General features: G+C 39.2%; 1 protein-coding gene across 2 annotated transcripts; it reads right to left on the bottom strand.

Moving 5' to 3' along the window:
- Positions 1 to 32591: 32591 nt before the first annotated feature.
- Positions 32592 to 54675, bottom strand: LOC148029103 (uncharacterized). Of its 2 annotated transcripts, XM_087687862.1 has the most exons (7): positions 54333 to 54673; positions 52261 to 52413; positions 50470 to 50563; positions 49340 to 49422; positions 48998 to 49151; positions 33571 to 33802; positions 32592 to 33227 (listed from the first exon to the last, which is right to left on the bottom strand). In XM_087687862.1, the coding sequence occupies exons 1-7, from the start codon at positions 54609 to 54611 to the stop codon at positions 33224 to 33226; spliced, it is 999 nt and encodes a 332-aa protein (XP_087543988.1). In that variant the 5' UTR covers positions 54612 to 54673; the 3' UTR covers positions 32592 to 33223. The 2 variants fall into 2 exon arrangements, with proteins under 2 accessions (XP_087543988.1, XP_087543989.1); XM_087687863.1 differs by lacking the exon at positions 52261 to 52413 and having other exon boundaries at positions 54333 to 54675.
- Positions 54676 to 72089: the final 17414 nt, after the last annotated feature.

Consider the following 72089-nt stretch of genomic DNA (forward strand, 5'->3'; position numbering starts at 1 on the left):
CGTCTGTCTCTAGCAGACCGTCTCACCACAGGCTCTGCTGCATGTCTAACTGCCTGTCCAACACCCTGGCCCTGTGGAGGAACTGCTGCAGGCTGTACTACTGGCTGTGCTAGAGCTCTAGGCTCCTCCTGAAAGATCACTCTGCGGATCTCAACCACCTTCTCAGGCTGCCTGTGCATCTTGTCTTCATGGAAGACGACATCATGGGGGGTGGCTGCGTACTATTTTCCGCGCCTGCAGATCCCATAGGCGATAGCCCATCTCTCCTGACTCACCATAGCCAAGGAATATGCATTTAATGCTCTTTGGATCCAATTTACTCCTCTTGTCCTTGGGCACATGGTAGAATGCCTCACATCCAAAGACACGGAGATGCGCATAAGAGGGTGGCTTACCAGCCCAAACTTCCTCTACAACCTGGAAATCCAATCCACTGGAAGGCAATCGGTTTATGACATGCACTGCCGTACTAACTGCCTCAGCCCAAAAACTCTGGGGTAGGCCTGCATGGCTAAGCATAGAGCGCACACGCTCCTGAACAGTCATGTTCATGCGCTCAACCAAACCATTCTGGGGTGGGGTGTAAGGGGCAGTCAACTGACGCTTAATACCCCTGTCATCACAAAACTGCTCAAAAGCACGTGAGACATACTCTCCCGCATTGTCAGTCGTAAGGCATTTCAGCCTATACCCAGTCTGGTTCTCAACAAGAGCAAGCCATCTCTGAAAAACTGCCAAGACATCGGACTTCTACTTTATGGGATAAGCCCACACTTTCCTAGAAAAATCATCAATGAAGGTAACGAAGTACTTCGCGCCACCCATAGACATGCAAGGCATAGGCGCACAAACATCTGAATGCACCAATGCCAAGGGCTCACTCATGCGTGGCCTACCCGATTTCTTATGCGTAGACCTATTCTGCTTACCATAAAGACAATGATCACACGAGTCAAAACATGCATAATCCAAAGGCGGAAGATACTGCAAACCAAATAGCATTTTCATTCCCTTTAAAGACATATGCCCCAAATGGGCATGCCAAAGTGATACATGTGGGATAGAGCCCACTGCCAAAACATGGTCTACAGAAGAGGATAGAGGCTGCCAGCCTTGGCGCCTCTAGCAAGCACAAGTCTACCTTTGGTGATCTTCCAGGCAGAATCCCCAAAACAGACATGAAACCCTGCATCATCCAACTGTCCTGCAGACATAAGACTGCGCGTAAGCGCAGGTACATGACGTACATTCCTTAGCAAAAAGGAACTGCCAGTGGAAAACTGTAACTGAATATCTCCACAGCCCACAATATCAAGAGACCTGTCATCTCCAAGTCTGACTGATCCAGATACAGTACGGTAAGAGTGAAACCACTCACGGTAAGGCGTTACATGGAAGGACGCACCTGAATCCAATAACCAGCACTGTGCATACATACTAGGTGTCTCAGTCAAGTGTGAAGCATCAAAAGAACTAGCTGCAAGTATAAACTCATCACCACCATCGGACTCCTCAGTCTGCGTGACATTAATTTCCTCAATCTTGACGCTGGACTTCGTAGGTACTATGCTACGATCAGAGGACTTCTCCTGCACTTTATCTTTCCCCTTATCCTTGCACTTCTCATTGCGCAACTCATGACACTGTGGTCTAATATGGCCCTTTTTCCCACAATGATGACAAGTGACATTTGCATTGCGCCCACGTGACTTACTACGTGACTTGCCACCACGAGATTTAGACCGACCCTTCTGCGAGTCACGGCCTCGGCCATTACCACGGTCATACCTGTCATTCCTGCCTCTAACTGCCAAAGCATGACTACCACGAGAGGCATCCAAGTTTTTGCGATTCACCTCTTCCTGAAGAAGAGCACTCTCAACATCTGCCAATTTTAGAGTAGCACTAGAGGCACATAGGGCAGTGCGGAATACATCCCATGACTCATTCAGAGTCCCAAGCAAGAAAAGAGGAGTTACTTCCTCTCCAAAGGTGATATCCTGCGAAGTCAAGTTCTTCAGTATAGCATGGAACTGGCTTAAGTGAGTAGACATAGTCGCATTATCCTTCATGCGCAGATCCATAAGCTGCTTCAACCAGTACATCTGACTTGCCTGACTTTTCTTATCATAAAGATTTTTTATCTTATTCCATATATCACATGCACTCTGTGCTTCCTCAAATACATTATAATGTACATGTTCAGTGAGAGACAATACAATTGTGGACTTGCATAGCTCATCAAGTTCAAGCCAGTCCTCATTGTCCATAGTTTCAGGCTGCTCCCCACTCAATCGAAGTGGATTAATCTGAGATTTCTGCACCAAGACCTACCAAATTTGACTCTTCCAGTAAGAGTAGTTGGTACCATCCAACTTTGTAATGTTAAAGATGGCACTATCATGCGAAGATGACGCCATTATGCAGGTTGGAAATGCCCAAACAGTCCAAAAACTGCTTGCTGTTTTACTGTAGAAACTGCCCAAAAATGACCAAAACGGGGTCCAAAGGGCGAGCAAAGTGTGCCAAAAGTTGCTGCCCACTTAGTACTAGGTGCGGTACACCAAATCTGGATATTTTAGCATGAAAAGTACACCTCAGTCCACCAATAACTGCTTGCTGTAATAAATTGCAGGTATGCAATCTAGAGAGCAAACTGTCCCAAAATAGGATCCAATGTCAAGCAAACAATGCTAGGTCCAATGCCGGCATGAAACGGACATAAGCAAGGCCAATGACAGTGAAAAGAACATGAGCTCAACACTGAAGCATGTCAAAATAACATCTGCCAGTGAAAGGCACACCCCCAGACACTAGGCAAAGTGTTCCTGTAACTACCAAAACCTGACACAAATAGGTGTCTGCTCAAAGAGAAAGATCCAAATATGAGACTCAGCTCATAAGCATCCTATGAACCAAGAGTACATCAATGCATATCCATAAAGATTGGAGTATGATCCCAAAGTCTCAATGCGTATGTAGCTACTCAAGACATAAACTGCTCCAAATACATGTAAGTGCTCCAATAGCATGCAACTGTCAAAGGTCAAACAAGCATGTAAAATGCTCCCACTTGCACAGAAGGCGTACAAAGCGAGCTCAGAAGCTCAAACAACCCAAGAGAAAGCACCAGTGTGATAAGTGACCCTGTCAATGCATCAAGCGCATCCAAGAGAGCATGACATACATGAAGCACCGGTCGTATTAACCATGAAGTAATACATAAGCCCAAATAAGCTCTCGGTCAACTCAATGACATCCAAATAGCAACCAAGATCAGTGAGATCAAGTAAGCCGGGAATGCTCAAATACATCCAAATCCAAGCTCCAAATGTCGGTATGGCATACACGAACCAAATAGCATACGTCACGAACCAAAGCATGTAATGCAAAAGCCTAACTGTCAAGCAGAGACATGAGGCATAGGCGGACCACGAGCATGCCAAGTCGGTCCAAATGCCAGTGGAGACGGAGCTAATGTGAAGCTCAAAAGCATCCCATAATCTCATACATATGCTCCAAGTCGTCCCCAAATGTCAGAGACATCATGCCAAAGCTCAAAGCATACATCCGGTATCGGTCGGTAAGTGCCAAAGCATGTAAAGTACCTTCAGCCCACTGTTATTCCAGCATGTATTTACTATTCTAAACAGTAGATTTCAGCCCCGAATTCAAGCCAAAATCATGGTCAAACCAAATGCATACATCCCCAATACATCCGGGTAGGAAGTAGACCGCATACGGGCATCAAATAAGGTAACTGGAGTAGAGTATAAGCATCAAATGCCAATGCCAAGTGTGGCTGCCCTATTTTCAGCACTGTATAACAGTAAATAACAGTCCCAAATCAGCCAATATTTCAAGCCAAAATCATGGCATAATCATGTGCATACATTCCCAAGGCACTAGGCATCATGTAGACCGCATACGGGCATCAAATAGCACAACCGGAATGGAGTATAAGCAACAAATGCTAATGCCAATGGTGCTGCCCTATTTTCAGCCTGTTATGACAGTTTATGACAGTCCCAAATCTGAAGAGATCAGCCCCGAATGATCAAGACCAATGCCCAAAGCTTGAATGACATCAAACATGAAGTCTATAGCCCTCTTGATCAAGGTAGAGAGCAAGAAGCAATGGCCAAGTGTGCAGCTGAAGTAGATGAGTGCTCACAGCTTGGAAAAAAATGATGCAATCTGCCCTGTTGGTGCTAAACTTGCTGTTGCTCCACATGGGCTGAAAAGGGGGTAATGGGGGGCTCAAGAAGGGCCTATCAAAGGCCTATGACAAGCCTCTTTGAGCCTTGATAGGTATAAGGCACAATATGAGGGGAATAAGCTTCAAGGGTTTGAAGCCATGGCTGCCCTTGCTGTTTGCAACCTATAGACTGAAATAAAACCCTGAAAGAATGATCAAATACCTCAGTATCAATGCCTTGAAGGTGCCTCAATAGGCTGGGAAGGTGCTCGGGAAGCCGGGGAGTGACGGGAGCTTGGGGAGATCAGATATGGCTGCCGGGATGGAGACCCAATGCGTGAAGCAAGTCGATGCGAAGGTCGGGAAGCACCGAGTCAAGCTCGAGCAAGAGAATGCCAAGCTCTGATACCAGTTGAAAGGTGAGAAGGATCGAAGCTTGCACGCGAGCTATGGCGGGAGAGCAAGAGCAAGAAAGAGAGAGACAAGAAATGGGAACTCCAACAGTCACAATGTGTGACCAGGCCTTCCTTTATTCAAAATGTCACTAAAAGAATAAAGAATAAAGTGACGTGACGGGCGCCCGCCACCTGCAGTGTGTAGTGGCGGGTACTGTCAGTGTAGTAATACACGGGGCGGCACGGCAGAGGTGCCTTTATCCCCAACAACTATCTCCATTCCTTTGCTAGGTGTGTAATGCATGAGTTTTCCTTTGATATATAATTAAAAAATGAGGTTCTTAATCCATCTATCTCATACTATATGAGAAGTGAGCTTGATGCAAGTGCATTTGATCATTGGTTCAATCCAATTGACTTTGAAACTTTGGAGATTCTTCTAATTCCATACAATGAAAAGTAAGTAATTTGATGTTTTGTTAGATTTTATGAGATCTTGTTTTGCTAGTTTATTGAAATATGATTGGTTTCAGTTCTCATTGGAGTGTAATTGGAATAGACTATGTGGAGAGGCAATGTTTCCTCATCAATTCTATAAAAGGAAGCCATGGAAATGTCAAGTTATAAGTTATATAATCTAGGGTCTCCTTGATATTTTGATTTTTTTTGCCAATACTCTAAACATTTTGATCTTTTTTTTGCAATTACTCCAAATTTTATTGTGTTTTTGGTACAGAGCTGTAAAAAGATTGAATAAAGTGCTAGAGAAAAAACCTCCCATGCCTTCAGATTTACTTACAACTATGCAATATAGACAAGTTGCAGTAAAGTCTTGATTAATATGGTTGGAACATAATAAGAAAATCTATTCTATAAACTACCACAAACAAGTTTCATAGTTTTACTTTATATTGTTCATTGCAGTATCCTCAATAGGATGATAGTCACTCTTGTGGTTGGAGAGTAAGTGTAAATGCCAGAAGATCGGTTAAGTTTATTTACCTCAATGATGATAACTTATAATGGTAATGTGAAAGATACTAAACTTTAAGATAGAGGTTTATTGCAAAATAGTCCATTTATGATAATAATATAGTCCATTGTAAAAAATAACAATGAACTAAAAACCTTTTCTTACAAATGTATGACAGTTTACAAGGGATTGCTATACAAGTCTTGAAAAGTAGAGAGTCAACTTTTTGCTTGATCACTAGCAAAAACAATGCATCACAAAATATTGTGAATTCAAGTGATATTTCTTCTAACAAATTAACTATTAACTATTAATATAAATGATTATTATTATTAGTCTTAATCTTAATTGCATATAGTAATAATATTATTGGTACTAACCTCAATAGTATTAATGTGAATTATTATTATTAACTATACTATATACTTTATTATGATAATACTTAATCTTAACAGGTACTATTGATCATTAATTATAACAAAACTAATAGTAACCAATAAGTAAACTAATGCTATAAGTATACTAGCTATAACTATAACTAAACTAATTAGTAAAACAATTGATATTTTATTGATAACTAACTAACCAATTAGCTACAACAATTTAAAAATGGTTGTTCAAATGCATTTGTTGTGTAATCATACTACTTATTAATTGATTAATTAAATCTAAGATACTAACATAATAACTAATTAACAAAGCTAAAATAATTTGCTTACCCTAATTACTAACTACTTATCACTAAGTAACTAATCCAATTGATTAACCAAAATGTGTGTGTGTGTGTGTGTGTGTGTGTGTGTGTTAGGCATACGTCATCACACCAGCTTTGCATTTTCAAAGGAAATGAATTCAGAGAATTTGTGTAGCTTGTCTCGACAATGGCATGAAATAGATCCCAAGCTTGCCATCTCGTCGTCTTCTACATATAGCTTGGGATGGAGCCCTTGCTATCCCTATAAAGACTAGATTCATTGCAATAGGGATGGCCATTAGATTGAAGTCACTTGATGGGACCCCACTTGTAGTCAAAGACAAGAATCAAGTCCCACATTCCATTTCTCAATCAATCGAGACCCTCCTCAAGCCTTTAAGTTGGCCACATGGGCTTCTTTACTATACTAAATAGATTACATAATTTATATTAATAATTCTTTATGCTTACTACCTTACATAAAGTCTAAATGGTGAATTCAATTGTTTTGGTATTAATATGTTAAATCTACTTATCAATAAGTAAATAATCCAATTGATTAACCAAAATATGTGTGCGTGTGTGTGCGTGCGTGTGTGTGTGTGTGTGTGTGTGTGTGTGTGTGTGTGTGTGTGTGTGTGTGTGTGTGTGTGTGTGTGTGTGTGTGTGTGTGTGTGTGTGTGTGTGTGTGTGTGTGTGTGTGTGTGTGTGTGTGTGTGTGTGTGTGTGTGTGTGTGTGTGTGTGTGTGTGTGTGTGTGTGTGTGTGTGTGTGTGTGTGTGTGTGTGTGTGTGTGTGTGTGTGTGTGTGTGTTAGGCATATGTCATCACAACAGCTTTGCATTTTCAAAGGAAATGAATTCAAAGAATTTATGTAGCTTGTCTCGACAATGGCATGAAATAGATCCCAAGCTTGCGATCTCATCATCTTCTACACATAGCTTGGGATGGAGTCCCTACTATCCCTATAAAGCTCACTAAACTAGATTCATTGCAATAGGGTTGGCCACTAGATTGAAGTCACTTGATGGGACCCCACTTGTAGCCAAAGACAAGAATCAAGACCAACATTCCATTTCTCAATTAATCGAGACCCTCCTCAAGCCTTTAAGCTAGCCACATGGACTTCTTTACTATACTAAATAGATTACATAATTTATATTAATAATTCGTTATGCTTACTACCTTACATAAAGTGTGAATGGTGAATTCAATTGCTTTGTTATTAATATGTTAAATCTACAATACACTACATTGAAACAACTTTAATTATTATTAAACCAAAAAATTAAAGTATTTTAAAATTTAATAATCATTAAATAAAATTAATCCTTATTAGGTACATCTAGTTAATGCATATTCTAGTGTTTAAATCTCTAAGACTACTTGTGGACCCACTACATTGTCCATATAGCCCACCTTCTCCTAGAATTTATGATGGTTCTCATTGAATATTCTTAGCACATCCCCATGCTAAGAAACCACACAAGATAGCTCTTTATTGCAATGAATAAATTGTATCTAGGTGTAAATTGTATGTCCAAATTGTGACTTTCATTAGTAATAATAAATATATAGTGAAAATTTGATAAATCCAATCCCAATCATGTGAGACAAAGAGAATAATCTAGAGAGTTCTTAACTTGAAAGCATAACAAAGGATTTTTGGGTATGCATAGTAAAGCTCCTTAGTCATCATATATAAGATTATATGATTTCATAGTAAGGATAGTGTCATATGGATATTTCCTTGAACTTGCCATAACTTTGATAGGAGAGGTGTAAAGCACAAAGGATTTATCCTTATGCTTATAAAAATCTTACATCAAAATGCAGAACACATTGATGCTTATTTTTAGTACCAAAAGTCCTTTGTGCTCCCTATTTACAAAAAGGCATGGCAACTCAAGGGTTTAAGAGTAATAAGTTGAGAATGCTCATGAATAATTGATCTATTTCCAATGTGTGGATTAAAGGAAAAAGAGAACAAAAAGCCTTACTCACTTTTGTGAGTATCTTCTTTGATTTGCTACTGCAAACTTTTAAGCACAAGCTTAGCCTTAGAGTAGTAGGGGACTTAGGAGGATGTAGAAGCAAGATAGGGAAGGAAAAAAAGCATGTGAGATGAAGATAAAAGAAGCTCCAAACTTGCAAAGGTGGTGAATGCATGGAGAAAAGGAGCTCTTGAGACCTGCAATGGTGGAGATGCAAGGGTACTTGGGAGGGACCAAAGTATTAAAACAAGGAAAAAGCTATGGTGGAGAGGAAGCTCTAGTAGGGTTGGGAAAAGGAGTAGATCAAATGTTGAACGTAGAAGGGGATGCAAGGGTACTTGGGAGGGAGAAAGGTGCCTTTTGGGAAGGAAACCCAAAAGTTGAAAAGCAAGACCCATTAAAAAGTGAACTGAGGGGATAGAAAGTTGGATTGATAATAATCCCATAAAATAACCAATGTTCAAGATTTAGCTATTAAAAAAATATCATAGACCTCCCAAGATTAAACTCTATTCTCACTCTATTAGCATCCTCTTGGATAATATTTAGGCAAAAACTAGTGAGACTAATGATTTAGTCCTTTTTTAGTCCACTTCTCCTATCATATAGCATTGGATGTGTCTCTACATAGGGGGAATATGGGCATATATAAAAGAAAAAAGCACAAATGGCCTATGTTATTTGAAACTAACAAGAGTATTGAAGGTGATACAAATCCTTCCTTATGTACACATCAAACAAAGGTCAAGGAAGGAAAGGATTCACTCCAATACCATAAACAAGAAATTTATGATTGTAGAGGCCATAAGGAAGGAAATTTTTATGTAGATCAACAATTTACAATTGAAAATGTAGCATGGAAGAAGGTCAGTATTTGATACCTATGCATTGAGGAGCTTGATTGTAGCATAATAATGTTTGTTAAGGGTGTATGCTATAAGGACATATATGAAGGTTAAAGTACTTGAACATGTATGGAAAAGGAAATAGTAGGATTGCTTTATCGTGTATGTAAATGGGCATGTGTCAAAGCCATCATGATGCGTACGTTATGCATATTCTAGTTGGAACAGATTGTCATGGATATATATTCATCACATCCTTCATTTTAATACTTCATGTCATTAGTCTATTTATTCATTATGGAATGATACAAAAGTAGAATCTATAGTAGATTGATTACTAGGTGTTAGGTGTCATCTCAAAACTAAAACTTAAAGTTTGGAATGTAATGCTTGAGAGAAAGTCATTAATGTCATTATGGTGCCTTCTTTGAAAATATTATGGTGCCTTCTTTGAAAATATCTATCCTCATTATCTTGCTAAGTTTAAGAACTATCATATTGAGAAACCTCAATGGATGACTAATTAGAGTTCATTGTCCTATTTGACCCTTGTGCTTCTAAATCTAGCCTATACCAATGGAGGCCAATTACTATCCCACCTTTGGTGTCTTACCAAAAAGCACTTGCACAATTTTCCAAGTGCATTAATTAGTTCTCCCTTGTGTGCATTGTTGAATGGATAAGTGTTATTATAATGTATTATTTTATTAATATGAAAATAATATTTAGTTTTTTATTTGGTAAATTTTCATTTTTGTATTCATTGCATGATAGTGACTTGTTGCATGTGTGGTGAAGTGCTCATCTACATCATTGGTTGCATTGTGATAGATGGTAGGGAATTAATGTGTTTTGTGTTTTTGGTGGAGCAAATCATTAAAAATATTTGTGCAAATTTGGGTGCTTTTATTGTATGAATTTATTGTGCACACATGGATGGATTGATTATTTTTTCATAACCTTTGTATTAAGGCCTAAGGGTAAGACACATACATTTGTGAAGGTAGATCTACTAGATACGAGTTAGGGAAAATTATTAGCCAAAAGTATGTTGTTTATGCAAGGAAAGGAAAATGATTTATTTGTGAAGATATGAAGCCTATTGCTCATCAATTGGATACAACACTACTAATATTGAGAAATTGCTAGTAGAAATATATTCCTTATATATATAAGCTCATAATAAATCAATCTCAAGAAAATTGAAAGCCAATACATGTCAAAATCCTTTATGTAAGTTTTTCTTAGAAGGGTAACAAGGCCTAAGTGCCAATCAACTACATCCATTAACTCTCCAATGGCAAGATCTCCATATAGAAGCACTTGGGTAGGTCTATTAAAAATTTGTTAACAAACCGCTATACAAATAAAGACCATGTGCTCTTAGAGGTATGTGATAATGGAACGTGGATACAAAGTCTTGTCATGAGAGATGCCCTTCATCTTCTTCATTTCAAAGTTCCAAGCAAGAGAAGGTGGATAATACTTCAAAGTAGGAGGAATACCCAAATGTAGAGACCCTCCAACAATAAGACATGCCAGATCAACCCCATGACAAGGCTACAGAAGGAGTACTAGCTACCCAAATGCTATAAGAGATGATGATGGTCCCCAAGTCATCAACCACCAATGCTACAAGCATGGGAGATATGGAGAAGGATGAGGACAAGGATGAGAACCCCCAATTTGAGATATTAGTCCTACCAAATATCTATGTGCATGGCAAGTAGTGAATACGTAACTTTCTCTCTCAAAAAAGAGTTCTTCACCTCAGCTACAAATAGAAAGAGAAGAGGTGCAAGGGTGTATCCCTATCTCATCAACCTCTATATGCTAAATATGTCCCATGTAAAGCTATTAGTGAGAACTTATCTATGAGCTAACGAATAAAGATTTGGTACTCCTCTACCCTACTACTTTAGAAAACCCATCCTCATTATGGTGCCCTCCAAAAACTCCCAATCAACTCTATGTAATACAATGAGTCTTACCTCCTAGATCATGTAGGAGTTGTGGATTCCCAAAAGGTAAGAATATTATATGGGATGTTGCATTCTTGAATAAAACTTGTCTCAATAGGGTCGATGAGGCCTTGTATTAAAATAGAGAGCTTGAAACTAATCACTTTAGTAAGGATCTTATATGCGATTCCAACAAAAGTAATCTCCAATTTTCCTATGATACCTTTTGGGATGAGGTAAATCAATTCCTGAGAGTATGTCTCTAGCACATCACCTAATGCCACAATCTCATTAAATGTTGCAAATAGTCCTATGTTTACCATGTTCTAGTAGCTCAAGAAGAAGGTCTTATCCAATCCATCATCCCATGGGCACTTTCCTTAGGGCTAAGGCTAGTAAAGCCTCAATGAGCTCCTCTTATGAAAAGGGTGCCATCAAGTGTCTATTCATACTCCCTATGAAGACCATCCCCCTCATACTCTACCACACATACACACACACACACACACAAATTCTCTCTCTCTCTCTCTCTCTCTCTCTCTCTCTCTCTCTCTCTCTCTCTCTCTCTCTCTCTCTCTCTCTCTCTCTCTCTCTCTCTCTCTCTCTCTCTCTCTCTCTCTCAACATGGAGTTCTAGCTATTGAGCCAAATAGGGTAGTATAACAATATGTGGCCACCTATTGAACATCCTATAGCCCCTGAAAGAAAATATGGATCTAGAGCATAGCACTGACTATGGAGTATGGAAGTCGATAACAAGACTCATAGTGACATAGACAAGAAGATAAATTGTTGCTCAAGTGATTTAGGTTCCAAGATGTAGGCTTGGACTCATAAACACAATCTTGAGATAACCATGACAAAGACTCAAAATGAAGTACAAAGTACAAATAGCATTGCCTTGAAAAGTAAACCAAGTACATGTCTTTATAGATTTTTAGCTTCTCCACTCTCCTCATTGTGCATATGGGATTCAAGACACCTCTTCTTGGAGCATACATCATTTGTTATTTCTCAACACCCCCCCTTAAATGATGAGTCCCTACACTTGTTGGCTTTTGCCCCCCCTACATGATAACATGGCCCGGGAGACTATCTCATAGGCAGCCTAGTCAAGTTAAAGCTTGAGACTTTACATCTTTGGCAAGGGTTTTTACAAAGCAAATCCACTATGGGAACAAATCTCTTAGAACAATCATCAGAGTTGTTGATGGTAGCGGAAGCATCTTCTTCATTCATGAAGGTGGTGGTCATTCTGCATATGTTGTGCTCTTTTCTTGTGAAAACATTCACTAACAATATAGCCAGTCTTACCACAATAATGACATATCATCTGACTTTTGTTGTCGATGTTGAATCCTCGACCTCGTCCCTTGGGTCCACTAGCTCCTTTGGTGTATAAGAGATTTTCCCTTGAGCTGGTCTCTTTTACATCTTTGCTTTTAAATTTGCTTTCTCCATCAAGCAGTGAGTGCTCAATGTCTTTGAGTGAGAGACTAGGAACATTACTTAGTGTTGAAATAAGGTTCTCATACGGTTCATGATTAACACTGGCAAGTAGTATTGCTATTGCCTCATCCTCATCAATGTTCTATTTAAGAGTTGCTAGCTTAGTTTTAAGGCTCTTGAACTTATTGATGTGTACAATCATAGACGAACTGTCTTTTACATCCAACTTATAGAACTGCATAAGTAATTTTATCTTTGAGTTATTTGCTTGTGTTCCAAAGATTTTGTCAAGTTATTCCCATGCCTTCTTTACTCCCTGATACCAGAGATGTGATGTAGTACATCATCTAATAGACCACATGCAATAATGCCTAGAGCTTTGTTGTTCATATTATTCCATGCCTTTGTTTTAGACTAGTCTTTTGCAGTATCTTCTTTCTTGTCATCTGCATCTTCATCTTTATCTTCAAACAAGTCCCACAAATCTTTCCACATAAGGTGGTACATAGTCTTCTCCTTCTTCCAGGCATGAAATCCTTCCCCATTAAACTTTGTTATTTGCTCAAGCTCTGCCATTTTTGACCAGCAACAATAAACTTCATATAACCAGCAAATAAGTTGTATTTCAATGTGTCAAGAGACACAGGATGATTAGTGTTTAACAACACTATATGATTTTCAAGGAGATACTATCTTAGAGCTCAATGTTGGGCATTGATGCTTAATCTTCTTCTTAAAGCTTTTTCTCGTTGGCTTGGAGAGGAAATCTTGCTTGAATTTGAGTAGGTTTGATTGGCAGAGGCTTCAGTGAGGAGGAACAGTAAGGAAAAATCAAGTTTCCAAGCTTTAGCTATGGTTGCCAGTTAGGGTTTCAAGACAAGGAGCTGGTTTTTCAATCTATGTGGGTTGTATACATCATCATTTCTAGATATTTTTTTATGGGAAGAAAGCTTAAGTACTGGGCTTCAATTGCCCTATGATGGCCACCTAGATTACGCCTCGTCCTGCGCACACAGTCATACAAACTATTGTAGTATCCTAAACTATGTCATTTTCAATCAATACACAATGCCACGTTCTGCAGAGGGTAATGTCGTCATCTAATGTGATAGCAAGGAGCGCCTTAAGCTAAGAAGCAACTTTGGTGAAGCAAGCAAGAGCTGAAACAACCTATATGATGAGATGTGCTCAACTGAAGGTAGCTGTAGTCTGGCTATGGCTACCAAGTAGGGCATTGAGAAGGAGTAGGAACTAGGGTTCCAGACTTGTCCTGAGTTGGTTTTGAGCTCAAGTTGAGCTAGGTAAGAGTGAAATGAAGGTGGAGGATTAGTGCCATGCCCGACTGGGCTCTGATACCATGAAAGAAAATATGGATCTAGAGCATAGCACTGATTATGGAGGATGGAAGTCGGTAACAAGACTCATAGTGACATAGACAAGAAGACAAACTATTGCTCAAGTGAATTAGGTTCCAAGATGTAGGCTTGGACTCATAAACACAACCTTGACCTAACTATGACAGAGACTCAGAATGAAGTTTTGCCTTGAAAAGTGAACCAAGTACATGTCTTTATAGCTTTTCAACTTCTCCACTCTCCTCATTGTGCATATGGGATTCAGGACATCTCTTCTTGGAGCATACATCATTTTTTATTTCTCAACAGCCCCTAGGTAAGAGATCCATGTATTCTCACGAGTTTCCTAAAACCTTGCCTAGAGTGTAAGACCTCTAGTGAGAAAAAAAATATTTGTTCACCCTACCCCTACATTTTTCTAAAGAATCTCTTATTTATGGCACTTACTTTGTGATATGGCATCCTTCATAGGCTCTATCCTTGGTTTGGCAACATGTATCCTCTAAGTTATCCATCTCCACCATGGCCATCTTTCCTCCTCCCTTTGTAGTTCTAGAAATGAAGCTCGAGTAGCGCTCTCTCTCTCTCTCTCTCTCTCTCTCTCTCTCTCTCTCTCTCTCTCTCTCTCTCTCTCTCTCTCTCTCTCTCTCTCTCTCTCTCTCTCTCTCTCTCTCTCTCTCTCTCTCTCTCTCTCTCTCTCTCTCTCTCTCTCTCTCTCTCTCTCCCCAAGAGGCCCTCTTTTACTCTTGTCCTCCTCTCTAAAAGAAGGGAAAATCTCTTGTAGGCCCTCATCCAAGCCCTAGGCTACCCTACTAGTCCTCCCAGAAGGACCTTTATGTATAAATCTTTGTAATATCTCCCTCGAATCCTCATCATAGTACGATTGCACATGAAAACACTAGTGCTCTAAAAGAATTGACTATATCAACACATGCTTCAATAAAGTAGTTCTAAGAATAATATCAACAACCTAGGATCCTCTTTCACAGACCTAGTCATCTACATAAAAATTTGGGATAATATCATATCTCCAACCACTCTCTCTCTTCTAGGGGATTGAAGAGAACCAATTGCTCTAAAAAGTCTACCATGAGCAAGGGGTCATGTTCTCCCAAGCTAGAGAAAAAAATCCTCCTAAGCTACTTCCTTTAATAAAGTCGATACATCTACCCCTTCTTTCCTTCAAAGTAAAATCTCCACCAATTATCCAATTATTGAAATGTAAAGCCCAACTGAAAGCACACAAGTGGAAGCAAGAGAAAACTAAGAGCTATGGTAGATGAAGCAAGAGAGCAAGAGAGAGAGACACCGTATGTAGAAACTCCAACAGTCACAATGTGTGACCCACCTTTCCTTATTCAAATGTCATTTAAAAAATAAAAAATTAAGTGACAGTGATGGACGCCCACCACTTGTAGTGTATAGGTGGGTGTGTATCATCAATGCAATGAATATACATGCAATTAGGCACATGCATTTTTACCCCAACAACCTCCCACTTAAAGGTGAATGTACCCCCAATGAGGAGAGAACAAGAAAAAAGTGACAAAGTATAAATGTGCATAAAGTACAAAAAGATGAGAAATAGATGTCATCCCATCCTACACCCATCATCTTCTTAAGGAATGTAAAATGTTCCACTAAGAGACTTTTAGTGAGAAATCTAGAAGATTCTTGCCGATTGAGATCTTGACAAGCTCAAAAGACTTATCCTCTACCACCTCCTGCTGAAGTGATAACGCCTCTCAATATGCTTTGTCTTCACATGGAAGACTGCAACTAAATGGTACTTATAGAATCTGAATGTAGTGTAGGGTCCACATCAATAATACCAAGGTCTACAACTAGACAACCTAACCATACAACCTCCTTACAACCCTCAATGTCTATAATATTTTTTGCCTCTGTATTAATAGATATGGTTGTGCATTTTTACACCTTGAACATCCAAGAAATAGTGCCTCTAGCAAAGATGAAGAGATAGCCAGAGGTGGTTGAATTTCTACTATCTGCAGTATGTCCTACATAATCAAAGTCAATGTACCTCATGACTCCTCTATCATGGCCACCATAACATATGCACATATCTACAATGCCCTTAAGGTACCTCATGATAACCTTCACAGCATCCCAATTATACTTGCCAGGTGTATCCATATAGCATGCCACAACTCCCATTGTAAATGCTATATCAGGACGAGTGGCTATCGTAGAATACATCAAACTGCCCACTGCAGATGCATAAGGAATCTTGGCCATCTCGGCCTTCTGCTCATTATATTGTGGCCAATTGGCTTGATGACTAACATTCACATGAGAAGATAAAGGACAATCAATAGGCTTAACATCATGGATATGAAACCCCTCAAGAACCTTTTGGATATACTCCTTCTACAACCAATTAAGGAGACTCTTAGAGCGATCACAAGTGATGTGCATCCCAAGAATATGTGAGACATGTCCCGTGTCCTTTATCTCAAAGCTCTTCTTGAGCTGATTTTTCAAAGCATCCATCTCATCATGAGTGCTCCTAGCAATCATCAAGTCAACATCATGCTCTTGTTAAAAATCCTTGGCAACCAATTTGGCCTTATAGGCTAGCTTAGGGCATCCAAGGGTACTCTTCAACTTATACACCCTTTGCATGGCAAATCATGTTTTCCACTAGACAAACGAACCAAATCCCACGTATGATTTTTCTACAGTGAGTCATACTCTAACTGCATGGCACTCTTCCAAGAGAGTGACTATCACCTTTGCGCATAGCGTCATCATAGATAAGAGGCTCACTAACATCTGTCACCATAACATAATCCATAGAGTACAAACTGATCAAGTTGACATCTATCTCTAGTAGACCACTCCAAAATAGGTTTTGGAGCCTGTACATTCTATCTAACATCACGGTCCTAGATAGTAGAGCATCGGCTTGCCACAACCTATCTAGTGGGTTGTACAGTAATAGAAAGCTCCTCCTGAAATATCACCCTGTGTATCTCAACGACTAAGGCTGCTTATGCGTTTTCTCCTCATGGAAAATAATAGTTTGAGCCGCTGGATCCATAAGTGATAGCCCATCTGGCTTGCATCTCCATAATCAAGAAAGATGCATTTCACAAACTTAGGATCGACCTCATTGCGCTTATCCTTGGGAACATGGCAGAAACTCTCATAACCAAAGATATACAAATGAGCATATGATGGAGGTTTTCCATACCATACCTCCTATGCAACTTGATAGTCAGGAGTAGTACATGGAGATAGATTAATCGTGTATAGCAATAGTAATTATCTTAGCCCAAAAATGTTGTGGTAAGCTTGCCTGGCTAAGCATAATATGGACTCGCTCCTAAATTAGCCTATTCATGCACTCAACCATACCATTCTAGGGTGGGGTATACAGGGCCATCAACTTATGCTTAATACCCCTCTCATCACAAAATTTCTCAAAGACTTTAGGTAGATACTCACCCCAAGTGTCAAATTGTAGGCATTTCAGCCTATAGCCAGACGGGTTCTTAACAAAAGCAAGCCAACGCTAAAATGTAGCCAAGACTTCCAATTTCTACTTGATGGGGTATGCCCAGATCATATGCAAGCAATCATCAATAAAAGTTACGAAATACTTATGTGCCACCTAAGACTTGTAAGGCATAGATTCACAAACATCAAAATGGACAAGAGCCAAAGGCTCAACCATGATCGTAATGCCAGACAACGGGTAAGATTTTCATGCCCTTTAATGATACGTGCCCAAGGCAGCGATGCCATGATGATACATGTGCAACAACCAACTATGAGCAACCAAGAAAAAAAGACCAAGAACAACCAACACTGAAAGCTAAAAGATCTGTTAAATCCATAACCCACTAAGCAAAGCTCAATACATAACCCATAAGTATAAAAATATTAATGATAACACACTAATAGACATAAGTGCCATGTCTAAAGTAAGTGATCAAATCAACCCACTATAGGGTAATAGCATCCAATACATATGAAGAGAGCATGCACATAAGTAAGTGTCCCATAATATCGATGAAAGTAAGCTCAAGCTCAACTACGTAAATCCAAAGCTCTATGTAACATCCAAAGTGAAGGGAGTGAGCCCTGAAGTGGAAGCACAGAGTGAAATCAAGAGCTATGGTGGAAAGAGCAAAAGCAAGAGAAAGAGAGAAAGAGAGAGACACACAAGATGTGGGAAATCCAATAGTGACAATGTGTGACCAATCTTTCCTTTATTCAAATATCACTAAAAGAATAAAGCATGAAGTGACTATGATGGGCCACCCCTATTACCTAAAGGATACAAGTGTGCGAATAACTAATATATGGTGCGAGTACTATCAGTGTGACTAATACATGGGCAACAAGGCACATTTGCCTTTACCCCAACAACCTCCCGCTTAAAGGTGAATGTGCCCCTAGTGAGGATAGAATAAGAAATAAGTGATAAAGTACAAGTGTATATAGAGTATAATAGGATGAGAAATGGTATCATCTCATCCAATGGCCATCAACTTCCTAAGGAAGGTAAAACACTCCACTGAGAGACTTTTAGTGAGCAGATTTGCAAGATTTTGGTCAATTGAGATCTTGACAACCTTAATGGACTTGTCCTCAACGACCTCTCTAATAAAGTGATAATGCACGTCAATGTGCTTCGTCTGCGCATGGAAGACCGAATTCTTGGTCAACTAAATAGCACTCATAGAATCTGAATGCAATGTAGAGACCACATCAGTAATGCCAAGGTCTGATGGTCTAATCAGAGAGTCTCCTTGCAAGCCTCAACGGCTGCAATATGCGCTACCTCTATAATAGATAGAGCCATACATTTCTGCACCCTAGACATCCAAGAAACAGCACCTCTAGCAAAGGTGAAGACATAGCCAAAGGTGGACTTCCTATTGTCTGCATATCCTACTTAATCAGAGTCGATGTATCCCATGACCCTTGTATCATGGCCACCATAATAGATGCACATAGCTATTATACCTTTCAGGTGCCTCATGATACCCTTGACAGCATCAAAATGCCATCTGCGAAGTGTAGCTATATAGTGTGCCACAACTCCCACCCGTTGTAAAGGATATGCCATGACGAGTGTCTATCATGGCATAAATCAAACTGCCCACTATGTATACATAAGGGATCTTGGCCATCTTAGCCTTGTTCTCATCAGACTACGAACAATCGGCTTGACTAACCTTTGTATGAGAAGGCAAAGGACAACCAATAGCCTTAACATCCTGTAGATGAAACTGCTCAAGAACCTTTTGGACATACTCCTTCTATGACAAGTAAAGGATCCCCTTAGAGAGATAATGCACATACCAAGAATATGTGAGGCATGTCCCGTGTCCTTCATCTCAAAGCTCTTCTTGAGTTGACCTCTCAAGGCATCTAGCTCATCATGAGCACTCCCAGCAATCAATATATTATCCACTTAGAGTATCAAAATTATAAGGTTTTTATCATGAGCCTTCTTTGTGTATAAACACAAATCCATATCACTATGGGAATATCCTTGTGAATGCATAAAAGTATTAAACTTGTGGTACCATTCCCTAAGTGCCTACCATAAGGGGTATTTCTCAATCAGCACACTAGGTGGTCCCTATCGCCAGGTTTTGTAAATCCCTTAGGTTGCTCCATGTAGATCTCATTATGCAAGTCCCCATGAAGAAAAGCCATCTTGATATCCATCTAATAAAGATCCAAGTCAAGTTGAGCAACCAAAGCTGGTACCAAGTATGGGGTAACACTAAAAAAACTTCATCAAAGTCCACACCATGCTTCTACTTAAAACCCTTAGCAACCAATCTGGCCTTATATGTTGGCTTGGAACATCTAGACATAGTTTTCAACTTGTACACCCACTTGGATGGTAATGCATGCTTTGCACTAGGCTCATTAGCATTTATCACCATAATATAAGGTGCAAACCGCTTAGGCTATCAGCTATCTCTAGTAGACCACCTCAAAACAATAGGATGTGAGGCCTATACATCTTGTGGAGCATCAGGGATATGGGCCACTGGAGTATGAGCCACTGCTACAAGCTATTGAGCTGATTGTACAGTAACAAGAGAATCCTCCTGAAATATCACCCTACATACCTTAACGACATACTCAAGCTGCTTAAGCATTTTCTCCTCATGGAAAACAATATCACAGCTACAAATAACCTTTTGAACCTACAGATCCCATAAACAATAGCCATCTGATCTACATCTCCATAACCAAGAAAGATGCATTTCACAAACTTAGGATTGATCTTATTACACTTTTCCTTGGGAACATGGCACGAAGCCTCACAACCAAAGATATGCAAATGAGCATATGATACAGGTTTTCCAAACTATACCTCCTTTGCAACTTGATAGTCAAGAGTAGTACATGGGGATAGATTAATCAAGTGTATGGCAATAGTAACTATCTTAGCCCAAAAATGTTGTGGTAATCTTGCTTGGCCAAGCATACTATGGACTCGCTCCTGAATTGTCATATTCATGAGCTCAACCATACCATTCTGGGGTGGGGTGTACGAGGTGGTCAACTAACGCTTAATACCCCTCTCATCACAAAATTGCTCAAAGGCTTTAATGGCATACTCACCTCCATTATCTAACCTTAGGTATTTCAACCTATACCCAGATTGATTCTCAACAAGAGCAAGCCATTGTTGAATCATCAATGAAGGTAACAAAATACTTCGTGCTACCTAATGGCTTGCAAGACATGGAACCACATAACTCCAAATAAATAAGAGTTAAAGACTCACCCATGCGTGCCATACCAAAATTTTTATGCATACTACATGTTTGTCTGCCATATAAACAATCATCACAAGACTCAAAGTACTTATAGTCAAGGGAAAAAGAATATTGCAAATGGGTAAGCATTTTTATTCCTTTCAAAGACATGTGCCCAAGGCAACAATGCCAAAGATATACATGTGGAATTGTGTCCACTACTAAAACATGATCAATTGACCCAGATACAAGCAAGAGGTAGAGAGTATCAGACTTGGCACCACATGCAAAGACAAGATTCATACAAGTAATCTTCGATGAGGAATCATCAAAAGAGATAACATAACCTACATCATCCAAAGTGCCAATAGAGATAAGGCTCTTTATGAGAATGAATACATAACGTGCATCATGAAGAGTAAACATGTTGGATATCACGGCTATCAACAATCTCTAATGCCATATCATTATGCAAACGAACAATTCCAGCCATATTGCAACAATAGGAGTGAAGTCACTCTCTATGAGGAGTCACATGAAAGAAAGTCCCCCAAATCTATCAACCAACACTCAATATATCCTGACAAGACATCAATCAGCTATGAAGTATCAAGAGATGAAGCTTGAAATCATCATCAAAATCAATCTATAGGACATTAATATCTTCAATCTTGAGACTGGACTTGCTAGGAACAATGCTACGATCATCGTTTCTGTCATGTACTTTACCCTTGCCCTTTTCCTTGGGCTTGTCCTCACACATTTTATGACACTATGGCCAAATATGTCCTACTTTTCCACAATAACGACAACTCAATGAGGACTTACAGTCATGGAACTTACTGCGAGACTGTTCATGTGACTATAAAGTGCCATTTGTATTTGTAGTTCAACCCAATCAGCTATTTGTATCAATATGTTCGGGTCTTGACACCCTTATGTTTCAAATGCTTAATCTACCTTTCCTATACTAAAACTTTCTAGATTTAGGCCTTTCAATAGCTGTAGTTAGTGCTATCTAACTTATCAATTAAAGATAACACTATCATGAAAACCACCAGCTATAATGGGACCAAGCAAGCACACAAAAAAGGCAAAGCAAGCTACTATAATAACCTATAAATAAGTCCCCAAATCACTACCAAATCAAGCTAAAAACAAGGGGAACTACCAAAGTAATGAGATATCCACAAATTGTAGGTAAAAATTATCAATTCCAAGTGATTACTCTCAAACAGAATGCATAGAATTGAAATGATAGGTTGCTATAATAAATTGCAGCAATATGCAAACAATCAATAATGAGCAACCAAAAAAAGAAAAGCCAAAAACAATCGACACTAAAGACTGTTACAATTGCAGTGTGTCGGTAACTATACATGTAAGAGGCATAGACGTCATGCATAGGGTAGGTCTCAAGGTAAATAAAGAGAACTGCAAGATGCATAATCTACTAAGCAAGGCTCAATACATAACCTAGAAGCATATAAATACCATTGACAACACTCTTAACAGACATAAGTGCCATGTCCAAGACAAAATATCAAATCATCCCACGATAGGGTAACTATATCTAATTAGTATCAAGAGAGCATGTACATATCACAATGAGTCTCACTGTAATAAGCTTAAACTCAACTATATAACCCAATGTTCAGTAGTACATCCAAGTGTCAAGTAGCAGCTCCCATTTGAACAAAAGTCGGATGCTAGATGAGTAAGCAAAGCTCAAAATCTTATGTGAGTGGCATCCATACATTCAAGATCCAAGTAATAGACATCAAGAGCATCAAACCCAATGTAGTCAACAAAGCTCTTACTATAGCATCCAATAAGATAAATGATATCCATTGTCAAGTATCTAAGCTCCAAGATAGCTCAAGTGCAAGTCAAATGTGAAGCTCAATGTTTATCATAACACAACCAAAAATGTAATATCCATATTAAAATACATCTAACAAATGGCTCATGTATCATCCAATGATAAAAGGCATGATGTGTCTCAAATGAATACTTGTTGTGAGAAATGACAATCAAAGTCAATGGGATCGCGCTTCAATCTCAGCCCAAGAGCACGAAAGCATAGCCAAGTATGTGGCATCAACCATAAACATTAGTGTATCATGTCGAGTAGTCGATAAAGCATCAACGAGCAATAGGCATGAAGTTTCTCTAACAAAATAGCATTCAGCCTTGCTTATTACGATGGTGAAAACCTTTGTAAAATTGAGCAAATGAGTGCTCAAATCACTCCAATAGCATTCCAAGATAGACATAGCATCCCCTAGTGATCTAGCATCAAATAGACATCCTGGGAAACATAAGTGACCTCTAAACAATGAGAAAAGTGTTGTCTAGAATTGTATTACAACAAACTGTCATAAACTATGAGCCAATGGAGCTCATGGCTCAACCCAGGAGTCCTAACTGATACCCAAACTCATGCCAAAGGTGCCAAGTATGATGCCAAGTGATTGTCCAAGGCCGAGAGCAATGCTAGAAGCTCAAGATGAGGTGGGATGGATCAAATCTGAGTAGGAAGGAGAGTAGCCTAGTCAGTGCAAATTACTCCTGCTGACCTCGACTCACTACTAGTTATGTCGATGCCAATGGGGCACAAGGGGAGCTTAATGAAGCTCTGCAACATGCCTAGACAAGCTAACAAGCAAGTGAACCATAATACATATAACTTCAAGCCGAGCTATGGGTGCCATGAAAATTGTGAACTATAGGTATTCTCCACAAGCTGATGAAGCAATGTCGGATCGGTAGGCTTGAGCTCTCAAGGAAGATGACTCTGATACTAGTTAAAGGGAGTGAGCCCTGAAGTGGAAGCAAGAGCTATGGTGGAAGGAGCAAGAGTAAGAGAGACACACAAAATACGAAAACTCCAATAGTCACAATGTATGGCCAATTTTTCCTTTATTCAAATATCATTGAAATAATAAAGAATGAAGTAACAGTGATGGGCACCCGCCACGTGTAGGGTATAGGTGTGCGGGTAACTAATACATGGTGGGGGTACTACCAATGTAACAAGTGACTAGGCAAAAGTGCATTTACCCCCAACACAATGTAATGCAGGTAAATCCCATTGGAACAAAATTCAATGCCAAATGAGCAACGCAATCTCAAAACATCAAGTACATGAAATCTAAGTATCCAAGATACATGAATCTTAAGCCATAAGCATAAAATCCAATGCATTCTTCAAGTCTGACTACATAAGCCATTGAAGTAACCAAGGCATGTATCCACAACCAAGATCAATGTAAGGGAGCAAGAGAGCAAAAGAGGGAGACATCATATGTGGAAACTCCAACACTCACAATGTGTGACCTTCCTTTCCTTATTCAAATGTTACTGAAAGGATTAAAAAATAAAGTTACAATGCCCGCTTGCCACTCGCAGTGTCCAGGTGTGTGGGTATTATCAATGTAATGAATACACGAGTAGTTAGGTACAAGTGCCTTTACCCCCAACAATTATCAATATGATGTAGAAACTAGGTGATAGCCCAATAGGTGAAACATCCTCGTATTAACTTCTCATTTCACTAGAAAACCATATTTTCCAAGAGTCCACTACCCCTCGAACTAGTGTTGTATTAAGATCATGTCTCATGAGGCTTTGTTACTGATGACACAATCATCCACCAAAGCCCTAAGTGTTTCATTAGAGGATCCTCACAAGGAGCATCTAAGCCTCTCAAACCGATGTGGCTCCATGGCCCACATCTATTTCTTCTATTGCCTAGTATCAATTCCATCATGTCACCTCATTACAATGTTTGCACGCTCATGAAGAGAGGGGAACTCAATTGAGTCTAAGAAGTCATCTAAATTTGTATGCAACATATTCTCTCTCACACATGTCTAATGGATATCTAGGATCTATGAAACCAAAATCTCCACTTTCCCTTCAAAGGAATCCCTCCCTCCTGTTGATTCTTAAGGTCCTTAAAGTCCAACGGATCGATGGAGGCCTTGGCTCTATAGTAGTAATAGCGACTGCAAATACTACTAACACGTCGAGCACTACTAGAGATGACTAAGGTGTGAGTGAGTGAGCAATAGTCCCAAGCGGCCTAAGAGACATGGTTGCCATCCCAAGTGCTAAAATGTTGTTGCAAGTGATAACCAAGTTGTTCCTAGTTAACAATGTCCTAGATGAGGACTCAAATATAGCTATTCTACTACCATGAATACGAGTGGCACAAGTGCCACTATATCTCTATATCAACATTAGACTTAGGATCCCTAACACTTGTTTATCATCTCCCTCATTACTACTGCTAACCATATCTCTCCCTATGTCTTTATCCCTCCATCTAGTGGCTCCCCTCCTCTATCATCCTCTTAGTCCTATGAGATTAGGTTCCTCCCCACCCTCTCCATCCCAAACATCAAAGAAGGCCAACTCATGCCTAATAACCTTCCTCTATTGCATCGTAGGGCAACATGACCCACCATCCTCCTGGAAAAACACCTCCCTAAGAGGCTCATGTAGTAAATGATAGTTGTACCAAACAAGAGCATGGAGCAATCCTTAATCTCAATCCATCTGTCACAAAAGTCCACTACGAGGGTCACTTAACCCTCAAGGACACTCGTGAGACGTGTATGTATCATTATGTTTCAATGCATGCAACAACAATCTATCACCTATACCAATTGACAATGCTAAAGATGATGCCTCCAAGGCTATGACTTCATCTCCAATATTAAGTTCTACATCAAGTTCAAACATGATTTATGTGGTAGTCTCAACTATAGGAATTGGGCATGCATAATAGTCCCCTAAGAATTAAGATAGACCAAGTATCATCTCACAAACCAAGTATTCTCCATCTCATTGTTGTGCATGTTTATACGTTTCCAATTTGTCAAAGCTTTGTCGGTCTGTCTTCTTGCTTACTAGCAAGGGAAATTTGAGGAGCAAAAACACAACTAGAAAGAGTTTCTCAATGCAAGGGAGTGGGTTCCATGGCAAGTCCAACAAGGAGGGTGAGGGTGAGGGCAAGGACAAGTAGACAAGCAACTAGATAGGTAGGCAGTAGTAACAAAGAGCATGAAGACTAGTTAGCAAGAGGAACAAGTTAGCAAGGAGAAAGGAACATGAGGATAGCTAGGTGAGGGCGCATGGTAGAGAAAGGGGAAAATCAATTGGGGGAGAAGGTGCAAGGGCAAGCAACGAGAGGGAATTTAGAGCTAGAAGGAAAGGCATATATATAGAAGTAGGATAGTAAACAAAAGTTACAAGAGAAGGCACAGGTACTAACAAGGCAAGCAAAAGCCATAGGACCAAGTGCAAGTTCAAGGGGAGCTAACAAGGGCAAGCATGAAACGAATTGAGTGTGAGAGAGGCTAATGAGAATAGGCAATGGATTGACAAGGGCAAGCAATAGTTGGAGCATCAAAAAAGGGGTGTGGCAACAAGAAAGCAACAATGACCACAACCCAACTATAATACCAAGGGTCGTGAATTGGACAAGCGTACTTTCATTGCCAAATGGCTAAATGATCCTCCATATCACCCTATTTCATGATTGCCTTACTGTTCTCCTTTGTGATAGACGATGAAAATTTACCCTATGAAAATGAATGCTTAATAATGTTGTATGCTAAAATTTTGATTTTCATAATGCGCTCTTTGATATTTCGAAAATAAGTATTAGTTACAAAATCCACATGATGTAGCTTGGCTTAGGCCAACACACTAAGTTTTTTCCAAAACCATCTAAAAATCTAGCACTCACTACTACTACCACCTAGAACAAACAACACTTCTGAACAAAGCTTATGAAGATTTCTATCTGGAAACTCCTTTTCACTCCCTCTAAAAACCGTGTTGTTTCTTTCACCTCAAAACAACTTTCAAGGTCACTCCCGATATGATGCTCATCAAGGTCCATATACTATCGTCGAGACCTGCATGATCAACAAATAAGGCATTTGTCATCCCGAAATCATTTCTCATATTAACCTCTATCCGTTTTTTAAGTGTCACCCAAATTGGCCTCACACTCCAAGAATCCCAAAAGACATGTTTTTCAATCTCTTCAACCCTCCCACAAAAGGGGCACATAGGTGAGACTCTAATCCTTTTGCTGAGTCACATTTGAAGAGGTAGTTCCTTTAGCAAAAGTCCCAAAAGACATGTTTTTCAATCTCTTCAACCCTCCCACAAAAGGGGCACATAGGTGAAACTCTAATCCTTACACTGATTCTCATCTGAAGAGGTAGCTCCTTTAGCAAAAGTCTCATCTGAAGAGGTAGCTTCATTAGCAGAAGTCTTCATCAAAATGCATTAACTCTAAAGGAGGGGGAGGCCTTCCAAACAATTGAAGCTCTCCTCTTCCATCTATACACTTTTGCCAAAGGACATTCTATCTTCCATATCTGATGGAGAATCATGGCAATACCCAGTGAAGCTTCCTTAAAGTCATTGTGCTTGCACACATTCAAAGGTTTACTAGGACTAGTTAAATCCTTCAGGACAATGTCATCTCTTTTGACAAATAGACATCAACCAATCTTCCCTACATAATTGCATGACTAATCTCAAGCATTCAACTTCTTGCTCACTAAGAGCACACCTTTAGATATCATGTAATTGCATGAAAGCATTACTATGTAGGTCCCATACATTTTCCCACGTCACTACTTTATCATACAATGATCTAGCCAATTTAGGATATCTATGAATAGGGGCAAAGGGAGGATCAAATGCCAACGGGAAGAGTCCCCCTTTGCCACTCTAGACTTCCAAGATGCATTGACCAAAATTCCTTGCCACTAGTGTGCCAAGCCTTGAGCAATCACATAGGCCAAGATATTAACAAGCAGGCATGGGCAGACTAATACATCCTGCCAATGAACTCCCTCGCACTTCTTTCCTTTAATTTTCACCCCAGCAATCAAGTGTGCCATCAACACCATCCAAGGTTGTGAGCCATCCATCCTTGTAAGTCATCACATCCTGCTTTGAAAGCCAAAGAATCCAAACCTACACCTCCCAAATTCCTGTCCTCTATTAAGATGTCCCATCGCATTAAAGGCATACCTTCTCTATTCTACTTAGTCCAGAGGAAGCTTCTCAAGGATCTCTCCACTTTATTTCATGCTGCCTAAGAGAACAACAAAACAAATCCAACATACATTGTTGCCAAAGATAGGATATTTTTTCTTACCATAATCTTGCCAACAAAAGAGGGGGACAGCTCCGGTCTCGTTGAACCAATTGAACTTTTGACTAAGAGTGATAACAACTCCAATAGGTGTACACCCAAATACCTTGCTAACTGCCAGCATGACAATCTCAAAACCCAATTGGATGATCCAAGGATTGGGCTCCTTCCGAAAAAGAAAAAGGATTTCAATTTCCTTTTGATTTATCTTGGAAGCCGTAAGCATTGAAAATTCATTGTAAATCTCTAGTAACTTACTGACTCCATCTCAGCTTCAACCGATGAGGCATTGTCATCAACGAAGAATTGAATTGTCTGAGAGCCATTGGGCAAGAGAATCCCTCTGATAGAGCCATCTTGCGGAGCTTTATCCACCCTTCTAAAAAGTGAATCTGTTATGAGGGCAAAAGAGGAGTGGCATCGGGAGGCATCCTTGCCCTACAGTTCTATGAAGCCCAAAGGGGAACGTCACTATACCATTAATGCTTATGGCAATAGAAGCTTCTTTAAATAGAGAACTAACTCAACCGCTGATAAAGGTAGGCCCAAACCTCATGCCAGCAAGAAGAGCTATGATGAAATTCCAGTTCACTCTGTCATATGCTTTGTCCCAATCCATATTATTGAGGATAAAGTCTTTTTACGAGGTCATAACGCAGTCAATTGACAAAATCGAGTTTAAGAATGCATCATGTATCTTACGCCCATTGACAAACCCACATTATTTCTTATGAATGATCTTGCCAGAGAGAAATTACACTCAAGGCCAGAGCTTGAGCAAGAGCTCAGTACCTGAAGTTCAACATCGTAAGCAACCTCTAGTTAGAAAGCTGAGTTCTATCCAGAGCCTTCAGGACAAGCTTAATTAATCCTTAGTTGACATATGCTGATATGATACCTGAAATCCTTACATAGTTCATGAAGTCTACTAGGTCTGGGCCACACACTGGCCACAACCTTTGGAAAAGTTCAGTTGGCAATCTGTCTACACTTGGAAACTTCCCTGATTTCATTTGAAGTACCTCCTGCTTTACTTCATCAATGGTGAAAGGCCTCTCCAACAGCCAGTCTTGCTCCATAGGGACCACAGTTGTAGCATCTGCCAGAAAAGCTTCAACCCTTTGCTTATAATCACAAACGTTGGTAGGGCTTGTACCAACCATCAAGGCCGAATGCTCCTTAAATGCCCTTGCTGTTGAATCTTGGTCCTGCAACAACTCACCTTGCTGATTGACTATATCCCCTTTATAGTCTCCTACTTAAGCTTTAACTCAAAAAAGTAAAAAGCATTGTCTCCATCCCCAAGAAGTTCCTATTGGCCTTTCAACTGAACATTAGTTGCCTGTATAGTCTACTCCTCGATTCCTAGGTAACCTCCACATCATTAAGAAGCCTATGCAACATCTCGTCATTCAGTGAACCTCTTAAGGCTAGCAGGAGAGCTTCCCTAGCATGAGCAGCTCTCTCTAACTAAGTAATTGCCTGCATGCAATTCTTCCATCTGTAGTCCAGAGTAACAATTAAATCCCTTGCATTCTCCATGTTTAATGCGTTTATTCCACTAAGGGTTTCTCTTCCAAAAAGGATATATTAAACCAAAAGGTAAGCGGCCTGTAGCTACAGGGATTCAAGAGAATCAGCTTAAATGAAACCAAGATAGGGATGTGATCAGATGCCATACAACCTTCCACTAGAGCATGCTTGATCCCACCACTTAGCCACCAAGCTTCATTCGAAGCATAGAACCTATCTAATCTGCAGGCCTTGCCATGTTGACCCCAAAATGTTGATTGTACCAAGTAATTTTATGATAATCATCCCCAGATGCAACTAATGTTAGGTCAGTTCACAAGATGCCACTAGCACTTACCAAGCTTCCCTCCCTTCTGAGATCATCGAGCCACCTCCATGCGACCTATCACTGGAGCATTCTGTCATGTTCTAGTCCCCTCCCAGGAGTACATTCTTCCCATGCAAATTCTATTTGACAAAGGACCACTGTTTTACTCTCACTGCAGAGCAATTATGGGCATAAATAGATCCAACATAAAACTCCTCATTGCAAAGTTCAACCCTTGCACATACAAAACTGCCATGCCCTGCACTACAGAGGGGCTAAGGCTTAAATGATTCACAAATTAGCAAAAGAGTCCCTCCTCTCCCACAGCATTGTACATCAAAGGTTACAAAATCCAGAATGCTAAAAGCTCTGCAAGCCTCCTCATCCAACTTAATCTCCTACAAGGCAACAAAGTTAGCCTTAAGTTTCTTAGCAATTCCAAAGGCAATCTACTTCCTTACATCGCGGCCAAGACCGCGAACATTCCATGAGCAGAACTTCAGCTTCCTAGAGAGAACTGTTTTCTCAGCGCAATGGAGCTGGTCTATCCAGCATCTCCTGGTCTTTGATGGGGGGATAATAATTTCGGTCAACTCAACTGTTCATAGCCAAATGCCTGAGCATTGGCTTCCCACTAGTCTTCTTTACATTGCCCTTACTCTCCTGCCATTTTGGAGGGATATTTTCCTTGTTCGAAGCATCATTTTGTTGACCCTTACTCTGTTGATTAGAAGTCCAAGACTAAGACATGGCACCATCCTTCCCCTCTGTTGCTTATGATGATGCAACACTAGAGGACCAGTAATTGGCAACCTCTCCTAAGGGTTGCTTCTCATATTGGAACGCTAATGGCTTGTCGTCTTCTTTCTCCTTATCCTTGCCATCATCCTGCAGTTGCTTGCTCGAAGCCTCAAAGCTTTTATGGGAACAATCCTTGGGAAAGTGCCCATTGCACATACAGTGGTAACAAGCATCACCAAAGGTAGAGAACTTCACCGACAACTAAACCTCCATCCTCCACAAATCTTGCAAGTGCAAGAAATTCAAGGGTTCATTTCGTTGATCACATAAGATGCATGCTTGACTGGTTGACTTAATAGACCCCAAGAAGTAGCTAGCGAAGGTGCATAAAGAACCCGACCTAGAGTCGCGGCAATGGCAGCACATCATCCACCATCCAAGGGGGTAGAGGTTAACGAGTTAGATCCACACCAAACACTCATGATTGAAAACCCCCTCGAGAGAGAAGGAAAAAGACCATGATAGCGCATATACCAAGTCTCCCCAATATCCCACCACTAAGGCAAGCAACCAATCCCTTTTTGCTTTGGTGTCCAATCATACTAAATAGAAACCACGAGCAAAACTTGTATTGAACCAAAATTAGTTCGATCTTGATACATAGCATCAAACCATTTGACAACTCATCCTCTGCAAGAGGTCTACCCATGAAGTAGAGAGAGACCCTTGTAGCAAGGAGAGCTGCATACACATTCTAAACCCTATCATGCGATAAGGCTATTGTTGCCTTGTGAACTCTAGCACCTACTACCAGCCTAGCTTTGCACATAGCATTATACCCTTTCAACTTCCACCATAACTTGAGCATGAGGTTATAAAGCTAGTTTATAATCACAAGCTTGACCACCATCTTCTATGTGCATCTCTTTTGTGCATTGCCATTTCCCCCGCATGCACATGTGCATGCCACGCGCGGCATTAATTGCAAGTAAATGCACCTCCAAGTTAGGCCATGTCAAACTATCTGCATTAAAATCTGCCATATCATCCAACCATCTCGATCCATAGCATTCACTTTGGTTTCCCTATAGACTATGCTTAACAAGATATAACATTAATAAATTGACAAACTGAGTGACCATAGTTGCACTCGTACGTAGTACGAACTGGTTCGTATCGTACCGTACCGTACGAATTCGTACCAAAAAGCAAGCTTCTTTTTTTTTGCGTTTGTAGACCCTAGCTGCCGCCCTGACAGTTTTCTCTCCTGTAGCAATCGTTGCAATTTTTCTCGTGCAAGCTGTCTTGCCTTCGTTTTTAGTCTTTCTCTCTCCTGTAGGCTGTCTTGCCTGCGTCTTTAGTCTTTCTCACCTGCTGCCTGCGTTTTTAGTCTTTCTCTCTCCTCACTACTGTCTACATCAAATCCAGCTCCTCTACTGCGTTTGCTGGTGTTTGATATCCGGGGGCTGCCTTGCTACAATTCGGGATCCGTTCGGAGTATAACACACTCTCTAGCTCATTACCCCTGTCCTAATCCTTGAGATACAAGAGTTGAGGTAAAGTATTCGTTCACTGCATAGTGTGTTTGCTTCATAAGCACCGTATTATTAGTAGTTATATCATTTCATTTATTCACTGTGTTCATTGTCTCTGAGTTACCCTAACCCTAACCCTAATTGTGTTCTTTTATCAGTCTGTGCTTTGTCGTACGGTTTCTATTTTTACTTCTGTGTTATAGTTCACTGTATAGTGTGTTTGCTGCATGAGCACCGTATTATTAGTAGTTATATCATTTTATTTATTCACTGTGTTCATTGTCTCTGAGTTACCCTAATTGTGTTCTTTTATCAGTCTGTGATTTGTCGTACGGTTTCTATTTATACTTCTGTGTTAGGGTATTTTCTTTACACATGGGACATGGCTGAATCAGGAAGTATGGATGTGGAGAAGGTGCAGCTTTACATGCATCTTTGGCAGAGCTTTAATGATAATGATCCTCAATTATTTACATGCATCTTTGGCAGAGCTTTGATGATGATGATCCTCATTTATGGACATCTTCAACTTGACGGGCCACATGCAGTTCAGGATTATGTACTACTGGTGTCCATTTAGTTTAGCTTAGCACTTATCAAGTTTCCAGATGAGAGATACCTACTAGCACAAACATAAACACATTGAAATATTCAAGTCACAACAAGAGGTACCCAAGAGATCAATTGCTAACCAGGGTAGGTAAACACAAGAGTAAAACAGCAACAAGAACACTGGTTCATTCACCTGCATTCCGTCACTTTCAGGTGTATTACAGATGTTGTCCTTCAGCTAAATACCTGCATTCTCTTGTAAACAGAGGTGCTACACAATTGCTTTAGGCCAAAGCTTCTCTTTATGGGTTCAAATCCACAGCTTCATAGCTGGAAGAATAAGCCCTGAAACAACTTAAATGAATAGCGCACACAAACAAAATAGCCTTTAAATAGTGGAAGAATGAACTCCATAACAGCTTAGATGGGCCTTGCCCATTGGATCAGCCCAAGAGCAGGTATAACACTGAGAACTGAACTCTACTGCTACCTAAGACCAAACTTTGCTATCACTTGCATATGCACAACAGAGTAGAGTTCCTGAAACAGACAGTAGCTCAATCACCTTGGCCTTCCACTAATCTATTCATCAACCAGGTAATTCCCAAAAACTTCTTTGTGGTGTTGCATGTGAGTTGAGTCACTGAAACAGGCCCAGGGAACCTTCAAAAATCCCGGAGTATACTGTTGATAATTGCAAGCTTGGAATAGCTGAAGGAGAATGCCTTCCTCAATCCATCAAACTTTTCACCTGTGCGTATACATTTTACAGTCAGTCAGGCCTTCAAAATAAAGAGAGTTGTCTGCACTACACGTTTGGCATCAAATCCATGCAAACATCTTCAAGAATTTCACAAAAAACTGATTGTGTTTCAAACGTCACAGAAATAAGATTTCTAGTTCACAATTGTTTTGCCAAAACTTCCTAATTATGCTGAGATTGAAATAGGTTAACCCTCAGCCTTCTTGTTGGAGTTTACACTAGATAGATGTTAAATAAAGGAATGTGCACATCCTGACCAGAAATTGAGGAGAATATTGATCTAATCACCATGAGTTCAATGTTGAAGCACAACAAGAATCTGATCCCTTACCATGGTATTTCTTGTCTGTTGAAGCAAAAAAACTTTGCTGAGTCTTCTGGTTTTAATGTGTCAACAATGTCAAGAACCAGTTCTGCTGCTTTGTCTGGGCTGAAGAGCTTCTCTGGAGGCATGCCACGGCGATAAGGCTTTGAGAGTTCTGTGTCCACAACTCCTGGATGAATTACAACAGAGATGACTGGTTCTTTTCTACGCTTGCACTCAATCCCTAACGTCCTTGTAACTGATAACATAGCACAGATACAAAATTTCAGAAAGCAAGACACTGGAGCTCTCCTCCCTTCCCCCCAATCAATAACTTAATTCAGATCTTGTCACCTAGACTGATCATCCAAAAAGTACCAGTCTAAACATCTTATACTTACACTGTAGGGCATTAAACATGGTGATAATCAAGAAATCTATGTGCTTGGAGTTCGAACCCCAAAAACAATTTCCCACACTAAGTGTGCTCAGTATCAGTTTATGGATATAGGATCATTCGATGTAATACCCCAAAGCCCATGTATGAATGGGGGGCCTGGGGACAATTAATTAAAGGTTACTTTAATTTTTTTTCAGAAGGAAGAAAAAAGTGCTTACCATCTTGTCGAACTGTCTACTGTGGTCACCATCCTCTTCCCATGCATCACAACCACCGCCACTGGACCATCCCACCTTCCCCATCGTAATATCAACTCCCCCACTCCATTGCTTCGAATTAAGAAGACCTCCCTGCCATGCGGACTAGGAGCCCTCGTCTGATTGCAAACCATCCGGAGGCCTCAATAGTGACAACAAGTGAGCGGGAGGGTATATCCCCCCCCCCCCCCCCCCCAAGTAAGGCTATAAAAAGCCTTATTATTATAAGGCTAAAAGAGAGGGGATAATTATTTAGCCCAGGCACTGCTGCAATAATGAGAGAGAGAGAGAGGAGAATGAGAGAAGGAGAGAAAACTTAGGAAGAAGGATAGAGAGAGAGAGAAAGAGGGATTGAAAAACAGAGGAAAAGAAACAGATCGAGGAAGTGCAGTACTACTTCACCAAGTGGACACTAAACCCTTGATTTTGACCTCCATCAAGCTGAAGTGGATCATCAAGACTCCAAGCATACGGGAAGAAGCCAGGCCACAAACCTTGAACCGGAAGATAAGCACAAGCATTGTTGAGGTTCAAGAAAGAGCACACAGAGCTTGCAACGCATGATGGCTCCCAAGAAGAAAACCTCAAATAGAGAACACTCAATTGCAACTACAATGTCCATTCCACCCACGTCACAAGCCTTCCATATGCCTTTTATAAAGTTCAACTTCACCTAAGCAAATTCTTAGAATGATAAGTGATCTACAATTTGGTAAAAATCAAAGATTAGACTAGTACAATTACTAGCACGATTGGCTAAATAGCATGATTTACTTAACGAGGAATCTTAGGTAATTGCACTCTAAGAAGGATAAGCTATGAGATTGTATCTCCTTTGCAAAATATTCAAAGGACAATGTTTTGGTTTGTCGAATTTATGTTTTTCTTTAAAAGACTGAGGAAAACAAAGTTTTTCCAAATCCAAGATAAATTGGTTGATTCTTATGGAATATTCAAGTGATTACTTGATTGATGTTTTGCAAAAGGAATGTCTTTGTAGTTGTTGAAGATAGACTGAATTGCCTTGTTTATGAATTTGTACAAGAGTTCTTCTACCCTCATGGTCGGATTTATAGTTACACACTAAATCTCCCCCGAGGTTAGTGGCTGAAACCCTTCACCAAGGGGCTGTTTGACCGCACTACAGGCTAGGACCGGCCCCAAATGCAAGAGGTTTCTCTGCCGTATCAGCTTGACATAAGAATAAAAATGAAAATAAAAAACGACTAAATATGATAATTGCAAGTATAGACTACAATCATGTATGAAATGATCTCTCAATCATCCTTCATCTAACCTATATGATCCCACCCTAATTAATATGACTCCATAGAAACAACATACCCTCCTCGAGACAAAAATATCTGTCATAGGGTGGTCCAAGACATAAGAGTCCACTAAGAGAGATACTCAACTCTAATGGCGAGCAATGATGGCTCAAATCCACCAAAGGTAAAGATGTTGAGCATAACAATGGGGTGGTGGACACCATGCTCTACAAAGTGTAGCTACGTAGTTTGTTGTGACCCCTTCATAAAGTTTAATCATTCAATTGCAAGTGCATTACAAATCTATCTTTTGTAATGCTTTGATAGCACATTATATACAATCACACACCTTGGTTAGTTATAATGTGGTCAAGTCAAGAAATGCAAAAAACCGATTACCAAACTCGCATCAATTATACCAACCATAAAGACATGGCAAAGGAGTAAAAACCACTAACAATTGTAAAGAATTGCACCAATGGAACTACAAAAAGCTTATCCATAGAGCTAACAAAAAAAAACCACTAAGAACATTTGAAATTAACAAAGTGAGGCAACATTTGGAGAGGCAAAGAATAAAGGAATCTTGCCAAAATTTTAATGCAGCAATTAGCAATGCTATATGGCGACAAAACAAACAAAGACAAGGAAAGGCTTAGATATTGAAACCAATCTTCCTTCTTGAATAGGGTGGTAAATAACTTAATTAAGCACTATTACAATAAGCATAAAACTCACATAAACTGAAAATGCATACTTTACCACTTTAATATTGGACATTGAACACCCTGTTCGCCCCAAATTTGGTGTTCCTTATCGTATTTCTTTATCTTATATTGCGAATGGAAGCAGTACAAATAGAGATCCTTTGATCTTCTCTACTAATCCAAGTGCCTCTTACTATCAAAACTGACAACAAGCCTCCAAACCAATTTGCCCCTTGGTTTGCTTGGGAATTAGCCTTCACCCTACTCCTTAAAATACAAATTCAACCCCAAATTTGATATTGGCTAGCTAGCCTCTTGAATCTCCCTGAAATTTCTCAATTTCAACTATTGGATTTCAAGTCCTAGACCCTAAATTCTAAGCACACATCCCAAGGCAACTATCAAAACCCTAATTTCTGCTGTAAATTAGGATTTACAACAAAGATGACTGAAGAAATGACTAGGGGATGAGAGAAAATGTTGTAGAGAGAGAAATTTCAAAGTTTCATCACAAGAAATGTTGAATAACTACTCTCCCCTGCTCAAACAGCCATGGAAGCTATCGCCAACAACTTAGGACCATGAGAAAGACTGTTGTCCCCTCTTGTATATTGTCATCTGTACCAAAAACACCTTGAGCTACTGTCACCTACTCCTGGAGGGCTCCAAACTCCTGTCACATGCCATAGAACTAATTCTAGGTGGCTACATATCACATCAATAACCTCTTCTCTCTAAGAGCCTGCTCTCTCACAATAGCTAAAATAAACTCCAACATTCCTAAAAAAGTTTTTTTCACTTGCATCGGCAAGTTTTGCCAAGTTGCAACCTTCTAATCTCATTTTTCAACATTATCCAACTTATTTAATTAATTTTTAGAATATTAATTTTAAAATTTAATTTAATAATTATTCTAGTGCTCAAAAATATAATTTCACCAACCAATTTGTCTTCCAAGTAACCCTGAGCAATTATTCGCCCTTAGACCAACATTAATTAATCTGGATCTTCTGTAGCAAATTGTTGTTTTTTAATCAAAAAATGAACCAACTCTCTCTCTCTCTCTCTTTGTGGTTGTCCAACTAACTAAATGGCTAAGACCTAATCCCCAAAAACGTTCTCTCAGTTTGCATGGGCATTTTTGCCAAGTGGTTATCTTCTAAAACTATTTTTTAACATTATCAAACCATTTAATTAATTTTTAAAATTAAATAATCTTAAAAATCAATTTTAGTCCTTCTTATCTTACCCAAAATTAAATATACCTATCCATAATTAAATTACAACCTACGTTGGTTCTCAACCTCTATTGAACCTTAGACTAAGATTAATTAATTAATTAATTAATGCTAGTCACTCGTGTCATCCATTGACACTTGTTGACTAAACAACTGTCCTAGGGTCAAAACTGACATCAACTGACCCCAAAGCCTAGCTGACATAACTTATCACAACTTTTGTCTTTAACGCCTACTGCATTCTCAAGGTAATAACTGCCATGTGCATCACATGTGCTAAACAACCTTGCACATTTTATTAATGAATCAAATGTTATCGACAAGATTAAAGCATCTTAAAATTTCATGTCCCTGTAACAAATCTCTTCCTTGAAATCCTTACAATTGTCATCGATTACACTTCATTGTGCCAAAGGAAAAGCACACTGCACTAGAATTTTCATAAGGCATTACAATCACAACATTGGCCATTGGTGTCTAACTATGCTACATGCCCTAAACCAATTGAAAAATTCCAACCAGCATAAACATGATATAAATCTGAAAAACAATCTGGAACTATTGCTAGAAATCCACTGGATGCATCCATAACTCATGTTTCTCAAGTATTCTAACTTTACAACCATAGTAAAGCATATTCTTGACATAAATCATTGCTAAAATCATCAATGGCATTTACTAGCATATTGTTGTCCGTGGAACCAACTTTAAACTATTGAAAATTGAGCATAATCTGATCATGAACCAATCGTTTGCTAATCTGAGAATTAATCACAAACAGCTGTAAATATGACATCAAATTGATCACACAAACAAATCAACAATTAATGAAAAACTAATCCCAAAAGTGACCATAAACGATTCTCAAACTGATCAAAAACCTAGTTAAAACTTATCAAAATTTTATCTCAAAATCGAGGCAAAAGCTCATGCCCAATTGATCATTAACCGATCCCAAACTAATGCAAAAGTAAGTCTCAGAGACGCAGTAATAATCATACTCATTTGCATCTATCTCACAATGACTAGTACAGTGAGCAATGACCCCATGGTGGACATATTGTCAACACAGTACCTTGGATACATACTGACTATATCCGAGATTCACTACATTAGAGAGCTATCCACAACTTAAGGAGTGGAAGTGCTACCTCCCCCCTTGAGTATTAGGCACTACTCCAAACCCTTGCTCTAATTGAAAGGCATCTAGGTAAAGCTGTGACAACTTACGATGGTCTGCCAAGTCATCTTCCATTCATTTTGCATCTGTTGGTAAAACAATACTAAAGCTACAATAAAAAGCATATGGAAACTTTACCTCTAAATTTATTTGCCTTAAGCATTGCATTCAACTTAACTAATATGCTATACTTAAGCATCCAATTTATTTGCCTTAAGCATTACATCCAACTTTACCTCTAAATTTATTTGCATTTTTTCACCTTAAGCATTGCTATACTTTATACTTTCACACTGTTACAATTCCAACTTAACTAATATGCAACATTGCATCCAATTGACTAGCCCCTCATGTGTACCTGACATGCTAGGAGCACCAAATACATTAAGAAACATTATTGTTTGCATACTTTGGACCATTGCAATGTGACCATGCATGGAAATTTGCATACTATCAATCATACCAAGATACATTTTCCCATAGATTACATGCATTACTCATTACTAGCTGCATTTTTCCTCATTACCAACATTAATACCATAAGTCACAAACACAATGGACTACATATATACATTGTCGAACTTGCTGCTTTGTGCCCTAGCATCATGCCAACATTCTTATACACGAGGTTATACATATTACCAATCATACTCACATACATGGGGCCTTGCACACTATGAATTGGTTGTTGCATATGATATGAAGTTGTGTCATACATTCCCGTATACGGTCCCTGACCCACCATAGCATGAAACCTAGTGCCACCACCAAAGTAACCTAGCTGCCCCCATAATTGTGTGCATGCCCGGCTATCCAAAATCCATTGGATCGACACTTCCATGATGGCCTTGCATTTGCTTTCCTTGCCTCGTAGGTACTAACTGTTTTGCTTCCATAGCATCTTTGGGAGCTTTAAATGAAGGCTTTGCTATTTCCTTCAATGCACCTTGCTGTCCTAAAGGTGTAGAAGATTTATTCTTCTTGCCTTTGCTATCCTTCATCGAAGCATACAAAAATTAGGTGAACTGAGGATCCTTTGCCAATTCAACAAAGAGATTTATTGCTATTCTCATTCGATTATTGAATTGGTCATTAAATTTCTCTTCATTTTGCTGGTCATCAGCGGCATTATACCTTGAAGGCCTTGCTTCTTGCCCAATAGCAACATTTTCAACTTACTATCCATGGTTTGAGTCTTGTCCAAGATCAAGCATTGCATTTCCTTCATTCCTATGTGAATGTTCATACTGAGAGACATCATCACTCCTTGATTCCATCTCACCGTATGAAGACATATTGTTGTATTTTCTTAGCAGAGAGCAAAAATCAACACTAGCACAAAGCTTTGGTTTGCAATCAAGTGCCTCAAGCCCACGAAATCAAGGGATTGAGAGGTACCCTAACAATGGAACCATAAAACGAGCCTTCCTTGGAAAGAGTGATAATTTTCAAATTAAACACTTAATTACCGCAATCAGCAAATAAATATGATTTGAAATGCACAAATTACCTTAATAATCTTGGACGTTGAACACCCTATTCGCTCCAAAATTGGCCCCCTTTCAATATTTCTTTAACTTGATTGCTAATGAAATGAGTACAAGCTGAGATTCGCAATCTCCTTTGCTATATCAAAAGCCCCTTGTTGTGATAAATATTAACAATCAATTTAACCCAATAGCCCCTTGATTTTTCACCTAGGACTTCCTCCAATGGAACAACCAATTGGCCAAATGCTACCCCAATTTACAATGAATAAGCTAGCATCAGAATTCCCTCACAATTACACAATTCCAAGTGCTGATTTTAGTGTACGGTGCCTTCTCCTATTGGCACAAGTCCCAAGGTGGCTATCAAACCCTATTTTTTGCAAAAATTTAGGATTTACAAAAAAATTCTTCAACTATTCACCAAATTTGGCTGAGATCTGCTGAGAATGGCTAAAAAATGCTGACATTGTCATGAGGACATGTATTTTTGAAACCTCACTTAACACGTAGATTAATTTTTAATCATATGGTTAAGTAACTGTTGCACGTGTGAGGTGTAATTGGGGTTAGAGTAAAGTAATGAGCCCGAGACCCGAGGAAATCACGGGACGTCAAAGATAAAGTTGCTATAAGTTATGCCGCACAGGTACTTGGTGGTATCTGGTACCAGTTGTTGGCTTAGATCATTCATTTGGCCATAAGTGTCAGTTGGTGCCACTAGAGAAGTGACATTTAATAGTACCTAACGTCAATCTGATGGTCAAAGATGGCGTAGAAACTCTCAAGAATGAAAGTTGCCTAGCCAATTTAATTATTGACTAGTCAAATTATTTTTCAAGGCACCGAAATAATTATTAGATTAATTTTTAGTATTTAAAGACTGAATTTTAATATTTAGTTATGGATAATACTAGAAAAACCATTTGGGAAGGCTGCCACTTGTCAAAAATGCCCATGCAACACTGAAAAAAGTCTTTAGAGACTAGAGGGAGGCATTTTTAGGTATTCAGCCTACAAGAGAGAGGGAGGAGATGCTACTGGTCTCAGTTGCAACCATTAGAGGAACTTCTAAGATAGCCAATTGCAGGAGAAGACCAATCAACAAGTGACAGCATCTACAGGCTGTTGAGACAGGGCAGCAGCAGTAAATGACTGATTTTCTTCAATTCATTGCATCTACAAGCTATAGAGTCAAAGCAACAACAGTAAATGACAGATTTTCTTCAGTTCTTCGCAAAGAAAGTCTGAATTTTCTCTCTCCTTAGCATTCTCTCTCACCTCCCAATCTTTCTACAACCTTGCTCCGAAGATTACAACATTGAGATCACCAAAGACTAAGAAATTTCAGATTTCTCTGTTGTAAATCCTAATCTGCAACAGACATTAGGGTTCAGCAACAACCTCAAGAAGTATGCCAGAAACTAGAAGATCCAAGACTTGGATTCAACAAGGCTGAAACTGTTTTTAGCCTATTCAAGTGGAGAGACCATCAAATAATTGAATTTGGGGCATTTTCCATCTCCATTAAAGCAAGCAAGGGAAGTTGAAATACCAAAAGGGATTGGGAGAATCCGATTGTACATCAACTTCTTCTTCAATTAAGTTAATTAAATACCAAAAGGGGCACCAGTTTGGGGGCCAACAAGATATCCAATGTCCAAGATTATATGGTAAAGTATACTTTTCAATTTTGTAAATCTATTAATTGCTGTAAATAGTGCTTAATCAGGTTATTTACCACCCTATCCAAGGAGAAAGGCCGGTTACATGGTTCCATTTCCGCGATACCACTCAATCCCTTGATTTGGTGGACCTGAGGCACCTGATTGCAAGCCAAAGCTTTGTGCTAGAGCTGATTTTTACTCTCATCTGAGAAATTACAGCAATATATCTTCATACAGTTGGATGGCCTCAAGCAGTGATGATATCTCTCAATATAAACATTCACATAGGAATGACATTGGTTAAGGCTCAAACCATGGACAGCAAGCTGAAAATGTTGTTGGGCAAGATGCATAGCCTTCAAGGCATAAGGAGGCTAATGACTAGCAAAGTGAAAAGGAATTTGATCACCACTTCAAGAATCACATGAGGACAGCAGCAAATCTTTTTGTTGAATTGGCAAAGGATCCTCAATTTACCGGATTTTTGAATGCTCCAAAGAAGGACAACAAAGGCAAGAAGAAGAAGATGTCTTCTACACCTTCGAGACAGCAAGATGCACAAAAGATAATGCCAAGCCCTTCATTTGAAGCTCCCAAATGCTTTTCAGTTAGAGCTGACTTTAGTTCGAGCTCTGTCAAGTTCAGTAGAGCAAGGGTCTGGAGTATTGTCCAATGCTCAAGGAGGAGGTAGCACTTCCACTCCTCCAATTATGGACAGCTCTCGTATGTAGTGGATCTCGGATGTATTCAACATGCATCCAACGAATTGCATTGACAGTATGTTTGCCATGAGGTCACTACTTAGTGTGTCAGTCACTATGAGATATATGCAGATGAGTATGAGTCCCACCCAGTACTAGAACTGTACTTTTGCATCAACTTACGATCAATTTGGCATGAATTTTGCCTCAAATTTACGACAGAAATTCTAATCAGTTTCATGTCAGTTTTTTATCAGCTTGAGAACCGTTTATGGTCACTTCTTGGATCAGTTTTGCATTGATTACTGCTCAATTTTTGCAATGAGTTTGTGATCAATTTGGGGTCGCATTTGCAATAGTTTGTGATCAATTCTCAGATCAGTAAGTGATCAGTTTATGATCAAATTATGATCAATTTTCAATGGTTTACATCTAGTTCCATCAACAACAACATACATTATGATGCCATTGATGTTTTAGCCATGGTTTATGCTTGGTTATGCTATGCTATAGTTTGGTTTTGCCAAATGAGTTGAGATTATGAGAAACAGACATATCAATGATAATCTAGCAATGTTTTTGTAATAAGATTCTTTGTGAGTCTTATGGTATGTTATGATTGGCTATTAGTTAGGCATATGGAACGGTTGAGCAGCAATGCACAATGTTGTGTTGACTATGATGCCTTGTGGAAATTCCAATCCACTATTTTGCTTTTGATGCATTTGGTAGTGCAATCGTGGACGATTGCAAGGATTTTGAGGGGAAGGGCTGTCATGAGGACATGTATTTTTGAAATCTCTCTTAATTTATAGATTAATTTTTAATCACATGGTTAAGTAAATATAGCACATGTGAGATGTAATTGGGGTTAGAGTAAATTAATGAGCCCAAGACCCAAGAAAATCACGGGATGTCAAAGATAAAGTTGCTATAAGTTATGCCGCACAAGTACTTGGTGGTATCTGGTACCAGTAGTAAGCCTAGGTCATTCGTTTGGCCATAAGTATCAATTGGTGCCACTAAAGAAGTAACGTTTAATGGTACCTAACGTCAATCTGATGATCAAAGATAGCGTAGAAACGCTCAAGAATGGAAGTTGCCTAGCCAATTTAATTATTGGCTAGTCAAATTATTTTTCAGAGCATCGAAATAATTATTTGATTAATTTTCAATATTTAAAGATTGAAATTTAATATTTACTTGTAGATAATGCTGAAAAAACCATTTGGAAAGGCTGTCACTTGTCAAAAATGCCCATGCAACACTAAAAAACTTCTTTAGAGGTTGGAGGGAGGTATTTTTAGGTATTTAGCCTGCAAGAGAGAGGAAGGAGATGCTACTGGTTTGATTTGCAGCCATTGGAGAAACTTCTAAGATAGCCAATTGCAGGAGAAGACCAATCAACAACAAGTGACAGCATCTACAGGCTGTTGAGACAGGGCAGCACCAGTAAATGACTAATTTTCTTTAGTTCATTGCATCTACAAGTTATTGAGACAGAGCAACAATAGTAAATGACAGATTTTCTTCAGTTCTTCATAAAGAAAGCCTGAATTTTCTCTCTCCTTAGCATTCTCTCTCACCTTCCAACCTTTCTAGAAGATTATAGCATGGAGATCACCAAAGACTAAGAAATTTCAGATTTCTCTGTTGTAAACCCTAATCTACAACAAAAATTAGGGTTTAACAGCAACCTCAAAAAGCGTGCCAGAAACCGAAAGCTCCAAGACTTAGATTCAACAAGGCTGAAGCTGTTTGTAGCCTATTCAAGTGGAGAGACCAACAAATAATTGAATTTGGGGCATTTTCCATCTCCATCAAAGCGGGTTAAGGCTAATTGATTGCCCGAATCAAAGGGCAAATCAGATTAAAGACTTGCTGGTCATTTTGAACAAGAAGGAAAGTTGGAATACCGAAAGGAATTGGAAGAATCCCATTGTACATCAACTTCTTCTTCAATTAAGTTAATTAAATACCAAAAGGTGCGCCAGTTTAGGAGCCAACAAGTTGTTCAATGTCCAAGATTGTATGGTAAAGTGTACTTTTCAGTTTTGTGAATCTGTTAATTGTTGTAAACAGTGCTTAAACGGGTTATTTACCACCCTATCCGAGGAGGAAGTTGGTTACAAACATCTTTTGAGAAATTACTAGAAAAGGTGAGAGAGAGCCAAGATGAGAGAGAAATCTGATTTTCTTTGTGAGAAAACCCTATAATGTGCTTGATCCAACTTGCATTTAATGCAATCAACCACTGCCAAGCACCTCCTGATCAACAATGTTGTTGCCAACCCCAAAAGATATCTCCCTACTATTCTCCGTCCTACTGAGGGACCCAAATGGCTGTCTTCTACAATAAATTGTTATTCTCTAATCAAAAAATGAACCAACCTCTCTCTCTCTCTCTCACACACACACACACTCTCTCTCTCTAGCTATAAAACTAATTGAATGGCTGAGACCCAACCCCAAAAAATATTCTCTTAGTTTGCATAGGCATTTTTGCCAAGTGGCATTTTTCGACATTATCCAACCATTAGATTAATTTTTAGAATTAAATAATCTTGAAAATTAATTTCAACCCTTCTAATCCTATCCAAAATTAAATGTGTCCATCCGTAATTAAATTAGCTAGGCCATTTGCAACCTGGAGTGGTCCCCAACCTCTGTTGACCCTTAGACTAACATTAATTATTTAATTAATGCTAGGCCCTAGTGTCACCATTGACAATTATTGGTCAAACAACTATCCTAGAGTCCAAACTAACACCAACTAACCCCCAAAGCCGAGCTAACATAACCTATCACAACTTTTACCTTTAATATCCACTATATCCTCAAGGTCCTTGGCTTGTAAGCCTTTCCTTTTGAAAAAAGTGGTAATTTCTTGATTAAGCACTTAATTACAACAATCAACAAATATACATAATTTAAAATGCACAACTTACCTTAATAATCTTGAACATTGAACACCCTATTGGCCCCAAAACGAGAGCGCCTTTCAGTATTTCTTTAACGTGATTGCTAATGAAATGAGTATAAGCCGAGATTTGCAATGTCCTTGGTTGTTCCAAAAGCCCCTTGCTTTAATAACAATCAACAATCAATTTGGGTCAATTGCCCCTTGATTTTCCATCCAAGACTTACTCCAATAGAACCACCAATTGGCCAAATGCTGCCCCAATTTACAATGAATGGATTGTCATCTTGATTCCCTGACAATTACACAAATTTCATGTGTTGAATACAATGTACGATGTCTTCACCGATTGGCACAAGGCCCTAGGTGGCTGTAAAACCCTAATTGCTACAAAAATTTAGGATTCACAGGAAAGATCTCTCTGTAGTCTGTCAAATTTAGCTCAAATCTAATCCAAATGGCTAAGAAATGCTGAGAATGACTAAGCACAAGCTAGAGAAGGTGAGAGAATGCCAAAAGATAGAGAAACTTTTGATTTTCGCGCGAGAAAAGCCTAACATCTAATCGCTACCTATACCAATCAGCATTTAACAGTCACCAACTGCCAAGATGCCTCAAGCTGCTATTGCCTACCCCAATCTACTATTTGTCGAGCTCTTGTAGATCCTAGAATTGTTGTTGCATGTATCAAATGGCTTGATTTCTGCTACTCCAGCCTCCAAAAGGTCTCTCACTGCAAGAAATCAAACCACCAGTTTTTTCTCTCTCTTTTCCTTAGCTTGAATGAATCGAATTTCTCTCTTCAGTCTCCAAAAACGTTTTATAGTCTTACATGGGCATTTTTACCAAGTGACAATCTTCTAACCATTTTTTAACATTATTTAGCTATTTAATTATTTTCAAATTTATTTAATTCTAAAAATTAATTTCAACCCTTCTGACCTTGCCCAAAATTAAATGTGCCCATCCATAATTAAATTGGCTATGCCATTTGCAACCTATAGTGATCCCTATCCTCTGATGACCCTTAGACTAGTATTACTTAATTAATTAATGCTAGTTCCTAATGCCACCACTGACACTTATTGACCAAACAACTGTCTTAGGGTCAAATATGATACCAACTGTCTATCAAAACCCAATCGACATAACTTATCACAACTTTTGCCATTGATGCTCATTACATCCTCACGGTTCTTGGCCTGTTTCTATGAAATATGTACCATGTACATCACATGCTTAAACAACCTTGCACATTTGATTAATAACTTAATCAAATATCATCGACAAGATTTAAGCATCTCAAAATTTCACGTTCTCGTGACATACCTTGTCACAAACATGCCATGATCAAGTATACGAACTAATTCTTGCTCATGCCATATGAATCCACATCCCATGCAGACACACCCTTAACCAGACATCCTCGAGTCAACCATGCGAATCCACCCTTGCCATATAATCATAGAACCTTCTAAAAGATATATCATGTCATCACCTCCATCATCGATAATGTCATCATGAAACATTCTAAAAGATTTGTGGTTGCCATCTAACACCTATAAAAGGAGGGGCTCACCATAGAGCTCCTCAGTCTTGCCAATATCAGTCTTGAAAGCTCAAAGAGTCGAGACCTCCAAGTAACTTCAAGTTCCAATTCTAGTTCTTGTCTAGTCATGGTATCTAGTCTTAGTTTTATCTTGTCTTCCATTATACTCCTATTGTCTTACCACCTTGTAATCTTGCAGTACGAGATCTTGTCTAGTACTGTCTTGTATCTTGGTCATCCCCGTAGAGGAAGATCTTGCAATTTTGATATCTTGTATCCATACCTGCGGTCTCAAGTTGTGGAATCCTTCATATCCTATTGAGTCTTGTTTTCTATACCTACGGTCCCGAGTTGTAGGATCTTTCGTATCTTATTATCATTGTACTTTGTGCCCCTATGTGGAATTATCTTGTAATCAAATTTTTTGTAAATCTTGCATCTAATCTAGTCTCTAGAGCATAGTCTAGTGCTCCCATAACAATTCTCCTAAATCTTGATTTAGAGCACATATTAGGGCTTTGACAACCACCTCAAGATGCGTGTTCAAAATTGAGGGGCTAAGGCTTTGAATTCCAGCAACTAAAATTAAGAAATTTCAAAGAGATTCAAGAAACCAATCAATCGATATCAAATTTGGGGCTGAATATGTCTTTTAAAGAGCAGAGTGAAGGCCAATCCCTAAGCAAACCAAGGGGCAAATTGGTTTAGAGGCTTATTAGTCAGTTCTGACAGTAAAAGGCACTTGGATTAGCAAAGGAGATCAGAGGATCTCAATTGTACTCCTTCCATTTGAAAAATAAGATAAAGTACTGCAAGGGGTGCCAATTTTGGGGCCAAAAGGGTGTCTAATATCCAAGATTAAAGTGATGAAGTGTGCATTTTCAGTTTATGTGAATTTTATGCTTGCTGTAATTAGTGCTTAATCAAGTTATTTACCACCCTATCCAAGGAGGAAGGTTGGTTTCAGATACCCACGACCAACAGATCCTCACAAACCCATACACAATGAATGAGACAATTTATATCATCATCTATGGCTTGTGAGCCTCAATCTAAGTCACAAGGACATTGGGAGCTTTAACACAGTTTTTATCCATCAGTTTCTCTCTCACTAAAATTTTAGATGGAGCTCCTTCCTATGTGTGGTGTTTCCGAAGCCCGTAGAATGCCAATTGCAGGCAGCAACATTGGGCAGCCTGTTTCTCCATGTTCCGGGCAGGCATTCGCACTATATGGTGGGGCAAACACTTTGTGCATGGGCAGACAGACTTGGGCAGCCCTGTTTTGTCCAAACGGCAGTTTTTGACTGGACAGACATGCATTGTCTGCATTAAATGCATGTCTGCCAACTGCAGGTCCACCAGTTACTTGGGCCTCGGGCCATTTATTCTGCCCCTCTCCACCATGTCCAGTGCATCATCATTCCAACCTCCCTGATCATCATTGGATCCATCTTCACCTTGTGTTCCCTCACTAATGCATTGTGCTATGTGTGGGAGCTGACAGATTGCAGCCTTGAACCTTCATGTTCAGTCAATTTTGTTCCTTCAATTCCTGTGTGTTTCTCTTGTCTCGATCTTCTCTTCTCACTCCAAGTCCTTGTCCTCTTCCACTGTGCACTCTCAGACAGAACCAAACAGACCTGTCATACAATGGAAAATGAGCCAAAGAGTCTTGGCTTTTACACCATGTTCAAGAAATGTGTATCTGCTTGTTTATGTGCATGAGAGGGAACAGTATTGCTGAACCTTCCATTTTTGAAGCCTTTTCATTGTACATTGAAGAAATATTACCAAGGTCGACAAGTTTTCTCTTAGACTTCAAACATCTTATCATTGAAACTCAAAAGGTTTTAAGGGGTAATTTTTCCTTCTCCGTCCATTTTAAACCACTGGTCTGTTCTCAAACCCTATGAACCTTGGGACCTTCCACAGCTTGATACATATATAGCTGACAAATTATTTTCATATGAATATGCACACATCATCACCAAAAGGCCCTGACATATGATCATGTCCCATTTTCCCTCGGCCTACAAATGGAGTTTTCATATCAGAAAAAATTCAACAGAATCACATACACTGATTCAGGCTAGCCTTTGAAGCTCGATATGAGTACCACCCTGCCAGATGGTTATCACGCATAGATCCAACTTTACAGGTCATATTTGCGACTACTGCTCCTCCACGCCCAGAACCTTCCCCTTGTCCCACCTTGAGAAGTGGCAGCATATGCTACAGGAACAACATACAGGTCAAACTTCTGGTGATCAGATCATGTACAAAACAGGAGATCACACTGCTGTAAATAATGTAATAAACGAGTAACCATTTGGACCATTACTTGCATTACCACTCCCATGTACTATTTACTGAGTACGAACTACAGATGAATACACTTGGCAGAGGGTGTTGAGATTCACCTTAGCAACAATGATTGGGCCCACTGCATTGACCCTATAGCAGAGCATCATGTTTTCAGGCTTCACGTTGATTAACTTAGCCTCTGTAGCAATTCAACAAGAAACAAACAAAAATATCAATTTGATAGGAACTGACATCACAGATGTTCATCAGCATCATAAAGCAATTCATGAACAGATTAGTAGGGTTCACACAACTATAATTGAGGCAAGAAGAATTGACGTATATTTCTCTTGAATTTGCTTAACAAACTGTTAACTGCAAATGTAAACAGGGTCACATTATTGCAGAAAAAAGCTATCAATGACCAAATATGTCAACCAGTGACCCAGTGGAACCCAGCTGACATGGCAACTTCTCGCTTTGTTTAAAAATTGAGAATAGAACAAGCCACTTATGATGAAAAAGAGTAGCTTGTCACAAATACAGTGTGCACACATTCACTAATGCTTCTACTTAAGGTCAAAGCAACTTTGAGCCAGCTTCTGCAGGAATCTAAAACTGTGCTCTAAATTCTGTCAAGCAATACAAAAGAGCTAGAGAAATCCAAATTATAACGGAGTGAAACTCATACTAAAGGAGATTTCAAACTCCCAATTGTCATCTCACACAACCAGATCGAAATTTTACCACCGGCCATTAAGTTTGGAAGAAAGTCATGCAGACAATCAGACCGGTTCTTAGGTTGAGGAAAAACTCCTTGCAAACAATTTATTCATTAGTTCCATCTTCAATTAAAGCCACTAGAGAATACAATACACCTTGCTGGCCACCAAGTTCCATAATTGGCATATCAGACATCTCTTAGTGATGCACAAGAATATTAGACTTGAGCAAACTGTTTTGTATAGTTACAAGTACATATCCTAGACACTGAGACAGGCTACAGATTCGTGTGTTGATAGCCCGCATTACAAGTATCCATATTTGGGTGTCTGCAATGACTAGTTCATTCAAAAAAACAAAGACAATATAATTCACGCCTGGATCGACCATGTGGCAAGCACAATCAAGGTCCCAATGCAAAACAGTCGAAAACAAGATTTGGGCTTTGTGAATTCCCACCTAAACAGAAAAAGATAAACATAATCTGAAGCAAATTAGCATTCCGTTTTTGGAGCAGAAGTACCTGGTTCCAACACATCCGGGATATGAAGAACCCCAACAGAAGTTAAACATAGATCCAACCGACCAAACTTATCCGCAATCTCCTTTGCAACAACCTGAATGACAAGAGAATCTCTCTCTCTCTCTCTCTCTCTCTCTCTCTCTCTCTCTCTCTCTCTCTCTCTCTCTCTCTGTCTCTCTCTCTCTCTCTCTCTCTCTCTCTCTCTCTCACACACATGTATGTACCAACACAAACATGTATGTGTGCACGTGCAGTACTTTCAGTTACCTGACCTACATCTAAAACCGCATTCTAGAGTCTATGATCCTAAGGTGACTTACTAGGAGGACTCCTGCTTGTTAACGCAAAGCTGATCGGTTCAGCATTCCTATTTGCTTTGTACTCATTGATGATGTAGAATTTTGGCAAGGAGATTCTTTGCACCTTGATTGAAACACTTAAAGGAGAAAAGACTCTTCTTGTAACTGCAACGCATCTCAAAGGAAGTTACTGCTGGTAGTCACCTCCTATGGGACGTCTCCCTCAAGGAAGCTCCAAGATTTGAAGGACTGAAAGTTCCATTGCTCAAAGATTGCAAGAGGCACCAAGATTTCGGGGAATCTTCTAGTTCAGGCCATTCTCTATGACTGAGTTCAACCTCAAGGAGCACCATTCAAAGGATACAATCACGGCATCTACAACAGATAGATCTACATGAAGCATTATGCTCTTACAAGCTTCATTTGGATGCACTACAAGAAGCACATGAGCATGGTGTATTCATTTGGTAAAGTTTGGAACTCTAGAGATCAAACAGGGCAGTTGACAGTTCAAACAAGGCAATGGACACTTTTTGTTCATGCTCCATCTTCCATGCGGGCGGCTATCACACAATTCAACCCAAAAGACTCTTATCACCCAAGACCAACTTCACAACATGCAAGCTCCTTCTTCGAAGCACATTTAATGTGGGTAGTGCTTTACAATACAGCAGTTTCTCAAATTCCATCACTGCACCCACTTTTGACCTAGTCCCTAACATTCTATCATTAACATGATTGAATTCTTGCAATCCACACCATTTTATTACAAGTTATGGATCTTTCTTGGTACCACTTTGCACGGAACCATACTTATGAGATACAGTGCAACATGCTCATTCGGACAAAACCCATTCTTATTCCTTGCTTGAAGATCTTTGACAATTTGAATGGCAACAACCCTCTCATCATAGCCTTTCAATCTTTGAAAATAATGGCATTCCTAGCACTATAAGATTACACACATTCCTTGCATGCTACTAACACACCAAGGTACAACCTAATAGTCCGCACACATTTTTATGCAATTCCTTTCATCAACCTGAAGTTACCTATAAATTTCAAAAACCTCCACAAAACCAGTAATAATCTACGGTAAGGGATCAATTATCAAAGGCACTCTATATTGATCAATGTTTGCTTGATGAAATAAACAACATGCCCTAAGTTTTTTACAACTTGCAAGCAATGGCATATGCAAAAGTTTGTATTTCCATCTCTCAAGAGAATACATAATGGGAGCCCCTTAGATGTCATTATGTAGGCACCTCTTGTCTAGAGGCAAACTATTTGTTTCATCCAATTCTTAACCAAGAGATATTTCCAAGTATAAAGTAGCACAACCAATGAAGAAAACTCAACACTACTAACACTAATATTTACAACCAGTTAAAAAATTCTCACAAACTCATTGTAAGATATTATTGACAACAAGCTAGATTTCATTATGCTAGCATAATGACATCAATGAGCAGCAATTACGATATTACACCTTTATTGAGTCTTCCTCGGTCACATCTAGCCGCAAAATGGACAATCGAGATGAAAATTCTTCCTTGAGAGCTGCTAAATCGGTGGCACCTTCTGGAGATCGGCACGTTGCAACAACAGGGGAATCAGGGTGCTTTTCCAACAACCGTCGAGTCTACAAAGCAATGTAAATAACTTCATCATAATGTAATAACAATTGCAATCCAAATGTACAAAAAGCCCACACATGTTTTGTACATACTAGTAACATGAGAAGCACTAACCTGAAGTAGCACTTCTTTCTTAAGAAACTTAAACATGGGACTTCAATACTAACATTGGATCTACTATAATAAGAAATTCGTAAAAACAAAACCCCCCAGCTAAAGCTCAAATAAATCTAACCATCTTCATAGTTTGTACACAACAAACCAAGTTAGCCATTTTTTAGATCTAGTTTTTTTCACAAATAGTAGCCTAAACCTTGTCAAGGTTGGCATAACATGCACTCAAAAGGGCTTAATACTCATTGTAATATCAATTCTACACTAGGGCGCCTCTATCACTATATAGCCTTCATCTATAAAAGCAAACATTTAACCTAACAAGTAATTGGTAGGTGCTACAAACAAAGATACCTCGCCATCAAAAACTACCAACAAATAAAGAATCCCTATCACAAGTTGTTCCACAAAGTCCATGAACTTAAGTGGTAGATCCACAAACACCAACCAACTCAAGACTCCACATTGACTTGATTAAACAAAACTTTGCCATTTCAAAGAGGCAATCGTCACCATGATCATAACCCTCACCGTTATGGGTTGATCAGTTTCCTATTGGGTCCCAAAATTCAACACCCAAGCATGCATCCAAATACCCATAGGTTGTATCCCACAAAGCCTCAACATGATAGACTACCCTAATCGGTTGATTCTAGTCGTCAAGCTAGATTATTAGCATTTAATCCCTCTAGGCCTTAAGTTAAATAGTGTCCTTTGGTCTTTCAAGTCAACTCCAAGGTAGAAGCCAATAAAATAACACCTTACTTATGATGCATCAATCTTCTTCAATGGGTAGCAATTGATCAACTTTTATGGCTCATCCATGTCACTGATGTCTTGCACCTTTGGAGAAAGAAAAAATCAGTGGCAAGATGCTTCCTCACATGAAGGCAATGACAAAATCTAAGTGATGGACTTAAAAAAATTTACCTTTAAAGGGTGATAAAAGGGGATAATTCAACTGTATAAACCACTAGTCCAACCACTTGTGTCATGTTAATGGCTCCAATAAGATCCTTAAAAGTGTCATCTAAGAAGTACCCATTTTTTATTGGCTCCTCTACCATATGGCGATCAGCAAACTAGTTGGCATGTACAAGTAATTGACATCAAAGACATTACACTTTTTTTTTCTTTGGACAAGCAACAGATGGACTAACAAAAAATAGTGCTATATGAACACAAGCCGTTCGTATTCTATAACATGGGAAGAGCAAACTCCAAATGGTGACATCATGGGATAAGTCAAACAAAATTCTTCCACTTCTAGTAAACTATCCCTAGTATATGGCGAGTCAATGCTAGATTTAACACCTGAATAAATGCCACGTAAAAGCACATTCTACGACAACCATATACAACGTCACATGAGGACTCTGTAAGGTCAAGCAATTGAGATAATCAATGTGTAAAGACGTCCATGTCAATTGCACAAATATGGGAATCTCATATACTGGAAGCAAAGCTCCTTCCAAAAGGAGAAACCTGCTCCACACCCAAATGAAAACACCTGCATTTGATCTCCAAAAGCTCATATGCACGGTGTCACCCAACCAACGTTGCTCGCTCCAGCTCCAGGCAAATGAATGGCCAATTTCACAAAACATTTGCACTTCTCGTGCCACGGAACAAATGACAGGACGTACATAGCCACATACCATAATCGTCGACTACAGCTGCTGCGCCCTGCTTAAGAATCTTTGTGCCTTAAGCTCAAAGAAGTTAAATAAATACCCCATTGGCCGATGGCAGTCGCACTGTTTCTTCCAAATGTTACTCTTGTAAAGGGAAGCATACAAAGGGAACTCACCATGGCGAGTCCAAGCCCACGAGAAGCGCCATTAACGAGCGAGACAGGCTTATCAAAACGGAATGGAGCTTCCCGAGGAGGAGCGTCAGGAACGCTGGCAGGTGCAGCATCGGCAGCGGGAGCATCGGCAGGCGGGGAAGAGCCACCCTCGGTACAGAAGGGAGAGGCGAAAAAGCGCCGGCTGCAGCAACTGTTGGCGCACTGGTAGTAGCTGCTGGCGCCGCTTCTGCCATGGTAGCTCGAAAACGCTCTGCGCGCGAGCGTGCGCAGAGTGGACATGGTTCCCGCACTGGAAAGGCAGCCTTGATGAGGGTTTTACAAGGGGTTTTGATACAGCACCTACAGCTGCATGTCTTTATTTGTTCATTATTTACTTGCGTCATAAACGTTCGTCACGATGATTCATCTTTTATCTTGTAACATTTTGATCTTTATTCGTGGAAACCTTTCAAAGCGATGGTAGCAATTCCTATGGTTGTGGAGGCACTCTTTACAGTAGTGATTTTATTGCCAAAAAATGGAGTTCACAAAGAAGAGTGCCTGACAGACCAATTGGGTAAAGTCATCCGCCCCATACATCACCTTTCCTATGTATGCATTTATTTAATTTTACTGTCTTAGTGTTCAAAATACAAAATATGTCCCAAAAATAGGCCGCCCATCCGTCTTCCTTGCACTGCTCATTTGTCCCAATTATTTTGCTCCAAAGTGGCAATCCTAATCTATACAAATATATATCAATAAGATAATAAGTCCGTGCTTTTATAAATTAGCCAACAAATAATCACTATGCTTATGCACATACGGCATTGAGGAGTTTGCATCCAAAATAATATTCCTTATGCACTATAAGTGCTCTTCGACAAAATAATATCTTCTTTAAATAATATAGTGCACCAACCACAAATCACATTAGCCCTTGCTATTTAGCTACCAAGAATAAGCAACCTATGTCATACCCAAGCTTATGCACGATAAGATGCAATCATGCAGCAATTAAATAATATTGAAAATCCACACAAAATGAAATTATCATCTTATTTTGTTTCAAAATTTCTTGTAATTTTGATAACATGCTGAGAATTAAAAAGCAATTGTTCTCCATTGAATAAAATAATCCACAAATCAATGCAATGATGGCCAATCACATGCAAGTGTTGCCTCAATGCAGCAAATTTATATTGGAATAATGAGAAGAACAAGAATATATATATAGCCTCAACGCAACAAATTTGAACATATCCCCAAAGGAAATGATGGCAGCCACGAATTTTCAAATGTCACTGCTTTAATGTGGCAAATCTATAAACTTTGGACTTTTAATGTGATTGTGAATGATAAGCATCAATTAAAGAATCATAAGCAAAAGATAAATATGATTTTTGAATCCATTGAAATTCCTCGAGAGAATGATTTTATATTTAACTAAATACTGATAATATTGATTACTAATGCGTGTAGTGGTTGGGTCATGGTTAAGAATCTTTTCAGGAACTAAAAAATTTTTATCCTCATCTAACAAAGGTGGATTCTCAACTATAGGTGCTAGGTGGTGTGAAAGGTTTCAATAAAGTGATATGAATGGTGTTATGAAATTGATAGTGTGGAGGTAGAACTAATCGATAAACATTATCGTTAATCTTGTATGCAATGTAAAATGGGCCGTAATAGCAATGAGCTAATTTGATCTTATGATGTCTGTCAATAGATTTTAATCAACACTTTTCTATGCACAACCATACCAAATCATTTTTTAAAATTTAATCACATGACATTTCAGTAGCTAATTTAGAGAGAAGCTATCATAGTCTTATAGCGAGATGCATTTTCTTTCACTTCATGATGAGATGGCATTGGACATAGCTATTGTAGCCTTATAGTGGGATGCATTTTCTTTCACTCCATGATGAGATGACGTTGGACATAGATGCACTTTGGTTTTGTCTCATAAGCCACATTGGCCTTTTGTGGACATTAATCTCTCTCTCTCTCTCTCTCTCTCTCTCTCTCTCTCTCTCTCTCTCTCTCTCTCTCTCTCTCTCTCTCTCTCTCTCTCTCTCTCTCTCTCTCTCTCTCTCTCTCTCTCTCTGTGCACATTTCTTTCTAACTTTATGTTATAAATTTGTAACACTTTTTATGCATCGGTGTTACAATCAGCACTTCAATGCATCCTACATAGAGCGCATAGAAAATGCATCCCTCATATGAAGCATGTGCCCGCACGCACACACACGCAAAGTTATCAATGAATAATATGATACATCCAAAAATGGATTTTTCCAAATACAAGTATTCTTAACATTTTAGTTTTGAGATTTGGAATGTATGCTATGTCTACGATGTCGAGTTTGGTGGCATATCTAAGAGATGCAAAAGTGAGAGATAGTATTTTAAGTACAAAGAATCAAACCTAAGTGCCAAATCATTTAGATGCTCTCAAGTATACATGGGATGTGCATGTAATTTATGAGGTGAAACTAAATTTTTTGAAGAAAATACATCTCTCCTTCTAGAGGCTTCCATAGCTAATGAACTCTCTCTCTCTCTCTCTCTCTCTCTCTCTCTCTCTCTCTCTCTCTCTCTCTCTCTCTCTCTCTCTCTCTCTCTCTCTCTCTCTCTCAAAAGGAGTATGATGATTATGATACAAGTGATGGAAAAGGCAAGGAGAACATAGATTTAATTATCAATAAGCATTTTACAACCACACCTAAATACTACAAATATGATTACTACTTTTAGATGTTACAGTCATTGCATTCCTTTGTTCATTCTGATGTGAATGCTCCATGGACGAAGGGTTTTAATTGTGTGTAAATACCCCTTAAGGTGTAGTTTTGTAGTATCTTAGGATTGTGCATTCATTTTATCATTCTCGAATTAGCATATATAACATTCTAATGCTCTCTCTCTTTCTTGTTCACACACACACACACACACACACAGTCACGAAAAATAGACTTTACTTATCATTTTGTGAGTTTTTTGTAGGATGTGATAGGGAGGATCAATTTATACCATGGGATAATATAATAAATATTTAAAAAATACTATCATAATAAGATGATTTTAGACTTATTTACACTACAAGATATAGGCCTTATACCAACGTTAAAAGCGACGAAAATGTTCATAATGAAATTTTTTCCCGTCATTGCAAAAAGCATTGGCGACGCCATAGAACAGTCGGTATCAGCGTCGTTATTAGCTTGCGACGCTAATACCAACGCAAATAATGATACTTTGCGACGGATTTTGCGACACTAATAGCGACAGTAACAGGGGGAAAATTTTGTGGTAGAGCAGCTTGCATATAGCACTATGTGCTTTATTTGGGCCATACAAAATAGTTTCAGTAATGTGTACAATGCTCATGTAAATAAAGGCAAAGTGTACTTAAATCATAACGTTGATACATGAAATAAATACATGATCGCATAATGAAAGTGACCGGTACAATCATGGCAAGATACTACTACTACATAGAAAATGTCTACACAAATCACGTTACCAAAAAAGAAGTGTATATGAGCTCCAGGGATCCAAGGGCGAGCTATAGATCATCGTCATTCGAAACCTCGTCCCGCCGCAAAGGAGCATCAAATGAACTCTGCAAAAAAAGAAACAACTACACATCAGTCCACCATACAATAATGCATTCTAATTAAACATGGTAACTACGGACAATAAAGATGAGTGACTTAGTCCATACAATCGGTTGATCAATGTAGTGAGATCGTGCCTCTATGCATATCGAGTCTCAAGGCCGGTGGGATCGCGATTTGTAATGGAGTGTTGCAAAGAAAACAAAATACAACTGTTAGAAACACGATTGTCAGTACAAAGGATGTTGCAAAAAAATAAGCAAGCAAAACAAAAGAAAAACTTACAAAGTCCTCTAGATATATCCTATGCCCGCCGCTCCCAAGATGATGGACCACTCCGGCCTCTGGTCGTGTCCTCGCCGCCTCACGCTGTTGTCTCCAATGTCCTGGAGAATCTGTAGCCTCCTCCCTAAGTCGACGCCAGTTGTCCGCATCGAGCCACTCGGGCTTTGAAGCCCCACTCTTAAGTGCCTTGCGTGCGTCCGATCATTTGTGTGACATATATGCACGCATGCAGTCCATCATCCAGCCCGTAGAAAACCTATCTGCTGCAGCTGGTACCGGATCATACAAGGATGCTACTATGTAGTCCTTGCTCTCCTTCGGTATGTTCTTCCAATGATCCAAGATGTTGTGCCGAAAAACTTGTTGGCACAACTCTCTCATGTGAGCCATCACCCTCCTCCCCTCATCATTCATGATGATGGCTCCTGACCTATCGTCTACAAGGTAGGCATACCCCAAAGGCACAACTCTCTCATGTGAGTCATTCATGATGATGGCTCTTGACCTATCATCTACAAGGTAGGCATACCCCTCTGGGGTATGCCTAAGATGGGTCCTCTCCTACCTACGACCACGCTCCTCGGAATATCTAAGAGACCCCTGTACATCTGGTGTACCTACCGGGGTAGTATCTATCGGAGTAGCACCCATAAGGATGCCACCTGCGGACGACTGAGCAAAAGCCGGAGTGAGTGGAGTAGACGTCCCCACAGGTGTGACAAATCTCGGAGGTGATGCAACTCCAGTAGAACCACGAGATAGAGACACCGCGTCCGTACCTCCACAGCAACCACCTGAACCACGCTCTCTCGAACCGCCACAAGAGCGAGGAGTAGCACATGTATCCCGAGCTGACCGCGGGCTCACTGCATCTGGATCTCTGCAGTACCCCCTGAACCACTCCCTCCGTCTGGCCCAAGTCTGGAGCATCGACCTCATCGGCTAGAAACTGAAGCATCAGAGTGCACCAAAGTAGATCTAATAAAGTGGCCTGACGGTGTCCAAGATAGCTCCCGGTCCACCATATCTCTGAATTTCGCCATCTGATCTATAGACATATGTGTGAAGATCTCATGTAGCTCCTCGTCGCTCATCCCTCGACTCATCGTGATGATCTAAATATCCATAAAGGTCACCTGCACAAACAAAAAATGATGTTAGCATAATCAATATAAATCATAGAAAGCACGGTAATATAAATCTTTAAAAAATGATCTTACTTAAAATGCATATATTATGTACCCTTATAAGTGATTCGTCAACAAATTGAGTAGGTGGATGCTCCAAGTATGAAGTACCCTATGGTCCCATGTCAATCTCCTGACACAACTTTGCATACACTGGAAGGTCGATAGACATGTCACCACAAAAGGATGAGTCCACCTCGTTCTAAAAGAATTCTTGGACTCTTGTATTTCCATCATTGTTACCCGATGTTGGCTCCTCTGCATGCTCCAAGCTTTCGGTGGCCTCCACCCCTTGCAATATCGACCCCTCTATTTGCATACTTCTATGAGATCCATTGCACTAAAGGACATCTTAATAGAGGACGTCTTAATCTCCTTTTGTGAGATCCATTGTACTAAAGTCGACAATCTGTAAATCGCCCCACGTATTTTTGGAGTAAGGCATCCTGCGATCGCGATTGGTAGTATAAACTGCCACAAACGAGAAAGCATTATGAACAATGACTACACTCCAAATAGCTAAATATGCAGGCCACTTACAATCCATTTGTGGTATAAACATGACATATCTTATGCCAATCATGGGATTTTAGCCTTGATAATTGGTCGTCTTTAGAAAATGCAGACTTGAGAGAATGCATTATACCCGTCGAAGTGCGGATAGACTTGACTATTTGTTTCACAATGTGCTCTTCTTTAATGGAAAAAACCCAAGGAGCATGAGGTAGTTGCAAGCGACCATCAGCACTCGACTATGGCCCAAGCGCCTCCATCTTGCCTATCTCCTTCAAATCCATTCGTGCCCCTATAGTGTCTCTCTTTCCTGTGATGTGGTCCCATAAGAAGTTGTCCATGTTTTTGAAAATATGCATGGGATCCAACAAGTGGTTGATCTGTAAGTGGGTCCAATATGGCAACTCGTAGAAAATTAAGAACCGTTGCATTCCATTTAGATGTGACTCCCTATGGACCATTTTCAACTCATACCAGCTTTGGGCATTCATACATGTTGGAGATCGTCCAATAAAACCTTCCCTGAGTTCATGACCCTCTGGCACAAGAAAGCGGCGTGTCCTTGATATACCATCTTCTTCATGGTTCGTAACCTTCGAGAGTCTAACTGTAGCCCACACAATGGACATGCATTATAACCTTAGGTAACCAAACATGTCCCAATACCTCTATCTAGTGAATACAAACTTGAACGAGCTATGATAGATATTACCAACGAGAACGGAAGCCTACTTACGTGACCACTCTTCGAATCCTGGAAAGTCATGCATGGTCCACATGAGAATGGCTCGAATATTGATGGACCGTCGACCATCGCACTTGCTCATATCTTGCACGGTGACCCCCTCCTCCCACAAAATCTTAAGCTCATCGACTAATGGACAAAGATACACGTCCATATTTTTTACTTTGTAGCGGCCGAGAACAAGTAAGCTAAGGATGAGATGTCCTTTCTTTGTAGAAATCCATGGAGGGATATCATAGTTAATAAGGACTATAGGCCACACACTGTAAAAAGTTGAGCGTAGACCGAATGGGTTCATGCCATCCATAGCAAGACCGAGCTGAATATTCCTTGGCTCTCGGACAAAGCCTGGGAAGGTAGAGTCAATGTGGCTCCATGCGCATGAATCCACTGATATTCGTTGAACTCCATCTATGTCTATTCTGTGCATGCCACTTTGTCAAGCTCGCCATGTCGGACGTACAAAACATGTGGTTTATGCGAGGGATAAGCGGAAAGTGTCTAAGAACTTTTTGAGGGATGGTTTTCTCTTGCAAGTTCTGTTGATACCTATGAGCACCACACTTTTGATATGTCTCCATAGTCTCATATTCTCCTCGAAACAGTATGCAATCATTGATACATGCATGGATGCTATTGTAGTCCATGCCAAGCTTTCGTAAAACATGTTGTGCATCATCACGAGACTCAGGTATGGTATTTGTAAGTGGTAACATATGATACTTTAGTAACCTGAAAAAAAATTCATAAAACACCTTGAAAAAACACAAATATTTTTAATGATAGTGTCACAAAGAAATCAACGAAGCGTACGTACAAGGTACTTGAACAACTCGATCACACTCGCATCGCTCCACCCGTATTTTACTTGCACACTTAAGAGTGCAAGCAGTGTCTTCAAGCAAGATACTCGGCACCCATCATATAATGGTATGGATGCTTTCTCTCTAAGCATATCAGAAATCTTGATATCCATGGGCAACAATGCATCGATCATTGCCTCCATCTCAGGCGCCAAGATTGTAGGTCTGTTTGGAAGGCTGCATGTCTCCTCTAGTATTGACGGTATAGATTGGGTAGTACCTTCCAAGTGGTGGATTGGCTTAGGCACTCCATCCATTGCACGTCCATGAATTCTTCTAACTAGCCGTAAAGGGTGCACTCCTCCTTGGGACGAGACGTCACCTCCATGGATAGAAAATTTGTCAGCCACACCTAATGTTTTTGTATATGGTATTCAATTAGCTTGCGAATACAATGCATGATTGATATACACTTTTCTTATCGTTTGCTCAAAATCTGAGATCGCCTGATCAATGATCTCAAATTGAAACTCGCCAAAGCGTCGTACGTGTTTTATAGACAATCGATGCTTTCGTCTAATTACCAACTTACATTGAGAGCAAGGACATGGGACATGCTGATTAAGATACGCCTCGCGATCTTGAACATCACGACCTTCATCGTTTTCCATTTGGTCTACATTACAACAAATAATTTGCTTTTGTTATCATTCTTTTTTTCTTTCTTAAATTGTTTGAGAAGGGATTTCTTCTCTTGTAACTCAGTAAAATTAACGTATGTAAAGTCTCCACCCACCCACAAATTAACGTATGTTTGAGTGTTTCCCGTCTTGTGGTATTGCACCGGACCTCGCCACCACTCTCTCTTTGTTTTTTATCCATTCATTCTCTTCTCTCCTTCCATCTCTCTCTCTTTTTCTCTTTCTTTATTATGTTGTATGTTTATTCCCTCTCTCTCGTTCCTTTTTCCTTTTTCTCTTCCTCTCCATCTCTCATTTTCTTTAACAAAACATCTCTCTCTCTCTATCACTACCACTACTACTACCACTACAATAAACAAGAAAAGAAGAAAAAACAACAACAACAACTACTACTACTACAACAAACAATAAAAGAAGAAAAAACTACTACTACTACCACTACTACAACAACAACAACAAATAAGAAAATTAAACGACAATAAACAAGAAAAGAAAAAAAACTACCACTACAACAACAACAACAAACAAGAAAACCACTACTACTGCTACTACTACTACTACTACTACTACTACCACGACTACGACAACTACGACTGCGACTACCACAACAACAAACCACTACCACTACAATAAACAAGAAAAGAAGAAAAAGCAACAACTACTACTACTACTACTACAATAACAACAAACAAGAAAAGAAGAAAAAATTATTACTACTACTACCACAATAACAACAAACAAGAAAACTAAACAACAATAAATAAGAAAAGAAAAAAAACTACTACTACTACTATAACAACAATAAACAAGAAAACTACTATTACTACTACTACAATCACGACCATGACGACTATGACTACTACAACAACAACAAACAAGAAGAGAAGAAATTAAACAACAACTACTACCACTACCATTACTATGACTACCACAACAACAACAAACAAGAAAATAAGAAATTAAACAACAACTACCACTACCACTACCGCCATCGCCACTGCTACCGCTACTGCTACAACAACAAAGAAGAAAATAAGAAATTAAACAATCATGCAAATATGTCCCTAAACTCCTATAAGAGTTACTTATAATCCTTACACTTATCGTCGGATAGTATAATGCCTAATTTAATTGGGTGGAGATCATTAAGAGTCCCAAGATCTAACTCTATAACATTAGCATCATGAATTTGATCTTTCGTCCCTATCAACTCATTCAAACACAATTGATAGACTTCCTTCATAGTGGAATCCTTATCAAAGTCACTCAAGCTCAAGGTGGTGCGCAGATCGGATGCCGTATGCTTGCGTAGTGAATGTCGAAAGGTCCCCAAGAACAAAAGAACTCTACTTTTTGCACAAAACTCAAGGTAAAAAGCATGCACAACATGAACAAGATACCAATTGGGTGCAATCTCCCCCCATGCCTTGTGTGAGCGCTCCATAAAGCATGTATTTTATGTATTAATCATCTTCAAGCTCAAATAATAGCCCAAATTACAAAATAGCAAGCTTTTGGCTTTTGAGTTTACTTTAGCACAAAATAGAAATAAAGCTAATGGGCAGCGCCCAAAGAGTCAGGCGTATCCAATACAATGTCCAAGTACAAATAACATAATCATGCGCCCATGCGCATACAAAATAATAAATAAATATCCAACGCCTCAATAAATATGTGCGATAAAATATAGACGCCATGCCTAAGGTATGCGCCCATCAAAATATAAGTGATAACTCGAATACTCGCTATCCTCCAATGCTTTCCTCCGCCACTGTTGCTATCTCTACACATCAACTGAAGCATTCACAATCGTTAGTAAAATAATATAATTAAACTGACAAAAGTGAATACCTAACAGTCTTCAGCTACATAAATAAATCAACTGGTTAGAAATCAATCCTAACCTTAATTTATTACGAGTGCGCATTCTAAACTCATAAACGTTTATTAATTTAATATGCATTTTGCGAAATCACCCATGTACACACTAAATTAATGAAACACCCAAAAAGGATAGGCGTCCCCATCAACTGCTCGCACAAAGAATCCACTTTGTGTATGAGCCCCGGTTAACAAAGTTTACGGAATCCACCGTAAAACCTCATGGAATCCACAGTGAAATATGCCTCCTGGCATCATACCCCCGGGGTGGGATAGCAATTGACCTCAGTTGCTATTAGCTCAATGTGGAGCTAGCAGAGTGGGAAAGCCATTTAAGTCTCTAGCGTGCATCCATTGAGCTTCCTCTATAGGATGGTTCTTAAACTTGACTAAGTATCTAGAATATCTTCGGCCAGTTCTAGTGGTCATAAAGTCAGTGTCTATGATAGCTTCAGGTTCAAGTCTTTCAGTCTCTTCCTCTAACAAAGGTGGGTTTTTATAAACAGGGTGTACAGGTAATTGGCCTCTAAAGGGTCTTAATAAACTAATGTGAAATGTGTTGTGAATTTTCCAGTGAGGTGGTAATTCTAACTTGAATGCATTGTCATTGATTTTGTGAATAATCTTAAATGGTCCATAGAATCTAGGTGCTAATTTCACAACTAGGTGTCTATCTACACTTTGTAATCTCTGTTTTTCTATTCTCAACCAAACACAGTCATCAACTTTGAAATTCATTGCTTGTCTTTTCTTATTGGCTTGTTTGGTATATGATCGGCTTTGGCAATCATGTCTTTAACCTCATCAAAAATAGTAGCGTGCATAGTAGCAATATCATTAGCACTCTGAATTCTATTTGATAAAGATGCAATAGGTGTAGACAATCTATAACCATAAATCACTTCAAATGGTGCTTTCTTTGTAGATATGTGTGGTGTATTGTTATATGCAAACTGCAGTAAATGCAAATGTGTGTCCCATGTCTGTGGTTTAGAAATAGTGTAAGCACGTAAAAGATCTAGAATAGTACTATTAGTGGCTTCTGTTTGTCCATTAGTTTCAGGATGAAATGAGATGAGAAATCAATCTTTGTTCCTAGGTTAGCAAACAAAGTAATCCAAAAGTTGTTACAAAATCTAGAATCAGAAATAATAACTTTTGGTAACCCATGGTTAGTGAAAACAGTTTTCAAAAACAATTGTGCTGCCTGAGATGCTATTAAAGTTTTCTTACATGGAATGAAATATGCTTGTTTACTAAACCTGTCTACTACAGTCCAAATCATATCATGGTTAGCTTTAGTATTAGGTAAACCAGTAATAAAATCCATAGAAATCAGTTCCCATGGTCTTGATGGAATAGATAAAGGCATAAGTAATCCATACTGTTCACCATGATGTCTCTTAATTCTTTGACAAATCAAACATTCAGAAACAAAGTTAGATACATCAGTGTCCATATATGGCCAATAAAAATCTTCAGTTAATGTACATAAAGTAGATATGATACCTCTATGACCTTGATATGGAGGACAATGAATCTCATTCAAAACAAAAGATCTGAAGGAAACTGTAACACATAATCTCTTTTCATAAAACATGAATCCATCATTATAAGATAGTGAATCAATAGGAATCTAGTTATTTCTAACTAATTTATTCCAATCAGCATGAAAAGTAATGTCTTGATGATAAGTATATTTCATAGAAATTAAAGAATCAAATGATATAACAGAAATATTATGAATAGTGGGTCTTCTACTTAATGCACCGGCGACTACATTTTCTTTACCTGGTTGATATTGAATGATAGGATGAAAACTCTGAATAAAGGCTGCCCATTTGATATGTCTATTAGATATTTGGGGTTGGCTAAGTAAATGTCTAATACTTTGTTGGTCAGTCTTAATCATAAACTCAAAACCCATTAAATAGTGTTTCCATTGTCTTAAAGCTTGTACTACAGCTAATAATTCTTTATCATATGTGGAATATTTAAGTTCTGAGGATTTCAGTTTACAACTAGAATAGGCTATGGGATGATTGCCTTGCATAAGTACAGCTCCTATTCCAGATCCGCTAGCATCAGTAACTACTAAAAAGAATGGTCTATTAAAATCAGGTAGTTGTAATACAGGAGCATGGTTTAATGCATGTTTCAATAAGTCAAAAGATTTTTGTTGATTATCAGACCAATGATAAACAATACCTTTCTTTAAAAGTTTAGTCAATGGCAAAGCAAGTAATGAAAAATTTCACACAAATTTCTTGTAAAAACTAGCAAGACCTAGAAAAGAATGTAACTCATGCACATTTTTAGGTATAGGCCAGTTCAATATTGCTTCTATTTTCTTAGGGTCAACCTTAATACCATCAGATGATACAATATGACCTAAATATTCAATTTCTGTTTTAAAGAATTCACTCTTTTCCGGATTGGCATACAGTTGATTATCTTTTAATAACTTGAAAACCAAGGACAAATATTCAAAAAGTTCTTTCTCATTTTGACTAAACACCAAAATATCATCAAAAAATACAATAACACAATGCTAATATTTCAAAAATATACGATTCATCATTCTACTAAATGTAGCAGGTGCATTAGTCAATCCGAAAGGCATCACTAAAAATTCATAATGACCAAATTGTGTTCTAAATGCAGTCTTGAATATGTCAGACTTATCTAATCTCACCTGATGATAACCAGATTTAAGGTCTATTTTACTAAATATGGCAGAACCTTGCAGATTATCCATAAGGTCATCGACTCTAGGAATTGGATATCTATTCTTTACAGTGATATTATTTAAAGCACGATAGTCAATGCACATACGATAAGTATTATTCTTTTTCTTTACCAACAAAACAGGTGCACCAAATGGAGAACTACTAGGTCTAATCAATCCTCTATTTAGTAATTCCTCAACTTGATTTTGAATTTCTTTTTGCTCTATCTGGTTATGCCTATATGGTGTTTTACAAGGTGGTTGTGTACCAGGAATCAAATCTATTTTGTGGTCTTCTGGACGTGAAGGAGGTAAACCACGTGGTAGATCTTCTGCAAAATAGTCTTTAAAGTGTGCAAGAAATTCTTTATGCCTAGGGTGCATATGTTTTTCTTTAACTTGCAGTTCATTCATCCAAATGAGATAAGATTTACTACTTTTACGTAATGCACGTTTAGCTTGAGTATGTGAAAGCAGTGGAAAAACATTAGATGCATGCATACCATACAATGTAATATGTTTTCCTTGAAAATGAATATTAATTGAATGTGTGGAATAATCTATATCAGGGTTATGCTGATGACGCCAAGGCATACCTAAAATAATATCACTGGACTGTAATGGTACAACTAGAAAATTCATTCTTTCAGTGTATTCACCAATTTGAATACTTAAGTCATGCACCTCTTGTGTTCCATTATACCTTGTGCCTGAAAATGCTGCTTTAATGCGATAATGCATAAGAACAATTTGTAATTTCAATTCTTTAACTTTGCAGAAATAAAATCATGAGTACTACCATCATCATGCAAAATAATATTTTCTTTTCCATGCACTAAACATTTCATCATCAATAAAGAATGTGGAGTTGGTATACCTGGTAAAGTATCCGAAGGAGTGGTAATGTCGTCTTCATCTTCCATGAAATCAGGCATTTCTTCATGTTCGTCATCTTCCATTACTCCAAGGTAGTTGATATGGACAGGTGGCTTCTTCGATTGGCAATTGGCTGCTAGATGTCCAGATTGGTGGCATTTGTAACACACTATAGGTTTGGCTTTAGATACATTATTTGCAATGGCAAGAAGTCTAGGAATATTAGGATTTGGATGTGGAATTGGCTTGTGGTTTTGATTGGTATTGGATGGTAAAGCATGTGGTTTTGCCCAAGACTTACGGAAAGATGATGAAGGAAAACGACATTGATTAAATCTTCTAAAATTTGAGTTGAATTGCTTAGATCCATGGTTACCATTGGTTTGAAATTGCTGTGGACGCTTGTCTCTTCCTCGAAGCTTGTCTTCAGTGTCATGAGCTAAAGAAATTGCGTCTTCAAGAGTTGCAGGCTTGAACATATTGACTTCAGCGTAGTAATGCCTAAGTAATCCAGACATATACTTGCGCTTGTGTGCCGCTTCAGGTACGTCTTCAAGCATGCATAACTGGAGTAATGCATTCCAAAAGCGTTAGGTGTACTGAGGAATAGGCTCATGATCTCTTTGCTGAAGAAGGTCCCATTGCTTTATGGCTTTTTCATGGAATTGTGGAGGAAGGAAATTCTACATAAACTTCTTCTTGAAATTCTCCCAGATAGTGGGACAATCTATACTCTTACCAACCACGGTCCACCAAAGAGATGCTCTATCCACTAAATGATTAATGACACACTTGATTTTATCTTTTTTTGTGTATGTTTCCTCATGAAAGTAATCATCAAACTAATTGACGAATGCAAGAACAAATTTTCCATCTCGAGTGCCATTGAAAGTACGGAATTTGAAATTTCTTTTACTTATCTTTGTTTCTTTGCGGATGGATTGAGCTTCGAGAGTCGCGTCAATGGTACGTCGAATAAGATCTTCAAATTGTGGTTCCTTTTTATCGGCAGTCGATCTTTGTAAATTAGCCAATTGAGCTTGCAATGCTTGCCTAGCTCGTCGTTCTTCATCCAACTGCATCATAATTAAATCCAGCTTTTGCTCCATCGTAGGTTCAGGAAGATCGCCTTCAGCCATTAAATCATCCATATGTGGTTCCGTCATCCTGCAAAACTTCAAAAAACCTCACACTCTCAAAATCCAATTAGCGGGATGAGCGTAGCTCAAGATCGGGTGTACAAGGCTTATATATTTTTGTGTGTGGCTTTCACAATCTTCGTCTTTGGCTATTGCGGGATTTGTAATCTTTGAAAAATCTATGTTTTATCCTTCTTCCTGTGCTGAAAATGGTTCAGCAAGCCTGCATATGGGAACAGTACCTTCCAATGAACAACTTTGCAGTTCGGAGCTTCTGCGCAGGAACAGTCCTTCTATGAGTTTTGAACAAAAGTCGTTCTGACTTCAGGTGACTTGTCTGACTTGCAGAGTTGCAGACTTATGTGACTTACAGAGTACCAAAACTTGCAGAACTTGAGTGATTTAGAAGTCTTGCAGAATTTAGACTTGGAGAACTTGGGAGATTTTGTGTGACTTGACTTAGTGTAGTAGGCTTGAGTGTTAGGCAGCAACAACATCAATTTTTAGGGGGGGGCATTTTTCAGCCGACGAAAATCACGCGGACCTCCTCCCGATGCACCGATTTAAAATTATGAAGCTTTAAAGCTTCTTTAAGCTTTATAAGCTTTGTATTAAGCTTTTAAGCTTATGAAGTTTTGAAGACTTATCTCTGTGTAACCACGACTTGTATGAGAGGATGTAGGAGTGGTCCTCCGCTGTTGCAGGCTTCGTGATCTAAGGATGGAAACAAAGGTTCTTGACCGCCAGGAATCCACCCCTATTGACCGTTCGCGATGAGATTGACCATAGAGCTTGATCGTTCTAGGAGCTTTGCCTTCGCATAATATGGGTAGCGATTGGAAGCTCTCGATCTTAGCTTCGCTCTGATACCACTGGTGCGCAGATCGGATGCCGTATGCTTGCATAGTGAATGCCGGAAGGTCCCCAAGAACAAAAAAACTCTACTTTTTGCACAAAACTCAAGGTAAAAAGCATGCACGACATGAACAAGAGACCAATTGGGTGCAATCTCCCCCCATGCCTTGTGTGAGCGCTCCACAAAGCATGTATTTTATGTATTAATCATCTTCAAGCTCAAATAATAGCCCAAATTACAAAATAGCAAGCTTTTGGCTTTTGAGTTTACTTTAGCACAAAATAGAAATAAAGCTAATGGGCGGCGCCCAAAGAGTCAGGCGTACCCAATACAATGTCTAAGTACAAATAACATAATCGTGCGCCTATACGCATACAAAATAATAAATAAATATCCAACGCCTCAATAAATAGGTGCGACAAAATATAGACGCCATGCCTAAGGTATGCGTCCATCAAAATATAAGTGAATACTCGCTATCCTCCAATGCTTTCCTCCGCCACTGTTGCTATCTCTACACATCAACTGAAGCATTCACAATCGTTAGTAAAATAATACAATTAAACCGACAAAAGTGAATACCTAACAGTCTTCAGCTACATAAATAAATCAGCTGGTTAGAAATCAAACCTAACCTTAATTTATTACGAGTGCGCATTCTAAACTCATAAACGTTTATTAATTTAATATGCATTTTGCGGAATCACCCGCTATGGAATCACCCATGTACACACTAAATTAATGAAACGCCCGAAAAAGATAGGCGTCCCCATCAACTTCTCGCACAAAGAATCCACTTTGTGTACGAGCCCTAGTTAACAGAGTTTACGGAATCCACTGTAAAACCTCATGGAATCCACCGTGGCACGGAATCCATCGTGAAATATGCCTCTTGGCATCACAAGGTTTCAATTGCAAAGGCTCCCTCAAGTGTCTCCCACTTAGTAGTGGGAGGTAATGCCCTTTTATTCAATGAGTGTTCTAGGAAGCACCTAAATCATCCTTTTTATCCCATACCCAAAGATCAACCCATCGACTGGAATGTCCACCAAACAATCAGAGTGAAAGATCCATGTCTGTCCAAGAAACAACTGATAGCTCAGCCTCCTAGCAAATTAGATGACATGGAAGTCAAGAATGCACTCAATGTGTGCTACTATCACATGCACTTGAGATACCATTCCTTTTAGTTATCTTAGACTGTCATCAGCCATTGTTAGAAGAGTTGTAAAATCCTTTTAAACATGCAAACCTAGCCTCTCCAATAAATCCATGCTCAAAATATTTACAAATAAGCTCGAGTCTACCACCACACTTTCAACCAAAACACCATCCATATAAGCCTGCACCCTTGGGCAGTATTTCTCCACATGCTCCTACCATTCATTGTTCACACAATTGATACCAATAGACTCTACAACATAACCCGTTCATAGGATTTTCTTAAACTCATTTACGAAAATTTTATGACAATCAAATTAATTGTAGCAAATTCACACTTGTCTTGACTTTATATAAAGCATTTACTAAATTGAACTCCTGGAAATTTGCTATTTCTTTCTTTTCTTTCCATACCATCCTCTCTTTTGGTTTCCTAACAACCTTAATTGCCTCCTTGGATTTTGATTTGTGTTTGGTCTTAAACTACATGCTCCTCTAAGGCACTATCGTGTTTAAAAGGACCCACCTAAGTATTTGCATGTGTCACCTTCTTGTCAACCACACTAAGCTTAGGGTTAGCTTTTCTCGTATTGGGATCATCCTTTTGATCCTCTTTCATTTTTTGACTCTTAGTAACCATTCTAACATTGTTAGATGTCACATTCTCAGTAATTGTATGCATATTTACCAAGTGACCCTATTAGGCATTTCCTCTAGGGTGGCTTTTCCCATTTGCAAAATCTTCTTAGGGTCCTCCCCTCGGGTATTCCCATCATTTTCAAACCAACCCAAGTTGTTGTGAGTACCTTGCTGGAGTGAATTGATTCTTCTCCAGCATGTGTTGGCTATATATCCTAACTTCCCACATACATCACACTTCACATGAAGACAATTCCATGGGAGGTGTTGACCAACACCACTTACAACTAAACATTGATGGAAATGCATCATCGGACCTACTAATGCCCATCAAATTTTGCTATCATTTTAAGAAATTGACATCCAATATGATCTAACAGTATTACTCCGTGATCATTTCAGTATAGTTTTTCATCATGTCTTTTACTTCTTCTATGGCATTGGATGTAGAAGACTCATAGCCAATGGCCTCAAGAGTTACCGCCACATTTGGTTTCATAATTTACAAAGCGGGTGCTACCTATACTAACCCTTGGTTTATGATAGGGGCCTATCAACTGCTCATTGTTGTCACAGGCCTTGGCTCGGCAACATTTGGCCCCCAAGTGCGAGTAATTGAGGCAACCGTTGATATAGGATCC

The sequence above is a fragment of the Lygodium microphyllum genome, chromosome 11, assembly GCF_053477565.2.
Source record: "Lygodium microphyllum isolate KBCC chromosome 11, Lygodium_microphyllum_v1.1.10, whole genome shotgun sequence".
Lineage (NCBI taxonomy): Eukaryota > Viridiplantae > Streptophyta > Polypodiopsida > Schizaeales > Lygodiaceae > Lygodium > Lygodium microphyllum.

Excerpts from the sequence above, each read along its gene's own strand:
- LOC148029103 (XM_087687862.1), bottom strand. The coding sequence starts at position 54,611 with ATGTCCACTCTGCGCACGCTCGCGCGCAGAGCGTTTTCGAGCTACCAT. Across the intron at positions 49,423-50,469 it reads CCCGGATGTGTTGGAACCAG|AGGCTAAGTTAATCAACGTG; the intron begins GTACTTCTGCTC and ends GAATTGCTACAG. Across the intron at positions 33,803-48,997 it reads AAAGGCTAGCCTGAATCAGT|TTACAAGGACGTTAGGGATT; the intron begins GTATGTGATTCT and ends CTATGTTATCAG.